Raw genomic sequence first — 72,089 nt, forward strand, 5'->3', positions numbered from 1 at the left:
ATTACATGTTTAGGTTTTAGGTTAAAAACAGACTTACTTTTTTATTGTTTATCGATAAAATACAAGCTGTTACTAAATGTGTGGTCTGTTTAAGAACAATAAATGTTTTATTCAAGTGTTATTATCAAATCCTTTATTTTTTCTATACAAAACGTAAAATAGTTCATTAGCGGTTGACCAGTCTAATATAAAATCGCAAAAAGAACTTATTATGATTGAAAAGTATACAAAAACTTTTTTTTAATAAATTTTAAATTTTTAAAACCTCTGTTTTACTGTTTTTAAGTACATAATTTTTATTTTGCCTGAACAGATTGTTTATATAAAATTTTGTTATTTGTTTTTTAATCAATGAATTATTATTAGTATTATTTTAGTATGTGGAATAAAATTTATTAACTACATGAATTAGTGTATAACTAAATGATATTTGTATATATTTTGGTATCGTTAGTTGTTTTAAAATGGTAACACTTTTAAACTAATCAATCTATTATAGTAAAGTTCGTTTTTAAAATAAATTGTAGATAAGATTTAATACTTACTTTTTTACTTTATATATTGTTTTAACCTTCTAGTATTGGTTAACATCTATCAAATATTATGTTTCTATAATTCCATACAAATTATACTAATATCATTGAAAATATTTATTAGTAGGTATAAACTGTTAAGACTTTTGCCTTACTTTATTCTTTAACTATCGTTATCTTTTTAAAGTTTATGAGTGTAATTTTTTTATAATTTATTGAATGTTAAACAACAACAAATTAAGCAAACTTTTAAACCTTAAAATAAATTAAAATAACCTTAACAAAGTCTGATAATAACAAAAATTTCAAAACGATACTAAAATTTCAGTAAAATTAATTTAAAAACACAATATCAAAACATTTTTGAAATTACTTTGTTAATGTACAACATTTTAAAACCAACTTATAAATAGTTTCTATAAGAAATAACAGCAGCTTAAAAATAACTTATAGCCTTAGAACTAGGTGAAAGGTGATTAAGATTTACTTCTATTAATACTACATACTACAATTAATTAATAAAATCTCAAAAAAAAAGATTTATGCAAAAGTGCTTCAGAAATTAAGTTAGTACATATTAAAAGTTCAAAAGTTTAAAAAATACTTATAAAATTGAAATCTAAGTGTTATCTCACTTTAAGTACTTATTATACGCTAGTGTCTACTACCTTAATTGGCTTAATGTTTGTATTAAAACTGATTTGAAATAAAACTCGCAATCATCGAATTTTATTTGTTTTTGACGTAAGTTTTTGTAAAAACCTATAAAATTTAAAATATTTTTTAGCTTATATGAATTGCATTGAAAACACTTATATTTTGTTTGTACGAACTTAAAAAAATATTTTGAAGCAGAACAGTTAAAAATTATTAATATAAGTCTTCACTTCTCTATTATAATTTCTCTATTCTGAAAGCACGCATCAGAAGCTTAATGTTTAGTAAACAAACTTGAGTGCAAACTTGATAATACATAACGATTTACACTATTAACTATTCTGAACCACTTGTAACCTTCGCACTGACGTAACGAACGCTACATACTTGAAACTTTTTTTATGTCATACTTATTTTGTGAAATTTTCTAACTTTACTATCGTTGGCGTAGATGGTATATATACTAGGGTTTTTAAGGAGCTATTACATGCCTAAAAGTCATTTAACAAATTTAATAGAAAACAATATAATGAATTAAACATTTTAGTTTTTCTAAAGTTTCTCATAAGTTTACAATAGCCACATATTATTTAGCTAAACATAATAATTTTTAATCTTTACCTATAGTGTTAAAAACTAAAATTAAAAACACTTTATATTTCAAAGTTTTAAGAAATCATAATTTACTCAAGTTTTAATTTTTTGAAGTAAATGTTGTCTTTATTTACACTGATTTTATATACGTTTTGAGTTTACGATAACTGTTAATTCTAATTTAAGTGAGAAAACCTTATTTAAGATTATTTTTAACCAACCAATGAGATACGTACAATTTGTAAAAATTATTTTCCTAAATAAAAATAAGCATAAATTAGTTATTTGTCTTTAAATTTTTGGCAATAAACTTTCGTAAGTTAAGTCTTAAAGTACAACAAATTTATATAATGACGAAGATTAAAACTTAAATAAAAAACTATATTGCGTATAAAACTTTAATCATTACTCATATGTTATTCATAAATATCTATCTTTCGGGTTTTTTGTCGATTTTCAGCTAACCTACAGGGTCTTAAACAAGTCTTAATTTTCTTTAGTTTAAAATTTTTAAGAAGTGTTTAGTTCTACGATTATTTCAGATAACAAAAGTCAAAACAGTAACAACCAGAATACTATTCTTTATAAAACTTTAAGTCATTTTAGTTAAACTAAAACTTTACTATGTCTGTTGCTGAATCACTTTTATTCCTTACAAAAAATATTTTTGTTATTTTCAAGTTAATTTAAAACAATGATTATTTTCCACTACAAATTAAAAAGTTCAGTTTTAATGTAAAAGTATTACAAGTTTTTTTTCAAACTGTGTAACATCAACCAAATTAATAATTTTATTGCCTCATATTTGAAAACTGTAATTGGATATTGTTTATTAAATGACAAATAAAAGGATTCAAAATAACTGGTTTAAAGATCTGGTGCACAAAAAAGAAGCTTTTCGGTTAACGAGTGGCACACCTTTAGATACCTTTTAACGTCTTGTCCAGGACATTAAGTCTTAAATTATAATCATAATATTTAGACAAAGTTATAAATTTAAAAACGGATATTAAACGTAATTTATAAAAAAAAATTAAAGATTTACGGCAAGATTTTCAAACGATAACTCATAATAATAATTAATTAAATCAAAATACCTAGGTTAGTTTTACTCTTGTTAAACTTTGAAAAGAAAAAAAAAAGTATTGTAACATAATGCTAATTAATTTAAACGGAACTTTTCTTATTTTTTAACTCAAAAACGTTTACTTTAGAAATAAAGAATATATGAACTGTTGTAGACTATAAGTAGCTTGTTAGTTAACGCTTGACAAAACTAACTGTTATAACCGTTTATCAACAAAACTAAATAAAAAAATAATTTAGTATGTTTGTATTGTTTTTCCGTATAAAAAAACAAAATGTTATTGAAAGGAAATGTAGTAATTTTATTTGTTTTATACGTATAAATAAAACAATAAAAAATAAAAATCTGTTTTAAAAGCAAATATGAGTACTATAAAAGTATAAATTGATTTAAATAAATAAAAACTATTAAAACTGATTATGTATTTTAGTTTGCTGTAAAAAAGTTTTCACATTCTCAAAACACATATTGTAAAATTAAATTAAAACTCATATTTAAGTTATCAATTTCAAAACAATTTACACTTCACGTAGCAGACATATCGAATTTAGCCTATTTTTTACTGCATTATGTAAAATGTAAATTTGATCGAATTATGTCAACACTTATCTGTAAATATATGAAGCTGTTTGAACAATACGTTTATTATCTTATTTAAATTGTTGAAATTCTATCAGGTTTCTAAAAAAAAAAAACTATCATCAAAAACTGGAAGTTAGTTAAGTTGAATAACTTCTAGAGGAGCTAATAAATTATATAATTAAAACAACTTACATCTAACAATGTTTCCTAACTTAAAAATAAACCCATAACAACAATAGTTGTATCAAGTTTTAAAAGCATACAGTAATTATCAAATTAAAAAAAATATGTCTTACTATTGAATAAACAAATTTAAGCGTAAAGTTTTTCGGTATGTAATAAGAAAAACACTTAAAGTGTCACTTAATAATGCTTGCATCTATGTTTAATAGCAAACGGTTAAATAAACAAGTGTAGATTATCTATAGATAATAAATTTATCAGAATTATTCTAATAAACATGTTGAACTAAATGAATTATTTAAACTATATTGTAGTGTTATACAAACTACAAATACAAATTTTGAAAATAATTTCTTATACTTTTACAGGTTTTAGAACTTTTTTTTAGACAAAACCCGTTAACTGTTTACGCCATAAAAAAGACAAAACAAACACGTCATTCACAAAACAGGCAATTCATAATCAAATTTCCATTAATTTAAATTGAATGGGCAATACGACTGTTAATTAAATTGATTCAGTTTACAAATCAATAATAAAGTAATTAAATTAAATAAGAAACACAAAAATTAAAAAAAAACTAGGTCAAAAGTAAATTGTTAATCTATGTGAAAATTTTCGTGTGTAATTACTATTTATTTCAAAACAATTTTTATTTATTTGAACTTTTTTATTCATTAAGTTTTTACAAAAGTTTCTTTTGTCATAGACACAAACATTATTTATTTAAATTTAGACATTTATTTACAGACTTAGACTCAGTTCTTTTTTAGTTTTACTTTATGTCAGGTAGTATTTCTAAAAAGTTGTGTTTTGTTTTTTTTTTAAATAGCAACACTAAACAATGTAAGTTTTATTTTGTCATGTTTTATGCAATGATAATTTATTTTAAAAACAAGAAAAAAAATTTTATAGCTTTTTTTTATTTTTACAAACTAAAATAATTATTTTTCTAACAACAGGCGAATTCTTCATATGTACCTCTACCTGTAAACTAAATTTAAAATAGCTAAACCTGCATCTACATTGCATACTTTTTTAAATTTTTTTTGCAATGTTTAAAATGCACTCAAATACTATACTTCATATTAAAAAAAAATATTTATTAGTTTTTTTAAAAGAATTTTATATAGAATACTTCTAATGAAAAACATTATAATAGACAGTACTGCATAGTTTCAAGCTTAATAAATAGCAAATTTAATAATAAAAGTGTAGAGGTCTTTAACTTAGTAATTGAAACAAAATTTTTTGTTAAAAATGTAAATTTATACTTATAAAAAGTTTTATAACTTTTTCAAACATAAAAAAATATTTTAAGGTTTTTTATATTATAAGTACATGCTAAGAAAAATAGTTAAATATTTGAAGAAATCATTAAGTTTACATGCTAAGTTTAAAACGTACTTACGATTTATGTCTATAAAATACAAACTGTATCTAACTGTGTGGGCTATTAAAAAAAAAAAAAAAATGTTTTACAAACAAATTCTTTATTTTTTTTATTAAATAGTAATAAAATTTAATAGCGGTTTACCAATCTAAACTAAAATTATAAAACTTAATTATGATAAATATTTGAAAATATAGGAAAGCCTTATTTCAACATACTTTAAGTTTTAGAAATTTCTTAATTTCTGTTTTAAGGTAATACTTATTTTGCCGAAGTAGATTGTTAGAAAATAAAAAAATCGTTTATATTTTAATTAATAAACTATCTTTAGTAGTTTTTATTGAGTGAAATAAAAATTATTTTTAAATTCTTTTTAGAAAGTGCATAAGTAATTAAGTAGAAATTTTTGTACATTTTTTGGTACTGTCAGTCATTTTAAATATGTAAAATTTTTCATATATTAAAAAACTAGATGAAATAGAGTGCTCAATTTAAAGAGCTTAATTATTAATATAACTTATTTAACAATAGTCAATTCAAGCTTACGCAGTTTCACCTAGAAGGTTTTTTAGAGGTTTTTTTATTGACAAAAAAAATTAATTTAAAAATGATTTAAAATTAAAAGTTAATTTGATTGACAATAAAAATGTAAAATTTTTCAAAGTTGATTTAAGTATTATAATTCAGTTTCATTATTTAATTAACTTTCAAAGAATATTTACGAATTTACTTTTTTGATACTTTATATTGTATTAACTTTCAAGTTTTTGCTACCAGCTATTAAATTTTATACTTCTATAACTCCAAATTAAGTCTAATAATATAATTAAAAGTACTTATTAAATAATTAAAATTTAAAAAAAATTAATACGACTTTTGCTCGAATTTTATTCTACAACTATGTTTATCTTTTTAAAGTTATTAAGTGTAAAAGTACTGAACATTAAAAAAACACACATCTAAAGTAAGTTTTTTAAATTGATCAGCCTTAGAACTCTATTAACCTTAAAACTAGTTCAAAAACTAGATCATTACGAAATTTTAAAAAGTATTTTGTTTAGTAAGTATTAAAGTTTAGTAAAACTATTGAAAAAATTTCAAATTAATTCTATTAAAAATATTTGTTTATTTACAATATTCGTAAAAGTATAAAAATTTTCTATAAGAAAAATCAGCAGCTTGATAACAGTTCAGAAACATTACACTAGGTGAAAGGTGAACTAGACATCTGTTTTGGGTGTAATTTGTCTGTACACCAGACTTATTTTTTCATTTAAATTCTTTGCGTTCTGAGTGACTTTTTCGTTTTTTTTTTCAGTAAAATAAAAAGCTTTTCTTTGCTCTATCTTTATTCAGTTTTGAAAAGAAGTAAGAAAGATTAGCAATTATTAGTTCACTGATAAATTACAATCAAGTTTAAAGTATTATAATTTTTTTGATATAAAGTCTGTTGTTTAGTTTTTAGTATTAATGAAGTAAGAATTATTATATTTATCAATATTACTTAATATTTATTTTCATAAACTGTAGAATAATTAAAAGTTTCGTTAGCTCGTTTTAATTTAACGTTTAAAAAATAAGGTTTTAATAATCACTTGTTTTTTACGTAAATTTACATAAAATTTAATTTAAGTATCAAGTTATTTTTAATTTAGTTTCAAGTTTTAGGTTTTATTTTTATTTAATTTTATCTAATAATTATTTTAATTTAAATATTTTTTTTGTATTGAGTATTCGACTTTAACTAGAGAATAATTTTACTTTATTTAAGTAGAAACATATTTATTGCAGCTTACCAATTTGATAAACGACAGCTTAAATTAAAGTAAATAAATTGAAACTTATGTTAAACAAAAAAAAAACTAATATAAACTTCTTAAAATTATAATTAATGATATAGAATTAAAGTTTATTAAGTATTAAAAAATACAGTGTTGTTTATATTGTTTTTACCACTCAGTCAATTAAATAACATAAAGTACTTGATTGAAGAATTTTAACACGTAGCTTGGACAGAATTTGAATTTTCTACTACAACTGCCAAATGCTTTTTCAAAGGTTTGTTATTATCTTTATATGTAAGGATTAAATACAAAAAAGTAAAGTAACTATAAATACAAAGTATCAAACATGAAACATAAGTAAAATATTTTCACAGGGTTCACTAAACTGTTTGATGTATGAAAAATACTTTAAACTTTCATAATAAATAAATTCAATAATTACAAATACCAAACTTGTTATGATAGAATTGTAAAACGTGTTTAAAATCTAATTTATTGGTTTGCCGCGGAAGTTGAAGTTTCAATACGATCTAAGTAGAACAGTCTTAAAGAAGGGAAAATCCCTTGAGTAAAACTATTGCTTTTGACAAATATAGCTGAACGCATTTATACAAAAATATCGGCAGTTGGTACTCGATCGACATTACACAAGCTTAAAATAGTTGATATTAAATTTGATAGTATTTTCGATAGTTTTTAGATTGTTTGTATTATTTTGTTATTATTTATTAAACTAGTTCAGGTAATAAATCTTTTAAATAACTATTTATCTTTAAAGCTTCGTTTAACATCCTAAATATGACTATCAATACATAAACTTTAATTATACTGCTATTGTAATGTTTAAAGTAGTCTAACTAAACTTACTTTTTCAAGTAATATAAGTTCAAAATAAACAAATTAAGTTATACTGTTTACTAGATATGGTATACAGCTTAGCTTACATATATATACATTGTTTTAAAAACTACTCAGAAATTATTAAGGAGAAAATTCAAAAAATTGGTTTTAATAATTGCTTTATTTTTCTTATAACAAAAAGCAATACAAAATTTGAGTTACTCAGAAATGAAAAAAAAAATTATTGAAAAAAGTAATTTGTTTTATAAAATTTCATCAAAACAAGTAAAGTGTGTTTTACAGTCTGAGGATAAATATTTTTTACTGAAGTGATAAATATCGATGAGTGCTCTAGACTTTTCAACACAAAAAAGTTATAGATATAACTATAATGAACAGAAAAAATGTTCAATAAATGAAATTGAAAGAATTCTCAACAAACTTGTTTAGTCAAGGGACAACCGTTTTATCAGCTTTTCGTATTCTTCTTTATAGTAGCTTGCTTTATATTCTAGTGAATCATTTTCACTCTTTAACTTCATATTTATTCATTTTTCACATTTCTTTTCCATTTTGAATTTACCACAAGCACAATTCCAACAAAAGCTACCTTAAAAGCTCCACAAGCTAACAGAATGTTCGAGCTTGAATTCTGAACAATTTCTCTTTCAACAATGGGTTCTGCTTTTGAGTTGTTTAAGTTTAGTTTAAATTTGCTTTTTAGTTGTAAGTTTGACCGAGTTATGTCAACACTTATATGTAAATATGTGAAACTTTTTGAACAATACATTTATTATCTTATTTAAAATTTTGAAATTTTATCAGGTTTCTTTAAAGTTTAAAACCAAATTCAAAATAAAATTTGTCAAAAATAAAATTGGAAAATATTTAAATTTAATAAGTTTAGTGTAACTAAAACATTATAAATTTGAAAATAATTTCAGTTCACAATACTTCTTAACTAGCAAATAATTGATTATAATAACAAATAGTTGTATAAAATTCTAAAAAAGTTTGAAAGCAATTATTACGTTAATATACAGAGGTCTTTCTATTGGATAAACAAACTCAAGCGTAAAGTTAATTAGTATTTAATAATAAAATATGTTAATTGTTAATTGAAAATATTTGAATTTATACTTAACAGCAGATAGTTGAATACACAAAAGTCTGTGTAGCTAATGATAGTAATTAAAAAATGTTTTGATAAACTTATTAAAAAAAACCTTTTATTTCATTTATATTGATAATGTTAGAAAGATTTAGGGCAAAAAAATAATAAAATGTAAATATTTATAGTTTTTTTTAACTTTTTTGTAGACAAAAAACGATTAACTTTTAATTAGTTATTAACGCAATAAAAATAGACAAAATAAAAACGTCATTCACATAATAAAAAATCAGAAACAAGTTTCATAAATCTGAATTTAATGGGCAATACAACTGATAATTAAATTATTTTAGTTTACAAATCAATAATAAAGTAATTAAATGAAATAATACGTACTAAATCTAAAACTAGATCAAAAGTAAATTTTTTATCTGTTGAAAATATTCTTGTGTAATTACTGTTTATTTAAAAACTAATTTGTTTATTTGAAATCTTTTTTTCACTAAGTTGTTATAAGGTTTTTATAATTACTGACTCAATCATTGTTTATTTAAGTTTATATTTTTTGTTTGTTTCACAGACTCAATTAGAGTTATTTTTTATTGGTTTTACTTTATATCACATACATAGTTTTTTTTATTAAGTTGTGATTTGTTTTTTGAAACAGTTACATTAAGTAAGGTAAAGTTTATTTTTTCGTTACTTTTGTGCATTTATAATTTTTTTTTGGAAAGAAAAAAATTCAAAGTTTTATAGTTTTTATTTTTTGATTTTTTTATACCTAAAATCAATAGTTTTTTAACAATAGGCGAATTCTTCGTAATTACTTAATTAAAAAAAATTTCAAATAGCTAAATTTATATTTAAATTTTTAATTCTTATATAATAAATTTTTCAATTGTTTAAATGCACTTTTAAACTATTCTTTATACTTTTTTAAAATGTTTTATTTTTGTTTTTATGAAATTTCACATTTTAAAACTATTAAAGAAAAAATATTATAATAACCAGTTCTACAAAATAGTTTCATAGTTCCAACAAAATAGTAGTAATGTAGAGATTTTATATTAAAATTTATAATAAATACCTCGTTAAAATGTAAATTTTTACCAATAAAAAATTATATAAGTTAATCTAACATAAATAAAATAACTTTAAGATTTTTTATATTAAAAGTAGGAACTAATAAAAAGAGTTTATTAGCTGCTTAAATCATTAAGTTTACATGCAAAGTTTTTAGGTTAAAATCATATTCACTTTTTATACGGTTTATCGATAAAGTACAAACTGTTTCTAACTGTGTGGTCTATTAAAATACAATTTATCATTTATACATGTGTTATAATCAAATCCTTTAATTTTTTTTCTATACAAATCGTAAAACAATTTATGAGCGGTAACCAGTCTAAGCCAAATTCGGAAAACTTAATTATGATAAATATAGAAATATATAGGAAAGCTTGTCAACATATTTTAAGTTTAAAAAATTTCTTTCAGTTACTGTTTTTAAGCAATAATTATTTTTCCTAATAGATTGTTTTGAAACAAAAAAAAAAGGAAACTAATTATTCTTCTTTTAACAAACAAATCATCTTTGATATTTTTTATTCTTTTGTATAAAACTTATCAACTTTAAGTAAAACTTATTTTTAAATGTTTTTAAAAAAAAAGTAAACTGGTAATTAAATAGTTAGTTTTTGTTTACACTTTAGTACTGTTAATTAATTGATTTAGTAGCAATTTTTAAATTAATAAAATTTTGTTAGTAAATTTGCATTTTATATATATTTTGGAAAATATTTAAATATTTATTTCTTTGATTTTATAATTTTTCTTAACCTTCAGATATTTCTTAACAACTTTTAAAAGTTATAATTATATAGTTTCATATAAAGTTTACTAATATTTTTGAAAACAACTGTTTAAATACTTGAAACAGTTTCATAATAGTACGACTTTTGCTTTCATGCTATTCTCTAACTCTCATTATTTTTTTAACGTTAATAAATGTAAAGGTATTTTTGTTTAAAAGCTATTGAATATAAACAAACAAGAAATCTTAGGAAAATTTAAAACTTGATTAGCTTTAGAACTCGACTAACCTTAAAACTAATTCGCAAAATCGGATAATAACGAAACTTTTACAAAATACAAAAGCTTAGTCATACTAATTTAAACAAATACAAAATCAATTTTTTTTATAAATAATTTGTTTGGATATAGTAGTCAATAAGTTATAACTAGAATTAAAAAGCAGCAGCTTAGAAATAGTTCACAACTATAAAACTAGGTCAAAGGTGATTTATACATCTGTTTTGTGTGTTATTTGTCTGTACACCAGACTTATTTTTTCATTTAAATTCCTTGCGTTTTCAGTAACTTTTTCTAGTGTTTTCAGTAAACTTAAAAGTTTTTATTTTATTTTTTATTTTTCAGTTTTTAAAAAAGTAAGAAATTTTAGCAGCTAACAATATACTACAGTAGCTTTTCAATCAAAGTTGAACTTTTTTAAAGTGTTTTACAGTATTGAGACTTTTTTCGAATTTTAGTATAATTCTTAGTTTGAAGAAGTATATTTTTTCAAAAAAAATTAGTTTAATTATTAGTTTATATTAGTTTTTCTTAAATCAAAGAGTGATTAAAATTTGTGTTAGTATTCTTAATGTTAGATGTTAAAAAATTAAAAATTAATAAAGTTCTAGCACTTTTAAAAAAATTGCATAATATTTAGTTTTAAGAAACTAAGTTAATAAATGTTTAAAATGTTTTTAGCTTAAAACAAATATTAAAAATTGGTTTTAAAATTTATATTTCCTTTCCTATTAGCTTTTGTTTAGGGACTTTTTGTCGTAACAAAAGTTTAAATATTTTATTCGAGGTTTTAATCTCGTATACACAAAACTTTCGTTATTATTTAATTAGATACAGATTTATTGTAATTTACTCTTTTTATACAATAAAGCTTAAAATCAACTTGATTTATCTTGTTATTTTATTCGATGTTTAAAAAGAACCATAAGAAGCTACGTAAAATTATGAATATAATTCTTTAGTTCATATAAACAAAAGTAATTTAAAAAAAAGCAATTTATTGCAGTAAAATCAGAATTTCTTTTTAAGTCTAAGCTATACTTTAGAAAGATTTAATCAAATTTTAATGTATTTTTATCATTTGATAAACAAAATAAATAGCATTGAAGAACTTTAACTTACATCTTAATCATTTAGGTATTTAAATAACCAAAATTGACCGAAGAATCGTTATAAGAAGATTAGACATAACTTGGAATTTTTCCTACAACCGTCAAACTTTGATGTTCTTTTAAAGGTTTGTTAATGTTTTTATATAGAGTTATTAGATATAGCAAGGTGTTTTAAATAAACAAAAAATATCTTACATAAAGTTAAAGTAAGTACAAGTTTACTTCGGGTTCACTAAACTGATTAATTTATGTAAAATACTTATGCTTAGTGGTAAATCAAAAATTTATCTATTTGGTATCAAAACTAATCTTGTTTGATGTATTAAACATTTTCAAAATTTTATGTGTTGGTTTACCGCGGAAATTTAAATTTGATTACGATTTAAGATAAACTTATACAACAACTACACATAGGGAATTTCTCTTAAGTAAAACAAATTAAGCGTGTTTACATAGCTGCAAAACAGTTTGATACTTAATTTAGTAATTTTGTCAATAAAGTTAGTATGAATTGTACAATTTTGTAAATGCTGGGTAAACTAGCTCGAATACCTTAGGCTATAAAAAATGTTTATTGTCTTCTTTGTCTTCTTACATAGTTTATTACAAACTACGAGTAACTTCCAGTCAAATTATGTTTTTGTTATGTGAACTATTAAAAGATCTTAATAGTATAAAAATAAATAAGGTACATAAAGCTAACTTCATAAGAAAACCTAAATACAATATAGTTATATAGATAATTATATTGCATGTAAATGAATACTGTGTTATAGAATGTTCTGGAAATTAATAGTAATACATGTTTTAAATATTTGTCATATATAGACTTTTAAGTTTTTTATTAGTTGATAAAAAGTTGTTAAAGTGTTTACAATTTTTAAATTGTTTCTCACTTTATACAAAACATCTAAAGTCTGACCCACAAAAGATTGTAAAAAGTGCTGAAGTAAAAATTTAGAGCATTACCATCAAATTATTATAAGAAAAAACCAAATGTATAATTCTAGTATAAAATATACTGTCGAGAATAAAACTATTATTGTTGATAAGTCCTATTGTATTAATTGCAACATAAAATCTATGTCGTTAACATAAACAAAAACAATCTTGAGTATTCATATGTATATAGATTTAGAATAATTTTGAAAGCGAATTGCTTACTCTAGTGGTATTCTTTTTAGCAGTTTTTCATACTCCTCTTTGTAGTAAACTGCTGCGTTTTTAAAAGACTCAACCTGACTTTTTAGCTGTATTACATCTTCGTTGTCTTTTGTCTTCTGCTTTTTCGAGTTCACCAAAAACATGATTCCAACAAAAGCTAACATAAAAGCAGCACAAGCAAACAACAAATTAGAAATTGGATTGTGAGTAACTTTTTTATCAATAAGAGACTCTGGTGTTGGGAAAGTTGTGTTTGGTTTCAAACAAATAAATCTTTGTGTATCATCTATATGAGAAACTATAAAAACTTTTCTAAAGCTAGGAGAAAATGAAGCACTGTTTGTGTCTTCAGACTTATTTCCATGCCATCTATACAAATCACCATGAATAGTTTTGTTATACAGCACATTGTTTGTGAACAATCTATGTATTCTATTGCCACATTTGCTAACATCAAGTCCAACGTGATACTTTCTAAAGCCGTAGTGAAACTTGCAGGAGGGTTCTGAGGTACTTGCGATACTTCTCAAAGCATCCAAGTCACCCCAGTTAGTAAGAGGGGCCAATATCTGGCCCCTCTTACTACATTCAACTTTGGCTTGACAAACGGTCACTTCCTTTTTGAAGTAAGTGAAGGTTCCTGTTGGAGTAGTGACACTTGTACCACATGAAGGATTTCTATTTCTCATTATATATACTTAAGAAATTATTATATCGAGGCTGAAAAAAATAAAATTAATATTTTATACAGTACTTGTAAATTATTATTTTTATTAGTTTTAAATTAATTATACTATTTAAAAAAATTTATAAACTTCAATACTTTTAGGTCTGCAAGACATTGAGAATTTAGTATGAAGGGAGTTGCGAAGTACTTCAGTTTATTTTTAGTATTGCTCGTTTATTCTTCGGATACAAAAAGTAAGTTTACCGGTTATGAGCATTTTATTTATATTTTGAATAAAAGCAACTTTATTAATAAATTTGTCAGTTGTAATTATTACCAAACTTACTACTTAGATTATTCAAAACTTAATTTATGCGGTAAAAATTTTTACTTCACTATTGTTTGTAAACAAGTTTATTTTCTTTGTTAGTTTATTGTGAATAATTACAATTTGTATTGGAACCTGAATGTTGGTGTATTGTATAAATGTATACTAGTTGATGAACTTAAAAAAAAAACTTTTATATTGTTTAATTTACAGCGCTACAAAATAATGTATCTCAAGAAGTAAAACTACAATACTGCAACAAACAAATTAATAACACAAACGTATTTCTGATATATACCGTGGGTAGTGATAAAACAGCTTGCCCAGAAAACGCGAAGCTAACTTTTATTGGGAAACAAGAAATGTCGGAGATTTCCAAATGTGTTATTACATTTGCTAAAAGCGAGAGTATAAATTACATTGAAAAATAATTTACGTTTAAATAACAAAAATAATAAACAACTTTTTGTTTTAACAGCGTCTACTTCCGATTACACCTCAATGACATTAAAAAAATTTTTGTCGACGAATGACAACTTTTTCCTATCGTATCATATCGTATATCAAGTCAGAACTTTTTAAGTTTATTTTTTTTCGTAACATTTTGTGAATTTAGATTAAAAAAAATCAACCATAATTTTTGAAATTAATAAAAGTATAGAAGACGTAGATAAACACTTTAGTCTGTAAAAAAATGTTAATAATCAAATTAATTTTACAGTTAAAATTACTCTATCGAAAATTCACAAATCTTTATCGTTAAAACTACATTTTTCAAATGCAACATAAAACTAAAAAGTAAAAGTATGTTATTTTTATTACAGATAATCAAAAAAGTTAAAAAATGCCACAATAAACTTGTAATTTTTGGAACAAAACTCAATATGAACAACATTAACTTGAAAATTAGGAAAAACCCGTTAAGAAATTCAAACTTTATTCTCATTAGCTTCAGAAAGACAAAAAGTAATTATATGAATTTTTTTAATAGTTAATTAGACTATTTTCAGTATATGAAATTTTTGAAGATAATATAGAGTTATTTTTTAACTAAAATCTAAGTTTTGCTAAATCTTAACATAAGTAATTTTAGAAAAAAAATAAAGTTCAATACGTTAAAGACAATCGATGAAAACAAAATGCAAATAGATTCTAAGAAAAAGTTGACTAAAACGCTTAGAAATAAAAACAATCAGATGAATTCAGTAAGTAAAAAAACTAATATATTATTCATTGGAACCTTTTGTTAATTCAGTGATTTTTAAAAATAAATAAGTAGAGATATTCTATTTAAAAAATAAATTAAGTGTGTGTTTTTAAGTAAAATTTAACAAAAAACTAACCTCATTTATTTTATATTCGAGAATTCCTTCAAACAAAACGACATTTACTTACTGTCAAAACTTGTCTTAGACGTATTCTTGAATTACGGCAAGATAAAGTTTTCCATTTCTGACCCTGATTATTGTGGTAAGCAGAAAGAACTGTTGGAAGGAGAGGGCCTGTTTTGGCAAAAAGTCCCGAAGGAATTACTACATTTAGTGGAAGGTGTTGAAATTTGGTTGACTGTTAGTTTATATTTATTGTGGTTTATAATCAAAGTTATGCTTAAAAACCAAAGTTTCCAAAGTAAATTTAAGTTTTCATTGAAAAAACAAATTTCATCGTAAAAAATTTCACACCCTAGTTTTCTTTGCGCTGTTGTTAAAAATTTATTTTAATCAAATAAAATGTTTTTTTAGATGATTCTGATAATGGAAGGTTGTAGCGAGAAACCAAGTGAGAGGCCAGACATAAAAGAATTCGAAAAAAGATATGAAATGTTGCAAGTAGAACTAAAAACACTCATTGAAAAAGATCATAACAAATTCGAAAATAGCTTTCAGGGACAATAAAACTCGATGGGTAAATGTTACTTTGTAAATAAGCGAAATTTTACATTAGAAGTTGTAAAACCGTTTATTAATTCTAAACTTTTTTGTTTTGTCTAAGATACGTGCTTAAGACATTTTTTTACATACATTTTCTTTTATTCTTTTGACTTTTGATGATATTCACTTTTTGTATATTTATTAGTAATTGTTATTTGTTTCTTTGTTGTGAAAAAAAAAAAACGAAAAAAAAAAGCTAATTGAAAATATATTAATGTATGTTAAACTTTTAAAATAACTTTTACTTTAAGTTTTTTTTCTTACTCCAGGTTTTATACATCTCTTGAGTATAAAATAATGTTTGTACTTACAGTTTAAGTCTAAACCATAATTTAACGCTAACTTTTTCTTTTTGTACTTTTTATTTCTCAAAAGCAATTATAATACACTTTATTCATCTGTTGTATAAATTTGTGTTCTTCGTTTGTTTTATAGTAAACGCTTAAAAGTTTAATAATATATTTAAGTTTTTATTACTAAAAAATCAAATTAGTTTATAATTATTTTAAAATGGTGAGCCTAAAAAAATAAAAAAAAAAATGAAATAAATCAATAAACTTGACCAACTAAAGAAATAAAACTTTAACTTTAAAGTAATTTTATTTTAAAAACTTATTTTATAAACACAGCATAACTCAAATCAAGTTATACTACTTTTTTTTCTTTAATGTTTATGTCATTATCAAATTTCTTTTTTATTAGGTTTTGTTACAAGTTTTTCGTTTAATATTTATGCTAAGTTTACTACAGAGTAAGCTTAATGTTAAAAACAGCTAACCACAGAAAAACTTTCACTTTTTTCAAATTGTAATGCGTAGTAAATTTTGAGAAAATCTATTAAGTAGTAAAAGAAAAAATCTTTACTTATGAGAGAAAAAAAAGTTAAGCGATAATAAGTTTTACACACATAAACCTGTCAGAATTTTTCTACAAATGATAAGACTTAAACAACGCATAAACTTTTAGACGTTAAAAAAATAAACAATATATTTATATTTTAATATTAATATCAATATTTTAATTTATATAATATATTTTTTTTACCTTAGATAATAACTCTTTAGAGCAGGGGTCGGCAAACTGCGGCCCGCGGGCCAATTGCGGCCCGCGAAGGGTAAATCTGCGGCCCGCGAGCACGTTATTTTTTTGAATGGAATGCGGCCCGCGAAAGAAAATTTTGTGGCCCGCGAGCTTGTAAAAGTGGCCCGCTGAGCAAAAATATATTTCAAGTTAAATTTTTTTCGGTAATTCGATTTAATTTGTTCAGTTTGGTTTTAAGTCTCTGTATAACATTTAAAAATATTTAAAAGAAGTTACTACTTTAATTTAAAATGTGAAAAAGACAGATTAGCATTCTAACAGGATATTTTTCTGAGTTTCATAATAACTTCTATTTTACAACAGCAAGTAATTATCTGAAAAAATAGTGCTTGAATTTAATAAGTTAGTTATATTATACCTATTTATCAAATAAACTAAATGCAAATGTTTTCCATTTTGTACAAAAGTAATGCACAGTAATTAACTAAAGTGTCATTTCTTTATAGCTTAGATATTCTTTCCAATACTTTTTATACCTAAGTTTCTTTTATATATTTTTTATTTGTAAATGTTATGTTTAGTGTAAAAACTTTTAAAATAACATAGTAATAAGAAAAAAAGGATTATTTAAGTTTTGTTTTGACACATTTTAATTTTCTAGAAGTTTTCTTTGCACTTAAAGTAATTTATATGCACACTAACTTAAAAAAAATGCTTATATTTTAAGCCACTTTTTATAAAATACGTTAGTTAGTTTAAGTTTAGTTCATGCATAATTTTCTAAGTTTGTTTTTTCTACATGTAATATCTAAATTTGTACAGACACAATTAAAACAATATATATGACATAAACTAATATAGTTTTTGTTAGGTACACATTTTCATTTTTTAAACATTGAGTTTGTCAAACTAAGTTAACTTTTATGCTTTGCATATCAATACACACATTTGCTGTTTTTTTGAGCTACCTTTTTAATATAAACTAGATTTAGGGATAGTTTATAAACATTGACACACACTCAGACTATCACTATTTAAAGACTTCAAATCTCAGGCTAACTAAGTTATTTTATAAGTTTTTGGGTAGAATTGTTTTTTGTATACAAAAATATCAGGAATGTTTTTGTTAATTCAGGCTGGCTTTTTTGCTTAAAAGAGTGGCAAATTAAACTTATGATGTAAGTTTTGCTCAACCCAAAGTGTTAGTTTCAGTAATAATATATGTTATAGTATATCAAGTTCAAGCTTTGAACTTGAAAATTTATGCTTAAAAATTTTGGAAAAAACTTGAATTTGAGAATTTTTGAAAAAGCCTGAGTTTCAAACAATTTTTACAAGTAAAGTAGTGAAATTTCGATTTGACACAAAAACTTTAGCAAATAAACATTTCTTTATTAAAAATAAATTAAAGTAGCTTAACAGTGTTTTTTAATATTGATATACTTTATAAGACACTTTTTAAACTTTAATTAAACTTTATACTAAAAATAATAGAAGGAATTGTACTTCTAAAAACTTATGGTGCATTGCACCTTTACTTGTAAAATTTCACCAATTGTTGTGCTTCGTGTTTGAACTAAACCAAGAAATTATACTAAAGTGTCAAAGTTAAAAAAACATCTCTAATAAAAATTCTCAGATGAGCAATAGTTTTTCTATCAGTGCTCTCATCTTAACATATTGATTAAAGTCATAATTTGATTTATGCGACTTTATAACCTTAATGCATTTCATAAATAGGATTTTTATTGTCATTGAAGAAACAAACAAAAGTTTTTCATTACTGCCAACAAAAGTTCTTTAAAAAAGTTTTCAATTATAAACAGTATCTCATTATTAATAATAAATTTTGCTACTTTATAACTTGCCTTAACAAATTTTTTCTGATAATTCTGTAGTTACTGAAAATAATCATGTGCTTTGTTGGAACTGACTTTGGTGATTTGTTTTTTTATCGTTTCTCGCAATAACTCCTAACTAACGTTTTTTTTTTGTTGCTCGTCTTTTATTTTACAACTAATATTTTAAATTCTTATTGCAGATAAAGAATTGCTGTAATGCTTAATAAAAAAGAGGTTTTTATTTTCGCTAATGACTCAATTAAGTTTTATACTTTTGTTAAAAATGTTTAAGAAAGTTAATTGTCCATTCCAGCTGACTTATATTTTTTTGGCATGTAATTTGTTTACTGTTAATAAGTTTCGTTATTTCTTTATGTTGTGAAATTTATTTTAACTGGGTTGCTACACAAACAGGCTATTTCAAAAGCTTGAAAACTCAGATGTGTGTGAAACTTTTATTTCAAACACTTTAAATAAATCTTAGAATTCCCAGAATATTTTTTATGACTGTAGTGTAGTTTACTAATTGTAGTTTTTTCTTGTTTTTTTACACTTTGTGTACTTTTTAATGATGATGATATTTTTACTAGGTACTTAAGCTTGATTTAGAACGATTTACTAACTTTTTAAACTTTTAATGAACTTAGGCTGGTTTGATACAACTCAGACATTTTTGCTTTTTAAGTGACAACCATGTAAAAGACTAGTTACTAATAAGATATTTTAATTAAGTATTCGAGAATTAATTATGTTAAAGAATTTGTTCTAGCTTTCTATAATACAAACAGGTATTAGTTTTATTAAATTAATTAATTACTAAATTTTTTAATGAATGTAAACTATTTAACACGCTAAAACTTTTTTTTGAAGTTAATATTCTTACAAACATGAAAAAAGGGGTTGATAATATAACAAATATATAAAAGTAACTAATAAATTGTCTTTCAAGTTTGGTTTTTATAGAGAGTTAAAGTGTATGTAAAATTACAAAAGTACTAAATTTAACTTAGTAAGTGCTTATGAAAGTACATAGTTTACTAACACTTAAGTATATTAGTCAATGTAAATTTTATTCTAATTTTATTTAATTTAATTTAAATGGTCATTCTATGTATAGCTAAAAGTTATTTAAAATGATAAGGTGAATAAAAGTAAAACTTTTCTCTAGTGTGACTAAAACTAAAACCAAAAGATTATTCAAATGTCACTAAAACTAAAACTGCGGCCCGCGAAGACTTTGTAAACTTGAAATTTGGCCCGCGACCATCAACTGCCTGCCGACCCCTGCTTTAGAGTAAAACTAACAAATATTCTTTAAAATACAAATATTCTTCAACTTACAAATACAGTTTAAAGTAAAAACAGTTTAAGAGGGTGCGCGTAAAAATTTTAAATTATACAAAGTAATTTGATCATTTATCTGAAATATATTAATTAATAATGATACTTAGAAAAAGGGTTAAACTAAACAAAATATGTTGTAATGACAGCTAGTTTTAAAAGAAAACAAAGACTAATTGATGCCCGTTTGTACTTGGTACGGTCATATTTTTATATACATAAATACATAAATTTGAATTTACTTTGTAAATCTTTAAAAAGTCTTAGAATTTGAATAAAAAAAAAATCAATACTCTTTTTGAAATACTTTTATAAAAACTATAAGTAAAAACAAAACTGCAAAATTAAGATTAAACCTAACAACTTACCTACTATTACTTCACTTAAACTAATAATTTACTTAAAACTTATAAACCTTTAAAAGATAGTTACAATCAGTTTTTATATAGATATAAAAGAAAATAGATATAAAACCATCTCTATAACCATACAAATATATCTTGCGTTTAACAGTTTAATAGTCTCATCAAGCTTTACTTAGTATTTTAGTGAATTAATAAAATACCTTATATACTTTTAAGTAACTCAACTGTTAATGTAAATTTAGTTAGATTATTGTAATAATAAGAAGAGATTATCGTAGAAAAATGAACGTTCAAAAAATAATCAAAATTACTTTGTGATATTAAGACATAGAAAAATCAAACAAAAACAGTAGATTACATAACTTTGCCATTTATTGTGCTGTAATAAGATTAAAATAACATTACTGTTTAGTAGACAATATTAGTTTAAATCTAGTACAGTGTTTAAAATAACTGTACTTAATCTATGTTAATAGTTGCTACTTATTATAATACGTTTTTAGTGTATATTAGTAAGAGATAAACTTACAGATTAAATTGATATATTTAATAATAGATCTTTTAATGTGAACAGCAATTTTCCTTTCATATATTTTTATAATTTGTATTTACAAAACCACAAACAAATCTTATTTTTGATGGCAAAAGTATAATAAAAATTTTTATTTAGACCAAAACAAATAAATTGAAAGTAATTTACAAAATATAAAAAGTTAATTTTGATATGCATTAAACTATCGCCTAAAAAAAATCAAATTATTAAAATTACATTTGAAACAAGCAATTGAATAAAAAATTATACTATAAATTTCTCAGCAATTTATTTTTCACGTAGCAGACATATTGACATTTAAGCTTCTTATATACTGCATTATGTAAAGTGTAAGTTTGATCGAGTTATGTCAACATTTATCTGTGAATTTGTAGGATTGTTTGAATAATACTTTTTTAATCTTATTTGAATTGCTGTAATTTTAACATGATTCTGGACAGTGTAAAAATAAATTTGAAACCAGTAGCTGAAAAAAAAAAAGTTCAAAAAAACTTGTAGAAATTCAAATGTTAAAAACTTATAAGAAAATTGTTTTTATTTTTGACTGAATTAATTACTAAGTAAGATTTGTTAATTAAAAATGACTGCTCAAAACAATTTAAAATGCTTGTATTTATTTATTTCTATAAAAAGCAAAGAACGTCATTTTAACTGTAATAACAGGGAAATCAAAGTCAGAGTTTCGTAAATTATATAAGAATGACCAATAAAACTGCTAATTTAGATACATCAGTTCACTTCAACAGTAAAACAATTAAATGGAATAAGAAATAAAAAAAATTCAAAATTAGGTCAAAAGTAAACTATTTATATGTGTCAAAATTTTTGAGTGTAACTCCTGATTATTTTAGAACTAATTTTTAGGCTATGAATATATTCACTTTTTATACGATCTATCGACAAAATACAGATATATTTAACTGTGTGGTCTATTAAAAAAATTAATCATTTATACATGCATTATAATCAAATTCTTTAATTTATTTTATAACACATCGTATTATAATTTATTAGCGGTTTACCAGTCTAAACTAAAATCGAATAACTAAATTCTGATAAACTTATAAAAGTAGAAAAAAGCTTTAATTCAACGCAAATTAAGTTAAAACTTTTTTATTTATTTTATATTAAACAGTGTTTTGCTTAAATAGATTGTTTTCAATTAAAATTATAATTTGTCAATTAATACAAAAGTTTACTTAACTATTAAGCAGTTTTCAATTCTGTCAAATTAAACTTTAAGTAAAATTTGTTTTTGAAGTTTAAAAGTAAAACAGTTTTTTAAATAACTAACTTTATGAAATAAATACATTTTTTGTACAAATTTCAGTACTGTAGTTAATAAGTAAAACATGATAATTTATTTTATAACTAATTAGATTGTTATGATATACATTGTTTTTAAAATAAAATTCTAGAAATTACTTATATATATAATTATGTAACCTTATATATCGTATTAATCATAACATTTTATTTTGAACTTATAAAATGTTGTACTTTTATTTTATATGAAGTCTAACAACAAGTAGAAAATAATACTAAAAAATACAAACTAACTTTTTGAAACAGTTTTACTATAAAACAACTTTTGCCTTAATTTTGTTCTATAACTAATACTAGGTTTTTAATGTTAATAAGTAAAAAGTTATTCTTTCTGTATTAAAAATACTGCATTTTAAAATTTACCATATCTAAAGCAACTTCTTAATTTTATCAACCACATGACCTGACAATCTTAATACTAATGTTTTTTTCAATTTAGTTTATTAATCTATAATAATCAACATCTTGCAACGTTTTCTAAAATTATAATGCAACAACTTAGATATAGGTGAAAGGTGGTTTGAGAAGTTATTTGTAATTTGTCGGTATACCAGACTTAATTTTTCATTTAAACTGCTTTCGTTTTCAGTAACTATTTCTAGTGTTTCTAGTTGTCCACCGAAACCAAATACTTAAATACTTAAATCTTCTCTAATACTAGTAAAAAATAAGTAATATAACGTTTATTTTAACATTTGATTTTAAATCTAAGGCTTTTAATAGTTTTTATTTTATAATTATTTTGATGTGAATAGCAATTTTCTTATGATATAATTTTACTGTTTATATTTACAATACCAGAAACAAATCATACTTTTGATGACAAAAATATAATAACGTTTTCTGTTAAGACTGTTAATGACATGACAAAAATCTTATATCTATAAAACATATTTTTTCTTTCAAATTAAAATCTTACTACTTAACATGTATAAGTTGTTTAAAATTCCGGGTTTTTCAAAAATTTTGTTTAAAAAAGGTTTTTCAAGTTATTTTTTTTTATCTTTTGAAATCTTGGCTTTTTCAGGATTCCAGGTTAAGTGGTCACCCTGAAATTATGGCCTCATGGTTTCCCCTTTTATAGCTTATGGCTTCTTAAACTTTTGAAAACTACTTATAGTAAAACTTCTAAAGTTACGCTAAAATACACTTAAGACCCATTCTTTTTTGATTTTCACATGAACTCCAGATAATCTTGAGTAAGTTTTTAATTATGGCCTCATGGCCCTTGTGCTTTTTTTACTACTTATGGATTTTTCTTTAACCCCTTTGCTGCTTATTGCCCCTAAATTTTTGTAATAGCTCTTAAAGAAGGCACTTAGCATAATTTGGGAAATCCTGATTAAATACTTAATTGTTGCTTAAGTTAACTGATCTGATTGATGAAGACGAAAGAAAGTTCAAATTTGGTCAATTTAAGAAATTGAACTTAGTAAATTTCTATGTCGTTCAGTAATTGAGTTCAAGTTTTCGAACAGATGTTTGAAATGAGCACCGTTTATCTAAATGTAAATAGTTTTTTTTTTAATGACATACTATAGATATTTCCTTGTTTAAAGCTGTATCTTTTTTATATATATATTTAGATACATTTTATTTTAATTCAATTCATTTTGACTTTGTTTAAATTTTTACGTATGACTACTTGTGCATAAAGTATGAATTATGATTAGATGTTAAATTTCAAACTTTTAAAAGTTTAATAATGAATATCAAAGTTATTTTTTTTTGTTTTAAATAATGTTTTGAAATGTTTTAACAGTGTGAACTTGTTTATTTAAGTTTTGAGCAAAGTACTATTAAAATGTTTATAAACTGATTTTTTAAGCTAAGTGAAATGTATCTTTTTTCGTTTGTTTTTTTCTTTATATATTGTATAATAAATTCCAAAACAAAACTTTCTCTTTTTTTAAATGAATTAATATGATACATTTAAATAAATCTTACACTTAAGAAAAGCAAAAAAATTAAAACAAGTTAGACTTGACAGCACAACTTGTTTTATTTAATTTTTGATTTCATCATGCAAACATCATTCAATATAACAACCTTTAAGTTTATATTCAAATTCTTGATCAGTGAGAACAGTTTTACTAGCTATCAATCAAACCTAATACGTCATAACATTTCTCAATGTTGTAGTGTAGTGTGTAGTAAGTTTCGAAATTTCCTAGCAAGCGAAAAAAGCTATGAGAGAACAACTTATATTAAAAAAAAAAGTTCAGAATTTTGCTATACCTGCAACAATTATTTCATTAAAAGTTAGAAAGTGTTTACATTGCCGGAAGTTTAGATTTAATCTTCTTTCTTATTAGTTTAAGGAGAATATTTGACTTTGTATTTTAAACTTTTATATAAAAAAAGCAATTAATTGTCCTATTCTTCTAAGTATCTTAGTAAATTTTACTAAAAATAACTACCAAACAAACTCTTTGATAATCACTTTAAAATAAAAATATTTTAAATTAAGTAATATAATGATTATGTATATGTATTTAGTGAAAAAAAAAAATTTTTTAGATGTTTTAAATTTTTATATGTTATATTTAACTTTATGAAAGCCATAAGACAAATTTTCATATTTTAGTGCCTAAAAACTATAAATTTTAGTTTTTTAAACTTTTGATATCAATACAAAACAACAAATTTATTTTAAAAATTTGAAAATTCGAAAAAAAATAATTTTTAACATACAGACTTATGGTTTTTTTGATAGTTAAATTTCAAGCTAAATTTTTACTAGACGCCAACAAACATTTATGCTATAATTTATAAAAACAAAGTCCCTTTTCCCTCACACAAAAAAACGATGTTCGTACGATTGTCTTCGTATATATTTAGTTATGAACTCGACTGTTGCCTTTAAAATAAAATTAAAATAAAAAGCTGTCTATATTTGAATATATTAATAACTTAACTAGTGTTATACTGATTTTTAAAATCTTTTATTAGTAGAATTACAAACTAAGCTGATTAAACTTTATGTAGTATTTAAATGCACTTTGAATTTTTTTTCTTATTTATCAACTAATAATTTCAACTAGTTATATTTAAATCTTTATCATTGTTTGCATTAAAACATATTAAAATACAATAAATGTTATTAAAGTATAATCCACCAACATTTAAGTTACTATAACATAAGTTAAAAATATCAAAACAGTGGTTAACTTAAATTTAAAGACTATTGTGCTTACTATAAAAAGATTAAAATACATCAATTATTAAACTAATTACTGTTATTGTAAGCTTTTTGTTTTTATAAAATCTCAAACATATGCTCTTCTTATTCAAGTTATACTCTTAATCAACATAATTGATGTTTTTATAAATATAACTCGAAAAAGAACATCGTATGTTTGAGGTTTTAAAAAACGTAAATAAGAAGTATTGCTTTAATTATTAATTATTAGTATAATGCAGCTAAAATGAAAAACTTTAAGAATATAGTTTATCATGTTTAAGAATATAGAAAAACATGGTTATTGTTTATCATGTTTTCGACAATTTACTTGGAAACAACACTTGTTACTAAATTACTAAGCAGAATTTTTTATTTGTAGTACGGTCAGCGAGCATCATTTTATTGGAATATTTTTCTTGAGACTTGTTATACACTAACTAGACTTGTTAATATCATTTGGATTATTTCAAACATTTTCCACTACCCTTAAAATTAGGAGCTTTTACCAAACTTTAGGTTTTCAATTTAAATTATCTTAAGAAGTGATTTAGTTGTACTACGAGTTTAACTGAAATTCTAAATAAAACTTTAACATATTTCAGCTATCAAAAACCTTTATTATTTCTGTTGCTTTGTTACTCTTATTTACTAAAAGTAGAATATGGTTATTTCAAAGTTGGTTTAAAACAGCCAGTATTTTTCAATGCTTGTTAAATTGTACAACTTTAATAATATTTTATTTTCAAATTTTGTTTTATCACTAAACTTGAACACTATGGAATTATAATTGAAAACTGCAACAAACTATTAAACACAACCTAAAACAATTTTTTTTTAAAACAGCAATTGTATTGGCTTAAAAGCATTAAGTTTAACTTTAGACGAATAATTTATAAAATATTTAGTTATATCAAAAAATTTGAGCTTATTTTATTATAAAAAAATTTGATAAAAGAATGGTGCCCTTACATAAGTGTATTTATTCTAGTACCATACAATACTGTAAAAAACAGTTGATAATAATAAATAATAAAAAATTATTGATCTAACGTTTAAAGTGTACAAAATTAATTCAAAATTATATGATTTTGTTTTATAAAATTAATCATTCAAATAAGTTTTATTTATTTTAATAAATTAATTTTAAAATAATTAAAATTTTTAGACATGTTTGACTGATTAGCCTAATTTAAATGAATTAGATAAATAATATCAAATTAAGAATAAATAAAGGTATTTTAACCGTATTGAAAACTCATAAAAACGTCAGTTGTAGTTTTAAATTAAAGTTAAAATACAAAAACTAAACATCTTTGTAAAACCGACATAACAACATTTAACCTAGTTATTTACTGCATTATGTAAAGTGTAAGTTTGATCGAATGATGTTAACACTTATCTGTTAATATATGAAATATTTGAACAATAAGGTTTAATATATCTTGTAATATTTATTGTGATCATATTAGGCATCTGGGAGTGGAAAGTGTAAATTTAATCTTCAGCTTAAAAGTTTTAAAAGTATTGCAAAATATATAGACTAATAAGTCAAACAGACATCGAACTTGAAGGAAAAATGTTCGGTTAAAGAGTAAATTAAATTTATTAATGTATAAAGTTTACCATACTACTCTAAATATTAGTAATATATACTAGTTTACCTATAAATGAAAGCTTAAGTCAATAAAAATAAAATTTTATGTAAACAAATAATATAAAAAACTTAAAATTTATACTTATAGTCATTATTAAAGTAAAATAGGCCTTAGACAAAAAACAAAATTAAAATAGCATTATTTTAATCAATTTGGGTACTATAGTACTTTATATTTTAGGTGTTTCGTAAAGTTGTGTCAAAAAACTGAAGTATTATTAATGTTATAAAAACCTTTTAAATAATTTTATCAGGTCTTAATATACAAGTAAATAAATTTCTCTATTTAAACTTTATTATATGTCGTTTACAGATTATAATAGTAGTATACTCTTGAAAGACTTTAGATTTTATATGATCAATTTGTTTCCGTAGTTTAAAAATATTTTTACATACAGTATAAATATTTATTATTGCAAAAATAATAAATGACAAAGCGAAAACGTCATTGAAATAGCAAACAAATTGAAATCAAATTTTCTTAAATCTGATTTTAATAGGTAATACAACTGCTAATTTAATTTTTCAGTTAAGAAATCAATAGTGAAGTAATTAGATAACAAATACAAAAATTTAAAAAAAACTAGGTCAAAATTAAATTTTTTATCTATAAGAAAATTTTCGTATGTAAGTACTGTTTATTTAAAACAAGTTTTCTTTTATTTAATTTATTTTTCATTAGATTTTCATAAATTTTATATTATCACAGACACGAAAATTGTGTTTTAAGTTTAGACTGTTTTGTTTATTTCATAAAATAAACTTAGTATTTTTATGGTTTTACTTTATATCAGGTATATTATTTTTCAGAAAGTTGTGTTTTGTTGTTTTAAGATATTAAGTTTAAATAACGTAAATTCTATTTTGTCGTGTTCCATTAATTAAGAAATATTTTTGAAAATAAGAAAATTCAAGGTTTTATAGTTATTGTTTTTGATTTTTTAATCCTAAAATAATTAGTTTTTAAATAAGCCAATTCGTCATATGCAATTTATTGTAAACTAAACTTGAAGAAGCTTAATTTAAATAGCGAATAATTTTATAATTTATTTATCAAATTATTCAAACGAACTGTAATACTATACTTCATAATTTAAAGAAATATTTGTTTCTTATGTTTATGAAATTTTGTATATTTATATTAGTTAGTATAGGTAAACTCAGAGTTTAAATAAAACCCATTAGAAAAAATACTCTTTAAATTTGCACAGCAACTTTCCTTTAATATACTTTTTAAACTTTGCAGTAACTTTTTATAATTTGTACTTTAAAACGAAAAAATCACAAATCTGTTTGTTCCGCAATGAAAAAATACATAAGTTCTTTTGTTTAAAACAAAAAAAAATGTTGCAAATAATCACAACACATTAAATAGTAAATTTTACATCGCAATAAAGTATCGGTTAATAAAGAAAACAAACTATCGAAATTTCATTTGAAATGCAAAGTTTAAATTCCATTTAAAACCAACAATTAAGTTATCAAATTCACAACAATTTAATCTTCACGCAGCAGACGTTTCGACATTTAACCTACCTATTTACTTCATTATGTAAAGTGTAAGTTTGATCGAATTATGTCAACACTTATCTGTAAATATATGAAATATTCGGAAATCGCAATTATTATCTTATTTGAAGTGTTGTAATATTATTAGGTTTCTGAAAAGTCTAAAATACATTTTGAAACAAAAGCTTCAAAACTTCAAATTTTTATATAATTCAAAGAGATTTAAATGTTAAAAACTTGTAAAATATTATTTTTAAATACAATAACTTATTATTTAGTAAAGTTTATTAACTTAAATATGACTAACTTAAAAATGACTGCTCGCTCATACAAAGAAAAATTTATTTTGTTTATCTAATTGTACAGAAAACTTAAAAATAAGGCTGTAGTTAATTAATATTAAGACAGAAATCGAACTGATAAAAAACAAATATAAGCATTAAGTTATTCGATATTTAGTACAAAAGTAATTAATTTGTAAGTATAAAAAAGTTTTAACTTTATTGATGCTAAGTTAAAAGCACATACTTAAATACATAAAAACTTAAATAGCTAATAAATAAAATTAAATAATTTTTATTGACATTTCTGAGTTTCTAAAATTATGCTTAAAAGTAAAAGTTTTAAAGACTCTACATGTTAGTAAATACTGTTGCTTTTATAGTTTATTAAACTGTATTTGTAGATTATATAAAGACTAGTTATTTACGCAACTGAACCATAAAATTTAATAATGTTATTCAAAAACAGACATATCAAAGTCAAAATTTTATAAATTGGATTATAATAGCCAATACAACTGCTAATTTAATTATATCAGTTTATAAACCAATAACGAAGTATTTAAACAAATTAAGAAATAAAAAAGTTTAAAAACTAGTTCAAAAGTAAATTGCTTATCGCTGTGAAAATTCTTGTGTGTAATTACTTTCTAATAAAAAGTTTTTTTTTTCTTAAACACTACTTGTTTTATAAAACTTTTATATAAAAAGTTATTGTTACGGATACAAATTTTACTTCTCTTAGTTTTGATTTATTAGTTTATTTAGCAGACTGAAAATTAGCTTTTTTTTCAGTTTTACTTTCTCTCGGGTTATTATTTTTCTATAAAATGTGCTATCGTTCTTTTTTAAAACATCAAGAGTAAATAAATTAAATTATGTTTTGTCACATTTTAAGTGTTAAGAAACTTTTGTTTTATAAGTTTTTTGAAAAATCAACGTTTCTAAAACTTGTCATGATCGTAACTAAAACTCAAACTACAAATTATTACTAGACATTTAATAATAACTATTTAAACTATATTTTATATAACTCAAAATAAAGTATTTGAATTAAAAGAAGTTTAAACCATAACTAAAATTAAAATTGCAAATCGCTAGCTTTAGTTTTATAATGAATATTGTGAGTCTAAAATTTAGAAAATTTGATAATATTAAATATACATAAAACTATGAAGTACTTAATATTCTTATAAAAATTGTTAGCGATAATTTTGATACTTTACGCTTAAATTGAATATTGATTTGATATAAAAAAACAACCAAAGCTGTTTTTACCCATATTTTGGAAAATTTTGATTGTTAGTTTATAAATACCCAACAGTCACTTAACGAAAAATTTAATTGTGGAATTATCGTTAACTATAATCTAAAGCAGGGTTTCCCAAACTTCTTTTCTAATGGCCCCCTTCGAGGAAATTTAAAAGGCCTAGGCCCCCCTACAATATGGCTTTACAAAATTATATTGTACACATTTTTTATTTGTTTAAAAACGAATGGGTGCATTCTAATAAGTTCAGCGTAATACCACTGTTACTTAATGACTATATTTTTGAATTTTTAAGGTGACTCATGCAAATTTTTAATTAGCTTCTAGCGCTGCCATTACATTTGGTTGTAATAAATAATTTTCATGGTAACAAAAATGTTGTTTAAATAAAAGCCACTCTATCACAATAAAAACTTGGAATAAATACAATTTATTAAATTGAAGTGTCTTTGTAAATGTCAGTTGCAACAAATTAAGTAATTTAATTCGTACCTTAAATATCAAATTTAGAAAATGAAACGTTAATCAAAAACATTTTGATATTTTTAATGGTTGTAACATAAAAATTGCAAAGAAATTAATATTCTATGGAATGAAAAAAAAAACTCAAAAATACTTTGTCCAATGACCTAGTATTTGAAAAAACCTTTCGGTAATCTCGTTGTACACTACTTGGATACAGTTTAACGTCTTGTCCAGGACAATGAAATGATTAGTTTATTTAACAAACATAAAACATAATCGAGTTATAAAATTAGATGACACAATTTTCTGGATAGGCAAACTGCTTGTTAGGGTTTTGACTGCTGGATTGTCTAGTTACGTTGCTGTAGACTGGTTGATGTGGCTAGTTCGGTTGCTAAAGACTGTTGAATTTGTACTTAGTTTGTAAATCTAGCTATTTTAAATACCTAATTAAGATAACTTAACAAGAAAAAATCTGGTCTTAATTAAGCCAGGGTTGCCACTCTTGAAAATAAAGTAAAATCATCACGACTGATAAAAAACTGACCTGGTCATTATTTGAAAAAAAAACTAACAACCAAAATTTGAAAAAGAAATGCTTAAAAGTATAAAAATAAGAAAAAATGTGACAAATAATAAAATTTAAAATAAAACTTTTAAGTTCAAACCAGCTTGAGTTAATTTTTTAATTTCAAAACATTTGAGGTGGTCTGATTGTGTGGCAACCGTACTAGTTAAATAAAAGCTGAACTAAAACTGTAAAAAACAATTCTATTTAAATTTATAAGCAAACATTCTATGTGTTCTTATATATTAATAGTACTATAATTATATAAAATCGATATAAAAATTATTTTTAGAATAAGTCAAAAAACAATTAAAATCTGATTTAATTTGTACTTGAAAATAAATAATCAAAAAAAAAAAAATTTTTGACATTTTAACCAGTAAACTAAGTTATGTGTTATAAAATCAAAAAAAATGTTTGCTTGGTTAGAATACTTTAATCAATGTTATATATATAATGACAAATCCCTCTTTATATAATAACATTTTTATAATTTTTAGACAACTATGCTGTAACTTTTTTCTAACTTTTTTAAACCAGATTGAAATATTTTAATCTAATAAAAAAAAAGGAACTCATATAGTTAATTCTTTTTGTTCATAGGTATATTGGAAAAGCTTATTTTAAATACTATAACAAAACAATATCAAACTGCAAAATTATATGTAAAACTTTTTTATAAATGTATACTAGAAACATCTATTTTGAATAAAATCATTTACTAATTCTTTTATAAAAAAAAACTTACAGAAAGTTTGGTCTGCTCCTACAATTCAATGTGAAGGATGAGCTTGATGACTGCTGGCTAACATCTCTATGTTTGGTTTTAATTCAGTTAGATACAAAATCAAGTCTCCTCCTTTGCATATGTCTAAGTTTGATCTATTATTTAAGACATTTATAACTGAGCTAAAAGCTTTTTCAACTACATAGCTAGAAGGAAATGCAATGAATAAAAGACTTATTTCCTCCCAAATATCTGGATATTGTTGTCTAACTTTTTCTTGCAACCAAAAACTTTCATACCCAAATCGCAAAAACTTTACTTTAAGCTCAGGATCAGCAATTAGTTCGATGAAATTTTCTTGTAATTCAACTTTTACTTCATCAAGACTTGCTTCGAAGGGGCTTACTATCCAATTTGGAACATTTAATTGAAATATATCTTTAAATCTGTGAACCATATCAAGTTTTAGCTCTTTTAAATGGGATGTATAAATTTCTACCTCATCTTTACTTAGCTGATGTTTTAAGTTTTCTAAGCTTAAAAACTGGCAGAATTGATCTTTTCTAAAGTTTCTTTCAAACATTTCCAGTTTGTTTGTAAAGCTGGTTAGACTTGCCTTGACTTTTATGAGATTTAAATTTTTTCCTTGTAGAAGCTTGTTGAGAACATTAAATTTTCCATAAAGGTCAGACATGTATGCTATGTCATATTTTCTTTCTTGCAGTTTAATTGATAATTCTCTTTTTTTTGTAGAAAAAATTCAATTACTGTATCAAAAACTGCTAAGAACCTTTCCAAGCAGTTTCCTTTTGATAACCATCGGACTTCAGTGTGTAAAATTAAATTGTCAAACTCCTCCTCATTGACATTGTAGAGCTCTTTAAACAATCGAGTTTGCAAACCATGTCTTTTAATTTTGTTCACAGCTTTAATTACTAAATTCAATGAGGTGTGTAGATGATTACTTAATTTTTTAGCAACTAAATGTTGCCTATGGATTACACAGTGAATTGTAAATAAATTAGGATTAACCTTTTTAAAAAACGTGATAAACCCAACATGCCTACCAACCATGGAATACCTATGATGTTTTCTAAAGGTATTTTATTAGATTCAAGATAGTTTTTGATCTTATTGAAAACAAGTTAGCCTGTGCTGTGGGTTTCCATTAACTGAGATATAGCTAATTCTTCATAGGTTTTGTCACCAAATACCATTCGTACACATACAAGAAGTAGACTCTTATTTCCAGGCAAAGTAGACTCGTCAACTTGTATGGAAAATAAGTTGGTACACATCAATGTAATTAGTTTTTTTTTCTACACATTCTCCCATTTCATCAATGCGTCGTTTAACTGCGTTGTTACTCAATGGGATTATGCGTAGAACTGATGTTTTTGATATGTAGAACTTTTTCAAGTACTGTTCTTATGGCTGGAATAAATGCTTTTTCCCCAATGGTGTGAGGTAACCCTTGTTTTGCAATTATTAAAGACAGGTAATATGAAGTTAATACACCGTCATCAATGTTTTGTGTACTTCTTTTGAACATACTTGTTATTTGGGTCTGGTTCTTTTTCGCATCGCGGAGTTTTCTAAAAAAACGCTTCATTCTTATCTTTGTGTTCTGAATGCACATTGTTAAGGTGATATTTGAGCTTTGAAGGTCTCATAGAATCATTTGACAAACTTTTACTACAAAGCAAACACTGCGGACGTGTATCGTCACCTACTGCTTTAACAAAACCGTACTTGAGGTAGTCAGGTTGGTAAAATCTAACTTTTTTTAGGTGTGTTACTCATTACTAATAAATTTAATTCTGAAATTTTTTTAACAGATCTTATTAATATTATATTTATAAAAATTCTGCTCATATCTATAGTGCCTATCAAAATTTGTTAGTTAACTTTAAAAAAAAAACTGAATTTTGTGATCTTTAACTTGGAAAAATATAAATCTAATCTAGAACCATTAACTAAAAAAATAAAAAAAAAACTACTTTTAGTTAACTTTATGGCTAACTAAAACTAGACTAGACTAAGTCAAATAAAAATCTCAAGAGCCAGGCTGAGTATTAAAAATAATTAAAAAGATTTATATTTATACCTCATTTTCTGCAAAATAACCAGTTATGGAATTAAAAAAAATATTTTAAATAAAACTTAATCCTAAATATAAAAGTAGGATAAAACTATCCAATTCATATAGAAGAGCTAGCTGCAGGGCTAAAACTGAATTGTTTTACTAATACAAATTAAGTTTTTGAACAAATTTAATTAAAATGTTTATTTTGTGTTGAATATAAATATTTTTATTTTCAATATTCTCATTGAGTGTCTTGTTTAAGTGGCTCAGGTTTCGATACCTGAGTCCACCATTGCACAATAAACAATATACTAATATTAATAATAATAATAATAAAAATAATAATAATAATAATAATAATAATAATAATAAAAATAAAAATAATAATAATAATAATAATAATAATAATAATAATAATAATAATAATAATAATAATAATAATAATAATAATAATAATAATAATAATAATAATAATAATAATAATAATAATAATAATAATAATAATAATAATAATAATAATAATAATAATAATAATAATAATAATAATAATAATAATAATAATAATAATAATAATAATAATAATCATAATGATAATAATAATAATAATAATAATAATAATAATAATAATAATAATAATAATAACAATAACAATAACAATAACAATAACAATAACAATAACAATAATAATAATAATAATAATAATAATAATAATAATAATAATAATAATAATAATAATAATAATAATAATAATAATAATAATAATAATAATAATAATAATAATAATAATAATAATAATAATAATAATAATAATAATAATAATAATAATAATAATAATAATAATAATAATAATAATAATAATAATAATAATAATAATAATAATAATAATAATAATAATAATAATAATAATAATAATAATAATAATAATAATAATAATAATAATAATAATAATAATAATAATAATAATAATAATAATAATAATAATAATAATAATAATAATAATAATAATAATAATAATAGTAATAATAATAATAATAAAAGTATAAAAAATTGAAACTGGACCTACTAAAAGTCATTCAAAAACTGGCCTGTGCACTTAAAAAAATTATCACTAGGTTGAGATTTTTACAAAAAACTAAACTAGTATAAGTTGGCCTGATTTTTTTTAATTTATAAATCAGATTGACTGAGTCACCTTAAGATTAAAAAAAAGTTAAAGATAACTTGAATTATCCTGACTACTCAGTACCTTAAATGTGTGGCAAACATAAAACTTGTGTTGATTAAAAAAACACTAAAAGAAACCCTACTCAATAAATTAACTTGTATAAAAATTTTTAGAAATAAAATTGTACAAAACTATAAAACTTGCTAGTTCAAGACTAAAAAAGCATAATAAATTTATTAACACTTTTCAACTATAAAAGCAAAGCTAAATATAAAATATATTCAGCAATGAATGGTATTTTAAATTATAAATTTAAGAATAAAATTCAATAAAGAATAAGTTAAAATTTGTTTGTAATATAAAAAAAAATATATGCCAAATATAAATATAATCCAAAACCACCTAATAAATAATTTTTAAAATACTAAATAACATTTTACATATTTAAAGATTTTTTTTTAATTCTGGTGTTTTGATACTGTCAAATGACTTTTAGTCACAATTCAAGGTTATTACTTTTTTATGCCCAAATTCAAAAATTAAGCGGTTATGACAAGTTTAATTATACTGATTAATTGTCATTTGTAATTCTTTACTATTGACAAAAATGCAAATTTTAAAAACTAATGATTTATAAAAGTTAACATAATAAGAGAGTTTAATTTACTGAAGTAATTAATAATTATTAAGTATTAATTATTGTCTGAGAACAGGTTACATGAGTACAAGAATTTAAGTTAGAAAAATGTTTAATAGACCACATTTTAAAATGTAACATACACTGAAAAAAACTAAAATATGGTTGTAGGGGTCATATGTAAATGATAGAATATTATAGTAAAAAAGCATTGAATAAAAATCTTTTTTTTAACTATTTTCAAAAAATACTATAATTTAAAATTTACTTTAGCCATACCTTGAAAAGTTTTAAACAACTTTGTATGAAGAATAAAAAGAGCCATCCATGGGTAATTTATAAGTTTACAAGAGCAACTTTACTTTTCCAAAAAGTATAATAATTTGAAAAATAGCATCTTAAATTTTTTTAAATAATTCAAAATAATAGTTCAGTCTATTATTCTACTTAAAGTACAGTCTGAGTTAGAAAAAAACCTCGAGTTATCCTAAGCTAAGTCTATTTAGGTTTTCTATTCTTTTAAATTTTAAGAAATAGTACAATTTGAAGTTTGATCAGTAAAATTTTTATTTGATTATTTTAAGCCGATTGTTTCAAAAGTGTTTGTACTCATGTTTGCATTTTTCCATCTGCCGATATTGTTACTTTTATATATGCGGGTTTAGCGTTTAACTGACTTAACACGTTATTATAAGGTAGGTCGTAGATAGTTTCTTAAGTTACTTTTTAATTAAGTTGCTATGTTAATAAAGTCGATGTATTAAATCCGAATTAAACTTTTACTATTAACTTACTATTTTATAGGTGCTAAACGAACTATTGTTTATTAAAATGGATTTAAAAAACAGTTAACTGTTTAAATTTAGACTAGTTGTAATAAAATCGAGTCAAGAAAATGGTGTATTTACAATTAATAAACTGCGAAACATAAAGATGATAAAAAACTAAAGAACATGAATGCCAACTAATCGAAATACCTAATCAAAGAAACAGAACACAAAATTTTCGTTTAAACTAAATTCTTGAACAACTGAGCAAGATAATAATGGCGTCAAGTTAACTGTGCAAAAGCACAGCCAAAATGAGCTCATAACAACGGCAACAAGTTACTGCCAAAACAGTACAATAAAATGAACCCAATAAAAAGAAAAGTAATTTTCCCCGCTAATCGACGCAAAGCCGTTGCAGTATTTATTTATCTTAAGCTTTTTATTAAAAAAAATTTGAACATAATTTAAATGTAAGGTCTAAAAAATTTAACAACATAAACTTACCGACTATTAAAAAATAGGGTGAAAGAACAGTTGTTAACACAAAAATATAAGTAAACAAACTTAATTTGAACATTCTACTTTCTAAATTAATAACTATTTAAAAGTTAATTTATTAATGACTTTTTTAGAGAAGCACTACTTGATATCTTGATGCAGAGTGAGTGTTTGTTCATCGATGGAACCTTTAAGCTTTCTCCGCCAAAATTTTCACAGGTGGTTGTCTTGTCATCATAGGCAAGAAGAGAGAACTGGCGGTACCTGTTCTGTATTGCTTGTTACAGGTTAGACTATTTTCAGTAATTTTTGATTGTAACAATCAAACAAAAGGTATTTATAAGTGAAATTTTAGTTAAATAAGTTTATCATGAAAAAATAAGTTTATCATGAAAAAATAAGTTGATAATTTATCAGTTTATTTTAAATTATAACAAATTTTTCTATAACATTTCAGAACAAGTTTGAGCGAACTTACATCGCAATGTTTCAAATGATTAAAAATATCATTCATGGTATTCAACCATCGGCCGTTTCCTGCGATTTTGAGCTCGGATTAATAAATGCCGTAAAAGTAAGTAATATTAACTGTAAAGCTTATTGTAATAAATTTAGCTAAATTTAAATTTGTATGAATCAGAATGAGTTTCCAAGCTGTAATGTTAGAGGGTGCCTTTTTCATTTAGGTCAAAATGTTTTAAGAAAATTGCAAAGGTCCGGTCTTCAATCAAGGTTACAATTTACATATACTATCTATTTTACCACAACAAGAGCTATTTTGTTTTTAAGATATTATTATTAAAACACTACGGTCAACTAATTCATTTCAAATAGATATGATAGGTTTTTAGTCATTTTACCAACAAATATAAACTAAAAGCGCATATGTTATCACTTTAAAAATAAACACAACTATTTTAATTATTCAAATAACTAGCTTACATTTTTTTTAGGTTTCAAACAGATTCTAATTTTGCAAGAGATGCAAAAATGATTCTGTCATTAGCATTTTTACCCACAGAGAAAGTTGTTGACGGTTTAGAGGCTTTAATTGCTAACATTTCTGAAGAACTAGTGACAGTTCTGGAGTGGTTTCGACACTACTATGTTGAAGGTTAAGTACATTTAAAAGTTTGTGTTAATGTTAAGTACACTTTAATTTATTGCCTATTTAAATTTGTTTTTTAGTTTGTTAGAATAAAATTGTAAATATTAAAATTAAATATTTTATTTGTTAATGTTTGATTGGTATATTTTTTTTTAAAATTTAAGCGTAACTTTTTGAATTTAAATTATGAGTTTATATTTTGAAATGTACATAAACTTTAGGTTAAAAAAAATTAAACTTAAAGGTGCTAGAGGTGAGCCATTGTTTCCAATTCCTTTGTGGAGTCAGTACGAACGAGCACTTACAAAAAATGATCGAACGAAAAATATTGCGGAAGCAGCGCATCGAGCTTTGTACGCAGTATTAAATGGAAACCATCCCAATCTGTGGAGTTTTATAAATATTCTGAAAACGACTCAGAATTCTCGAGATATGGGACTAGAACACCTTCTGGCAGGGATAAAACCAGATCCCAAAAGAATAAGGTTCAGACAAGCAGATGAGCGTCTGTTTTATCTGGTGTCAAGTTTTAATGAAAATAATAATATACTTGAATACCTATGCGGTATTCTATACAATTTTGAAATAGATTAAATGTATATATTTGTAAATTTCGTTTTTGTTCGTTTTTATAATAAAATTTAGTGGTATGCATAAATTTTTTATTATTGTTTTACATAAATAAAGTTATTTTAACCATGTCAGCTGAGCAAAGTAATTAAATAAAATGTAAGTAAAGTATTACTATTTTATTAACAGAAGTAAAAAAGAATACAGTATAAGAACATTTATATAATTAAGGATTTTTAAAACTAGTTACCATTTAATTTACCAACTTCTTGTTTTTCAGTACTTATTTTTGTTATTAAGTATAGTTTTTCTTAAAAAATACAGGCCACTAAAGATGTTTTCTAACGTTTTGCTACCTACAAATGATTTTTCTAAATGTAGTTCGAAAAGACTGCCAAACTTTGTCTTACAATTTACATCTTACTTAAATAATATTTTTATTAAAAATATTTTTGGAAGACACACTCTTTCTTGAAATCACACTTTAAAGTGCCTAAATTGCATAATTAACAGCATGCTGGTTATATAAATTAATTTTTAAACGTTTTGTTAAATACAAACTTTACACGTATTTGATTAAGTTACTTAAAACTATCGATGGCGCTTAAGTGTCACTCCGTGCTTAAGAATCATTTTGTGCAAAAGAATCAATCAGTGATAAAGTTACACTCCGTGTTAAAGTATCACCCCGTGCTAAAGTGTCATCCCGTGCTAAAGTGACACTCCGTGCTAAAGTGTCACACCGTGCTAAAGTGACACTCCGTGCTAAAGTGACGCCGTGCTAAAGTGTCACCCCGTGCTAAAGTGACGCCGTGCTAAAGTGTCATCCCGTGCTAAAGTTACACTCCGTGCTAAAGTGACGCCGTGCTAAAGTGTAACTCCGTGCTAAAGTGCCACTCCGTGCTTAAGTGACGCCGTGCTAAAGTGTCACCCCGTGCTAAAGTGTCACACCGTGCTAAAGTGTCACACCGTGCTAAAGTGTCACACCGTGCTAAAGTGTCACCCCGTGCTAAAGTGACGCCGTGCTAAAGTGTCACACCGTGCTAAAGTGTCACACCGTGCTAAAGTGTCACACCGTGCTAAAGTGTCACCCCGTGCTAAAGTGTCACACCGTGCTAAAGTGTAACCCCGTGCTAAAGTGTCACACCGTGCTAAAGTGTCACCCCGTGCTAAAGTGACGCTGTGCTTTTCTGACACCTACACCTTTCATATACTACATATGATATTTTATATAAACAAAATAATCTTTGATTCCTCAGTATAGTAAAAGAAACATTTTTTGTCTAAACTAGTTAAGATATTCAAATATAGTATTTTAATATTCAATGAAATTTTGTTTTTGTTCAAAGTAACTTATTTGAGTTTAAAAACAGGATTTAAATTAGGGATTTTATAAGTTATAGTTGATAAGTTTGGCAGACTTAAAAGCTGTGAAGCTGTATATCAGTTACATAATAACACTTTTTTATTTAAGTTTATAAATTTTAATTAACTAACAAACTTGGTACTAATAGAATAAACTAAGATATAAAAAAATATTTTAAGTTAATAGTTATTATAAATAAAATAACAGCGTATTTTTTTAAGCTAAGTGACGTCATATGCGGGTAAACGCAAACTATTTTTTTACTATAAATATGGTACGAATTAAAACTTGAAAAATTTGAAGTTCTATTTATGAAATAAAATTAACAAACATCACTTGATAAACAATACTAACTTTATAAATAAAATCTATTTAGCTCAAAATCAGCTTCTATATTTGTACGCATTTGTTGATCGTCGTTTTAAAACTGACTCCATATAAAAACTCAATAAAGTACGTAAATGTGTTTCCTTAATACAAGTTAAACTAAGAATAATTAAGTTTACTAAAAAGGTAAAGCAGATTAACGATACATATTTTTTCTGTTGTTTAAAAAATAAGAAAGTCATTGCTTTACATAAATCTTTAGTATAAATACTAGCACTTGGTATGTATTTTAAACAAATACACGTTTACAACGATACTATATTTAAATAAAAATAGTAAATAATAACGTTGTGATGTTAATAAATTCAAAAATATAAACAAAAAATATTCATGTATTTTTAATAAGTATTCTATAACTTCACATGAAAATTTTTAATATTTCAATGAAAATTAGTTAGTTTTTTATCGCGTTTATAAATAAAATTTGTTGGATTAAACACAATTAGCATAAATGTGTAAGACTAACATTAACTATCTTAAAAGAATTACAACTTACGATAGTTGGTGCTGTCTATCACTTTTATTTCAAAGTTATTGTTTTCTTTTTAATATGAAAATTATCAAGCTTTTATTTTTAATGCTAAACTAATTTACTTAAGTCTTCAACAAAACTTTATTTTTAGCTAATAAATTTTTTTATGTTCTTGTTATTTATTTTAGTTTTTGAATTCGGGTTATGACTAGCTGTATGATTTAATGTTTTTAACCAATAAAGTAAATTCATGTCAAACAAATTATGTTTAAAATATTTCCACTGTGATTCATAGGTTTCTTGAGTAAATTTAATTTTCAAAGCTGTGTATCACAGCTTAATAAGGTTTTGTTAATAGTTTATTTACAATCATTAAGAAAAAGTATAACTGTCTTAAATGTGTCGTTTTTAAGATTTAAATTTATGAAAAATAATTTACTTGTTGTAATGGGAACAGTATTAACAAGAACTTTTGCTTTATATAGATATATATATATATATATATATATATATATTAGCTTGTGTTTTTCAAACAAGCAGTTTCCTTGTGTAAAACCTTTTACAAAGTATCTAACTTAAAAGGGTATAAAGTGTAACACAAAAATTTAAATAAATATAGTAAATGTCATGTTTGTTATATACTTTAAATTAGTCTAAAAGTGCGTAGTCAACAAAAAGTGCATAAATTTTTTTTTTATTACAAAGTATTATAATAACAAAAAAGTTTAATAATAGATTTTGTTGATCAAAATAGCTAAAGTAGCTTATCAAAATAGCTAAAGTAGCTTATCAAAATAGCTAAAGTAACAATTTCTGTTTACAAAACAGTTCTCGAGAAACTTTTAAAACTTTATAATAGATTTATTAAAGGGAGTTGTAGTTTTTAGCAAACTTTTATTTGAAACTATACAAAACAAATACATAGTAGAAACAAAAAAGTTAAACTTCTTTCAACTATTTAAACTTGAATAATTTACTTTTGTTGAAATTCAAAGCAATTTTGTCGCGTTTTTAAAAAGGAAAACAAGAAAAAGAAAGAACCATACTAATCTGTGCATAAAATATTTACTTGATTAAATAATAATATTTGAAACTAAAGTTCTATTTAACTAGAACTAGTTATTTCAAAACTGTCACTTAGAATTTATGACAGCTTATCAATAAATTCTTAATATATTAAATGCTTAAGTTAAATATGTCACTGATAGAACTTTACTACAATTTCTATTAAATATAATTTTGGTGGTACAACTTAGTTTTAAATATAAAAACTTATTTGCTTTAAAACATTAAATGTGTTAGTTATAGCTTTAGTAAGCTTTAGAATTTTTTTAAATCTATTAGTTTTTGTTTATGATATATTTCTTAAGTTATTAAAAAATATTTAAAATGAAAAAGTAGTATTGTTTATGAAAAACTCAGAAGAATATTAAGATATAAACAAAAACAGATTATTTTACTTGATTAGTGTTATTTGCGTTTTTGTATGGAGTTAATCAAACTTGAATTACATTAAATTTCACACAATTTAAACTGAAAAGTAGTTTTTATATAGCATTCAAGTGGCATCTCATGTGTAAAAAACAATAGAGTTTGCAACATAAATTAACAAAGGTTTAGTTTTTAAAGAAGTTCTTTATAATAGCCATTAATACTTGATTTAAATGACTCAGCGAAATTAAGTTATACTAAAACATAATTTAAAAATCTAAAATAAAAAAAACTTATTTTTGTTTCAAATTAACTATATTAAACTTATAAAGTCTTGATTAAAAAATGTATCAAAACACACTATATTTTACTGAAACTTACTAAATTACAACTACATAAAAACGCATTTTAGTGTTACGGAATCAAATAAAACATATTTTATTAATAATTAAAATTTCTAAAGTTATAACTAACTTTAAGTACTTCAATTCAAAAACTAAACTTAAACAAAATTTATTTATTACAAAAAATTGAAATTTGTACTCAGAACAAACAAAAATAAAACAAAAAAAAAAATAATGTATAAAACTATATGAACCTGAGTATAACAAGTTTATAAATGTTTGTATTATAGTTTCTAATAAAATTTTTACTTTTGTAAAAACTTCATAAAGTAAAAATATGATAATACTGCGTTAGAAATTGTTTTAAAATTAATTGTAATACATTTTTAACTGGTAAAAAAACTACAAAAATGTTTAATAACAGATATATCTTTTAGTTAAAAAAATACTGTGACATAAAGTTTAACAAAAAGCCGTGAGTGTAAATTTACATTTTAATTATTTAATTACAGTACCCTCTCGCATCTTTACGCACTTGTGAATTTTCGCACTCTCGTTTAGTTATGCGTTTGATAATTTTTAAAAATTCTTTTTTTTGATTTAAATTTTGCGAATACTAGGTTTATTGTTTACTTTTGTTTTAAGGTATATTTTTAAATGCTCACTCATCTCTCTATATCTTTAGACTTTGTAAACATATCTTCCTTGATTAATTGATAAAAATTTAGTTATACCTCAATATATAAGAAACTTTGTTAACAATAAGAGATTAAATTAAATTCTTATGGCATGAAATTTCATTCCTACTAAAAAAATCCATTAATATATCTTTTATACAATGCAAGACAAATTTATCCTTATGTAGGCAAAAGGTCAACTTAAAAAAAGTTGTAGAAACATAAACCATCTTTATTAAAAAAATTCTTATATTTTATACATTTTGTTTAAAAGAAGTAATCCATTACAGCACAAAATGCATATTTTGATAAACTAAGTTTTTTTTGAAAAACATTAAATTCTACTTATATTTGAAAATAGTTTTTAACTCAAAACTTTTGATGTGGTTTATAAATCTTACTAGTTCAACAAACCAGTAGTTTGATAATTAGAATGTTGATAAAGAAATTGTTTGGGTTTAAATTTGGATGTTGCTGTTGAACATAGTCTGGTGAAGTTAAATCCGCTGATGGGTAGCCATGTGGTTGCCTGCTGTTGCTAGGAAACCCTTGTTGTTGCCGGGGTAATGGATCTAAAGAAGTCTGGTAAAAGTTGGGAGAGGCTGTTGGTGGTATTTGGCTGAAGCCTCTCTTTCAATTCTGTCAAAGTTTGTGTTTTATAGCTACAGATGAATTCTACCTAAATAGTTTAATATTTATATGACTTAATAATATATTAAAGGTGCTTAATTATACAGAATAGCTTTAAATTTCGAAAACGATTAATCCGCCTAACCAAAAATTAAATTGATCAAAAGTTAACCTGTGGCGTAGTAAAAGCCTTCACAGGTCCATGTTCAGCAGGAAAGCTTCCTTGGTATTGGGGATTACCCTAATTAAAAGCAGAACTGTCCTGAAACCAGAATTTCCTCTATTTTGAGGTCCGGGAGGCCTAGGGGCACTTCCACGAAGTAACATTTTTGGATTTGTTAAGTTGTTGTTCTTGTGACAACTGCATTCAAATGGAAAACATTTTTTACAACCTTGTTCTTCCATGCTTTTGAATTTTTAATGCCTTATTTTAACTTTATTTATAAAACACTCTCTAAATAATACTAGTTTTAATTTAAAATACGTTAATTCGTTACGTAATAGCCTTTCTAAAATGTTTGACTAAAACTTTAGAACTATAAGCCATAACTTTACTAATATTGAACTTATGTGTATTTTTTCTGTTTAAACATCTTAAAGGAATTTTATCTATTTAATGTTTTAACTGTCTTAAACATTAACCAAGCGTAAAATTTTACTTTCAAAAGTAAACTGCTACTAACTAGTTTCTTGGTTTCTAAACAGCTTAAGTTTTGCTAAACTTTATAATTAAACTATAAACTTTTCCCCATCTTGTAAAAGTTAAGTATGATAAAACTTCTGAAAGTTACGAGTATCAGTTTTGTACTAATTTTTTTCTAAACAAATATCAAAAGTACAAAACGCTTATATTATTATTTTTAATGTTTCTTTGAAAATGTAGTTAGCAAATGCTTCACGTGAAAGTTGTTTTATTATGGAAGCTGATAAATTATCAAAAAATAACTGTTATGTTTTTATACATGAACATTCGTTGCTTAAAACTATTTATAATTATTATAAAATTTTGTTAAAAATGTTTAAAAAGAGTTATTCTAAACATATGTTTATCTAAAATTATTTTGTTCTAGACTTAAACAGTACTAAAAGTTGTTTAAAAAGTTATGAGATATTTTACTTTTAATTTATTTTTATTCTAAATAAACTATAAGATTAAAATACTTATAGTACACATAAAAAACACTAGGATAATTGATATAATCAATTCATAAAACAGATGCATTAAGATAAGGAATTTAAAAACTCGCTATTTTTAAAATATCAATGAATCAAAAATCTTATTTAGTAATGTTAAGGTATTAAATTTTGTGACTCAAAATTTTTATATTTTTACAATTTAGTTTTTTTTACTTTTTGTTAAAATCTTTTTTGATTTTTGTTTTAAAAATTAAGATACTTACAATAAAAACAAAAACTAAAAAACATATTTATATATATTAAAGGAAAACAAACTATAACTCTCATATTTTTGTTAACAAAAACTGTTAAATGAATTGAGTTTTGTTTTTTCTAAACTTTATATTGGTAAGATTTCTCAGGTCAAGCAAAATTATTCAGACTTCGCGTTTAATTTTTACAACAAATTAACATGTATTATGACGTAACAGTGCGGGCGCAGGAAGAACAGGTACATGTTTTGCTTTGTGTACGGCTTTAAAATAAGTAAAAGTTAAAGGTGTTGTTGATATTAAATAAATGAGAAAGCAAAGACCATATAAGGTTCAAACTCTGTTAAGTTTTTTCTTTTTGTAAAAAAAAAAGCAGTTAAGTAATTTTATTTTGCTATCAAAATATTTTGAACTAAGTATAAGTCAGTATAAAGTTTTCTTAGGATTCACTAAGAAGTTTAATATATGTAGAATACAACTGTCTTAGTGGTAGATTGCAATCTATTTTATTATGTACAAAAATCAAATTTGTTTATTTAGGTTATAAAACGTGTTTTAAGTTTTAATAAACGGTTAACCGCGGAAGTTTAAGCTTAGTTATGTTTTAAGTATAACATGACAACTATCTAACTGAAAGGAGTTTCCCTTAACTAAAGCTATCCCTTTATATTAGGAAAATTTCCTTGTGTAAAACTATCGCTCTATACTAAGGAGAATCCATCAAGTAAATTATTTTTAATGTTATTAATGTTCACACAGGTTAAATAAAAGTCTGATAGAATTAAACATGCAAATAAAGTCGCAGTTAAAAGTCATCTTTAAGTATCTACCACTCTAAAGATAATTCTATTTCTTAAAATAATCTAAAAAAAAATAATTTACTTAAAAAACAATAAGAAGAAAGACCTTAGGATGAATCACGTTTAAGATTTATTGGTCAAAAATTAAAAGTTTTAAAGTTTTCTTCACAGAGTTTTATACAGAACAACATTTTAAAGGCGTTAATGAAATTTACAACGAAAGTTTAAGTAAAATAAAAACCAGCTATTTTGTTTGGTTAAATCGATTTTATTGACTAACTTTAAAACATTTTCTATTATAACAAACGGTCAAATTTACAAACTATCAAAAAAACTAAACAAACAATTGAATAGTTTAATAGAAACCTCTATCAAATTAAATACTAGGGGAATACCCACCATTACAAATATAATCCACCTGATTGTTATAAGTAATCGGGGTGATGGGTGTTAACTCATCAACATTCACTTTTATAAAAGCTACCGATGAGATTCTGCTGCACTTTGTGTAAAAACCGACTGAACTATAAAACAATATGTTGTATTTCGTTCTAATAGATTAACACGGTTTAGTAATAAAAAAAAATTTAGATAATTTTAATTCCTAGAAACATTTTATACTCAAAAATACCTTAGATGCTTGAAAAATTCATTCGAAGTCCCGCACTTCGTCGACTGATTTGTACTTAGGGAATGATATTCATCGGAAATATAATCCACCAAAGTTTTGTGATGGTCGAGGTAACGGGTGGTATTCTCTCAACATAAGATGTTGCAAAAGTTGGGATGTTTGTGCGCTATGTTTGAAAAAAGATTTAACTAAAGTAACAGTTTTAAAGATGTTTTTTATGAAGTAATACGCTTATTTATAAAAATTGTCTTAGGTAAATAAAACCATAAAAATATTTTCGTAATATTTAATGATTGACACGTTAAATTCACTGGAAGTTTAATACTTCGCCGACTGATTTGTACTCGGGAAAAATCCATTATCGAAAACATAATCAACCTGCTTGTACTTGCTGTTGTAAATGATCGGGATGACGGGTGGCACTCTATCATCATACAATGTTGCTTCTGCACTTTGTGAAAGAAACGACTAAATTATAAAACCGATGGTAAAAGTATGTTTTCGTGAGGTAACATGGTTTAGTTGTAAAATTAAAAAAAAAAACTAACTTCAAAAAATTCTTTATGATGCTTGACACGTTAATTTTACCGGAAGTTATGCACTTCGCTAATCAATTTGTACTGGGGTAATACCTATTATCGCAGACCTATTCTTCCTAGGTGTTGTAATATATCTAGCAACGTACGCAGTTGAAATAGCCTCAGTTTACATTTTACTGTGCTCTTAGTTAAACTATGTTTAACTAAAGAACCGGTTGTGAAATAATACTTTAATAAGGTAATACTTTTCAGTGTTGAAGTTTTTACTTTAAAAGAAACAAACAAAACATATTTCATTCGAAATGATACCTACGTAAAATATGATACTCGATACGTGTTTTTTCACCGGAATTCCTGCACTTCGCCGACTGATTCGTAATCGGAGAATATCCATCATCGCACACATAATCAGCTTGGTGTTTTTAGTGATCTGGGTGACGGGTGGTATTCCGTAAACATACGATGTTGTAAAAGCTACAGTTGGGATGTTGCTGCACTCTGTGTGAAAAACGACTAGTTTAAATTACTGATTGTGAAAGAGTACTTTTTAAAACTAAACGTTTTATTCAAAGAAGTTTTTTTAAGTAATTTAAAATACACGAAATGAAATTGACTCAAAAAGTGTGTTTAGAATTTTTGAATCATGACAGGTCAATTTTACTGGAAATTCTAATCTTTGTCGACTGTACTTTGGGGATGCCCATCTATATTTTTTTACATTCTACTACGTTCTGTTTTGGAAACGACAAAATTAAAAAAACCGGTTGTAAAATAGTTTTTTAAATGGAAATAAGGTTTAGTTAAAAAAGCTTTTAACTCAATTAAGTTCAATAAAAAATTTTCACTCAAAAAAGTAACACTTGACACGGCAAAATTAACCAGAAGTCCTGGACTCCGCCGACTGTTTTGTACTTTAGGAATACCCATAATTTCAAACTTTATCCACCTGGCAGTTGTAGAAGATCGAGGTGACGGGTGGTGTTCCATTAACAGACAGTTTTTGCAGAAGCTACAACTGGGAGGCTGCTGTATTCTGTGTGAAAAACGAATAAATTAAAGAACCGGTAAAACAATAAAAATACCAACCATTTCAAAACAATAAACTCACAGTTAAAAATTTTAAATATTGAAATTTACGTTAAAATAATGTAGAAAAAGTTGAAAAACTGAAAATTAGTCTGTATGTTTAACTTAACTATATAAAAATTCAAATTTTTAATGTATTTGAATTTAAGGTTTTGGCAAAAAATAAATACAGAAGTATAATTTTTAAAATTGAGTAAAAACAATTTCAATTAAATTCATGAAACAATTTGTTTTTTGAGAACTTTGTTGTGAATGTTTTATTGAAAATGTAACAATATAGAGAACTTTGATTTTTATTGAACAGTTTTGATTTTATAGTATTAATAATATTTACTGCAGATTATATAATTATTAATTAATTATATAATGATTTATTATTTACGCAATAGTCAAACAAATTTGAACGTCATTCAAAAAACAAACAAATAAAAAAAATTAAACCTTATTTTAATGGGCAACACAATTGCTAATTTTATTATTTTAACACCAAAACAGTACTACAGTAATTAAACATTTGAACGTCATTCAAAAAAACAAACAAATAAAAAAAATTAAACCTAATTTTAATGGGCAATATAATTGCTAATTTTATTATTTCAACACCAAAACAGTACTACAGTAATTCTTAGACATATTATTAAAGAGAGTTTCGATACTTAATGCTCAGATTGAATATTAAATTGATATTCTATAAAAAATCGCAAAAGCTTTTATTAGCCATATTTAGGAAAATTTATTTGTTCTATAAAACTTACAAAATGATTCAACGTTTAAATAAACAACCTAATTTAACAATTAAACAACCTGTGAATCAAGCTTAATTTGAACAACTAGTCTATAAGTAGCTATTATCGATAGTTCAACAATTATTTAATTTGTCGTTAACTTTAATTTTATTGTACTAAGTAAAGACTTTATAAATTAATACATTCAATACTTAATAAATCAAAACATGCATTTATTTTTTGTTTTTTAATATTGTAGTCAAATATGTTTATTCAGTAATTGATAGTTACACATTTTACTATATGTTCGAAAATATAAATTCGTTAATTCTTATATGTATATTTTTAGGAGTTAAATTTTAAACCGAAATAGACGGAAAATATACTTGTTTCTGATTTCCGTTGAAAAGTTTTTATACCGTATAATTAAAAACACATTTATTTTTCACAATTAGTCTGTATAAACAATAATGTACATTTAATATATTTAAAAATCACATTCACATAGACTGCACTTACAATTGTTATATATTTATTTATTTTTGTAATTAAACATTAAGCTTAATCAAGAATGACATGAAGAATATTTGTAAAACTTTTTGTGCATTTAACAATAAAAGCAATAATGATTTTAACTTTTTTAAAGTTTATTAACATAAGTATTACGACAAAAAACGAATAATTATGTTTAATAAAAACTAATACAATTATAAATGTAAAAGCGGTCAGCAACTTAAACTTTGAAAATATATCAGATATAAAAAACAAAAACCCAAGTTATAAATAAAACTCAGTTAGTTTTAACTGTCGTCTAGATTAGAAGATCGTAGTTATCAAGAATCCTCCTCTATTAGGTAGCGGTGGTTGTTGCTTAAAAACATGTTCTTGCATAGCAACTTGTTGTGGTCCAGCAACTTATATATCTAGCTGTGTTTTCCTAAACTGTGGTTGCCTAGAAGTTTGTGGCTGTCCAGTAGTTTGTCCAGTGCAGTTAAATTAAGAACTAGCCTTTTAACATAGAAATATCTGACTACTAAAAGCTGTATTATAATTTGTTTTTCTAAACTTGAAGTTTAAAAAAGTAAAACTCATTAACCACTATATATACTTCATAAAATTTTGGCTAGCAAAGAGTTTTTATATGTAGTACGGTCAGCAAGCAGCTTTTTTCTAAAAATATTTCTCGCGGCATATAAAATTTTAAGGAGCTTGAGTCTAGAAAGTTATCAAATTTATCCTAATATGATTAAACTAATAAAGTACTTATACATATAAATAATTTTAAGAGTGGAATAGTATTTAAATTTTATCTACTATATTTTTACTAGTACGTTTAATTAAAATTTGCGCTGATATACTAGTTATAGATAAAGAAAAAAAAGTTTATAGAAAAAATAAGTTTTTGTTTTTATATAAACTCTGAAAGCATGCATGTTTTAGATTCAATCTGGAACTGCTCGATTTTTCAATATGTAAAATTATGATTTATTAAAATACTCAAACCAAATGTTATTAAATAAAAGATAATATAAAATGTCACTAAGAGTACAGAACTTAAATTTTCAATTCTATTTTATTTGAAAACAAAACTTTTAAAAACAATTGATAAAGTAATTCTAAATTAGTTTTAAAGCATCTTAATACTTTTTTAAAGAAAAGATTAAGTTACTGGAACTTTTTCTGTACACCAGGTTCTTTAAATTTTTTTGTCTAACGTTCAATAAATTATACCATGTCGAAATCAAATTAATTTATTGAAAATAAAAGGATTTTTAAACACTGAAACTAACTTGCAAACTGGTAAATAGGTTACTATAATTATATAAATTTAAAAACTTATTTTTAAAAACTAAATACTTAATAATAGTCCTACACTATTTTTTTTTAAGAAAACTTAAAAACATATAAATTTTTTCAAAAAAAAAATTAATGTTTACAACTATTTTGTTATTCTAATTCTAAGAAAGTTATTTTTTGTTGTCACACTTACTAAGTAAAAACATGACTTAACTAGTTTTGATTAAAGTTTAAACTAAATATCTACTAATAACAAATGCAACTTATCATTGACAAAAATATCACAATTAGTTCCTTTTTTTACTCGGATTATTTTGTACATAACAAATATTTTAAACCAAAACAAAATTCAAAAGTGCATAATTCTTACTGTTTATTATTAGTATTATTGCAAGCTTATTGTCCGTAAAACTGACCTAGGCATCAAAACATAGGCCACTTTAAAAAGTAAATCAGTTAAAATGAATTTAGAAAAAAATTATAATTATTAAAGCCTTAATAATATCTACACATTTTTTTTTGTTTATTTAAGTATCCAGACACTAAGTTTTTTAAAGAATGACGTATAAAATACATGAAAACATGTTTAATAATTACAAAAACTTTATTTTCATGTTTTTAAATATTTATTAGCAAAAAATGTTAAATATATTTTTTATATACCAATACAACAGTAAATGAAAAATCTACCAGCAGCTTATACTTTCAACCAAAATCAGATAAATAAAACAAACAGAAATATTTTAAACTAGTATCTATACGTAAGCTCTTAGTTACTGTCCAAATTCAGAGATTTTATTTACAAGAAATCCTCTTCACTTAGAGTAAGAATTGGTAGAAGAGTTGGTTGCATATCAACTTGTTGTTGCATATCAACTTGTTGTAGTATACGAGCTTGTTCTCTCTTAAGAAATTGTGTCTTACTCAACTTTAGTTGACTAGAAATTGGTTGTTGTCCAGTAGCTTGTTGTTGTTGCCTAGAAACTTGTGATTGTCCAGTAGTTTGTGATTGTCCTGTAGCTTGTAGCTGCCTTGAAATTTCTTGTTGACAAGAAAGTTGAGGTTGTGCAAATGATTGTATTTGCATAGTAGTATTTTGAAGCTGTCGCTATTTTTCAGTTTTTTCTTTCTTTAGTTTTATTCTTCGGTGTATAAACCATTGCTAAAGTTTTTGTAATAAAAATTAAAAGAAATACTGTTTAATAAAATGTTATAGAATTATATAAAAAACATAAAAATATTGACATAATGTAACTTTTTATGAATACATAATTTACTTTTTGGTTGTTGTGTGTTTTAGAAATTAAAAATTAAAGCAATAGCTGTTAAAATATTCAATTATAAATATCTAAATCTAAAATAATGGTAATTTTTTGTCACATTTATTTGATAGTTAATATGCTTAATTTATTTTATATTAGCTGTGCACAGTCGTGGAGTCTTTTAAAAGTCACTAGTATGCAGTTTTAGATATTTTACCGTCAAACGTTTCCTATCCACACCAATTCGTTTTGCAATATTCAATCTACCATCTGAATTCGGAATCTGATTTTTCAAGAACTTACTCTCCAAAATGAACTTCTGGTAATCACTAAAAAACAGATAAGTTCGTATTTGCCCAGTAGTATTTTGAAGCTGTCGTTGTTTGGTAATTATTTCTTGTCTGGCTTTTGCTCTTCGGTAATAAAACCAATCCTAAAGTTTAAAATTAAAAAAGGTTTGGGGGCCGGTCATTTTCACTCTGCGGGCCGGATCCGGCCCGCGGGCCGTACGTTGCCCACCCATAGTATTGACGAATGTAGTAAAAACCACCTAATACCAGTTTGTAGTTTAACTTTCTGAACAATCCAGTATCTTTCTTCTATACTGCAGTCTTGTTCCATTACTAGCTTTTAAGCCTGCAAAACAAAGCGGAAATAAAGTTTTTAATGTTAAAGTAATAATTTATAAACAAAACTTAAATTATTGTTATGTAAAACGTATTGTACTTGTGATACAAAACAACTCAATATTTTTTTTTAGTTTATAAGTGTTCGTATTAGAGTTTGTAATATAATCTTTACTTATGTTAAAACTACAGAAAGTAAAATATGATAATATTGTGTTAGAAAAGGTTTTAAAAATAGTTCTAATACATTTAATACTGGTAAAAAAATACAAAATATTTAATAACAAGTGTATCTTTTAATTAAAACATTTACTGTGAAACAAAGTTTAATAAAAAGTTGTGAGTGTTAATTTGAATTTTTATTATTTGTGAAAACACTAGTTTTTTATTGTTACGAAAAGTATATATAAAGTTATATTTTATTATTTGATTTACTAACTTGTTTATATATTCTGATAACTTTAATAGACGTATTAGAATATACTTCTTTTTTAATGTCATAAAATATACTGAACATAAAAAATTGACTAGTTGTAATTAGTGTAACAAATAATTTAAAAATTTCTAATTTTTTTACCCTTTTTTTTAAGTGAAACTAAAAGTTTTAAACAAACTATTAGCAATTAAAAAGCTATTATTATGAACATTTAAAAAGTTATAAGTTGTTGAAATCAAAATGTTTTTACTTTAATTTTCGAGTAAAAGTGTTTTTAATGCATTTTAAAATTTCCCAACTCAGTTCGAAACAATTTAAGTAAATATGAAGTATTCTAAGAAATAATTCGGTATTTTTTTTAGGCTACCAAAAAATGATAAACTTCTAAATGTATCTATTTGAATTATTGTAAAGTACTTTTTAGAGCTAAATAAAAGACAATATATAAATTTTTACAATAAATATAGATAAACATAATTGTTATATAAGAGTAAAATTTTAAAAGCTTTTTGTTAAAACAGTCACATACATAGTTTAAAATAATTAAACATTCTGTAAACTATTAATCTTCAAATTTTTATTCATGTTGTAATGTTATTTCAATCTCAAGAAAAATAATAATCATTGAAAACTATAAGCAAATATATAAATAAATTCCTATGTAGTTAAAAACAATATTTTGTAAATCTCAAAAGTAACGATACAAACATCCGTAGTTATGAATTCTGCGTCAATTCAAAATAAAACTTTTACTGACGTCACTGTAGAAACCAACGAACGCTTAGTTGTTTCTGAAGTATAATTCTATGAAACTTGATGAGTTACTCGGTAGTTCATTTTATTAAAAATAATTTTCTCTTTTTAAAGTCGTCTACTACGGCTAAATATTTTACTGAACCAAAAAAAATTAGTAGTTTTTTGTTTTTTTTTCAATAAACCTCTGTGCTAATAAATTCAAATATAATTTTTACTTTAGAAGATAATCAACTTCCAAAAATTATTCAATAGTATTAGGTGGTTATAATTAAAAGCAAATAATTGTACAACCTTGAACAAAAATTATTTCATTAAACTAGTTTTTATGAACTATAAAAGTACATAGCAATAAGTTTTTACTTAAACAACGTATAATGAAAAAAACATGACTTAAGTCTTCTAAATGTTATCATGTTTACAGCTAATCTAACAGAAGCTAAAATACACTAAACTTTCAGTAGTTCTACTAACATATTAACAAACTATTTTTTGTAAGCTTTAATTTGTATGTACTGGTGTATTCAAGCTACTTTTTAAAGTTAAATTAGTTTAACTCTTAGATAAATATAAATTAATAACTCATTCATATGATGATTACTTTAATGTTTGAACAGGTCGACTTTTTCGTATTTAAACATTTAAATATTTTATATGAACATAATGTTTCTTGTATATAAGTAATTTGTTCAACAAATTGGCTGCTACAGTTGCAAAACATTTTTTTTTCTGAATAATATTATAAACATTTTTAATTATTCGTGTAATAATTTGAAGTTGCTATTCGTCAGCTAGAAATAATAATTTTTTAAAACAAAAGTATAGTTTTTCAGAAAAATTAAAACTAGGCTTTAAACCTAAAAATGTTAGACTGCTAACAGCTTTGTTATAGTAAATACAAAAAATAAATTAACGATGGTTTAAAAATCTACCAGTTTATTGCACGTTTTCTTCAAATTAATTTCGGACAACCGTCCTTCATCAGTGAAAATTTAAAACTAGTAGAACTAAACACATTCATGCATCAAAAAAAATAAATAAAAGTTAAAATATATATTATGACGTAGTAGTTCAAAACTGTGTATAAAACTAAAATTTTAAAAGCTAGGCGATTTTTACATTGTAATAATATTTTTGTAAGTAAAAGTAAATCCAAATGAAATGAATATAAAAACAAACACTTTACCAATATAAACTTTAAACTAAATTAAAACTATCTTAGTAAGGAACTATTTGATGTTAGTTATTGTTAATAAATAGTTACTGCTATCGGCGAAATACAAATAAAAATAAAAACTTTTCCCAAACAATACTTAAAGTAATTATAAAAACTTTTATTAATAACAAGCTGTATCTTACAAACTTTTTATCTTAAAAGAAATAGTTTAATCCCTGAATAAAAATAACTATTTTGAAACGAAACTTAAATCTAAATAAGATAATAATACAAAAATTATATAAAGAATTAAATTAACTTGTTTCAGCAGCAAATTATTTTTTCTAATATATTGTTTTTTAAGGTAAACATTTTATCAAATAAACAAACGGTTAAAAACTATTGTGAAACAAAAATTATTCTTTGTGAAACTATCTTATTAAAAACCGATTACTGTAAAATTATTGATTTTATAAGTTTTCTATTATCTATAAAAATGCAGTATTGTTTTGTTTATGTTTATACTTGCTTGTAATAAATTAACCCATTTACTCTCTAAATAATCTAAGTTCGTATGGTTGCTTGTTGAGTCTGTAAAAGTGATTGAATATGCTTCTTCAAAGGTTTTGTTCGATGTTGGATGCTTGTTGGCGTAGTGAAGTTTGAGTGCAGCTCGATCATTTGTCTCGCTGGTGGTCATGTTCTTCCAGTTATGTCTGTGAGAGCACCATCTTTGGGAAAAAGACGTAATTGTCTGTCCCACATAGTGCTCACCACAGATATTGCACTTTGCCGCATAAATCCCAAAATTTTTGCAATTCAAATTCTTTTTTAATTCAATTGTTTTCCCACTTTTTGATTTTATTAAGTTAGTTTTTTTCACCATTCCACCTACTCCCCCTCGGTTGCACAATAAGCATTTTCCACAAGGGTGAGATCCACCAATTGCTACACTATTTTCATAGGCTTGGATCTTATAGTTTGTTAATAGTGCCGCAATTGTTTGTGGACGTTTATATGCCACTAAAACATTCGGATTTAGTTCTCTTTCTTTCTTAGTGAGTTTTAATAGTTTTGGAAAGTTTGTCGTCCAAACACTTATATTATCGTTAATTTCTCTTGCCTTCTTCATTGGAGGTCCAAACCGATCTTTCCATTCTACTGTGATATTAATCATATCCTCAACTAAAGCCTTACAGAAGCAAGATTTTAAACATTTATCTTTTAAAGACTTTATTGCTTCTAAGTAATCATTGTCACGTTCGCACAATCTTCTTAGTCTTATTGACTCACCGAATATAATTGATTTGTAAATGGAGCGTGGATGGTGTGATTTTCCATTTACAAATACACGATTTTTTGCTGTTGGTTTTATGTAGTTTTTTACATAAAACCTGCTTCTTTCTGTCTTGTCAATGACATGATTAATATCCAAAAACTCAAGTTCGTCACCATCATTTTTTGTAGATATTTGTCTGAAAACTAGCTTAAGATTGTGTTCTTCAAACGCACATTTCAATTGTCTTTTAACATTATCTGTAACATCTAATGTCTCAGACAAAAAGACAATATCATCAATGTAGCGCTTGAAGAGTTTTGTAGTTTTAATTGTAGTTGCAATAGGCATTATAACGTGGTGCAGTGCAATATTTGCAATTGACACTGAGTTGTTGTCACCAGTTATAATTCCTTTGGATTGTTTGTAGAAGGAATTGCCGTTTTTTACTACAATATTTTCAAGACAGAAAATTGTGAGGTCGATCAGGATTTTTCTGATTTCTTTGGTGTAATTTGTGCATTTTTGGAGAGCTTTTGAAATACTTACTTTAATTAGTTCTCGACACAAGTTAGGGTACAAACCTTGCACGTCTGCAGCTACTAAGTAAAGAGTTTCATCTTTATTTTTTTTGTTGCTTAAATTATTTTTCCAGTTAGCTAATTCTTCTAAATATGTTTTACTATCCTTGCAATATTCATTAACATTATATTGACAAAATTTTTTTGAAATCGGTTTAAAAATTAATTCTAAAAAGGTGGTTACTTTTGTAGTGGTTATTTTACCTGCAGACTGTACTAGGCGTACGGGTATGTCAAGAACTCTTGTTTTGCTTATTTTAGAACTTTCAAGTTTATGAGTTTTGAATAATGGGTAGGCGTAGGCTGGGTCATTACATTGAAAATTTTTTGCTAGTGTACCTTTGATTTTAGTGTAGATTCCGTTCTTAAATGTTACTCCGACTGTGTGTTTTAGGATATTTTCATCTATGCAATTGAGTTTGTGTAAATTAATCATAAAATCTTTAACTTTATTACGTATATTTTCAAAATGTTTTTCAATGTTATTTGAGTTTAATGTGTCGATCTTTTCAAACGTTTTAAGTTCGCGATTCATTATAAGTTTGTAATCATCATGGTTTAAAACAATTAACTTTCCTTCTTTGTCTGATTTACAAATCACTATTTCTTTATTTTTAACTTTTGTATTTAAATCATATAAAGCAGTTCTAAGTTTTGGATTCAAATTATTTCGTTTGAAATATTGTTTGTTTACTTGTTCTTCTAAATTTATTAGTTTACTTTTAGCCATATTACAATAAGTTTTAATTTTGTCGTCAAGTTGTACATTCAAAGGTCGATTGTACTTTTGTATTTTTAATTTAGTTGGTAAATTAATTTGCTGTTTTAAGGTTGTTTCGTTATCATTATTGTTGAAGACATTTTGCCACTCAACCGTTCTAATATGTTTCTAAAGTCTTAACCATTCATTATCTTTCAGATTGTTATTCCACTTAGGGGTAGGTACAAAATTTAAACCATGTGATAGTAAAACTTTATGATCATTGTTTAAAACAATGTTCGATTTGTTAACAACTGTTGAGTTTGCTTGTTCTAAAATGCATTTATCTAAAGTCAATTTCTTCATTCTTTTACGGTATTTATATCTTGCATAACTTTTTTTGTTTTTAGCTTTTTGTTTAGTTTTTCTATTGAGACTAATGATTTGACTTTTTTGTTTGTTAAATAAAAAATTAAATTTTTGAATATAGTGTTTCTTATGTTTGTTTTAGTTCTACTAGTTTTAAATTTTCACTGATGAAGGACGGTTGTCCGAAATTAATTTGAAGAAAACGTGCAATAAACTGGTAGATTTTTAAACCATCGTTAATTTATTTTTTGTATTTACTGATGCAGGGAAAAAAATCACCAGTAAAAACAATTGACTTGTGTCCTGGACCGATTTGCGAATTATTTATAAATCTTTAGCTTTGTTATAGCTAATTTCTTAAGTTTAATTCAGCTGTTATCAGTGGTTCAAAAATTGTTTTAATTTACTACTACATTTACTCCAATCAAATTTGGCTAGCAACAACTTTTTTATATGTAGTTCGGACCGGGAGCAGCTTTTTATATATTTTTTTCTTGATACTTATTAGCCACCAGTGGCGTAGCGTGGTACTTTGGTCAAGGGGTGCGCAAATTTTTTTCTCAAAAAACCTCTAAATTAAAACTTTTGTAACTAGCTATAAAAAAAAATTTTATAAGTAATATAATTCAAATAAATTTATTAAGTAAAATAAGTTCGTTAACTGTTTTAAAAAATATTTATATTTTACAAAATTAAACAAGTAAATAAAAGTATAAATTTCATTAGAATTACTTACACTTGCAAAAATGTAAACTTACTAAAAAAAAATTGTTTTTATAACTTATAGTAAACTTTATATCTTTAAAAATTAATATATTTAATAAAACGAAAGTATCTGTTTTATTTACGAAAAAATATCAATCTCTTTAATATACAATACAACAGTGATAACAACACCTCATTGCACATAATTTTAATAAAGTTACACAGAAGTTAAAATAGACCAACTTTATAACTGTTATTACAGTTTATTACAACTTTGTAAAATAGTTAAAAGTATACTTCATGTAAAACAAATAAATAAAACACTCTCTCAAGTTTTTTCTGTGATAGTTTATACGTATTACACTACTTTTGGTCAGAACTTAACAGTAGAACAAATTTACAATTATGAAAAGTTTTTAAACAAAAACTCAAAAAGTTAAAACTAACAAAGTAATAAACACAATAAATAATCAGTGTAAAATAATAAATAATTAAACTCAAACACTACTAACGGATAAAAAATAGATATTTTAACTAAATAAAGACACTTTGTAATCAAATTCCTTCTGCTTACACAGTTCTGGTTTCTCCAAAAATATAGATATAGCCTCCAACTTCACGAGATCAAACACACTATTGCAATGATGGATTATTTTAAATCTGGATATGTCATATTTCCTAGCACAATCTCTATTATTTATTAGATATTCTGCAACTGAATTTCTTTTTGCTGCGTTTTTTGTTGCTATTGTCTTAGTTTCAGGTTCTTGTTCAATGAATTTCAATAAACAAGCAGGTAACAAAAAACAATAGCAACAAAAAACGCAGCAAAAAGAAATTCAGTTGCAGAACAGATAATTGTAAATTTGTTCTACTGTTAAGTTCTGACAAAAAGTAGTGTTATACGTATAAACTATCACAGAAAAAACTTGAGAGAGGGTTTTATTTATTTGTTTTACATGAAATATGAATTAGCTAATAATGTTTGAAGTATTAAAAGTATACTTTTTAAATTCAATTCACTTGATTGTATTTGTTTAAAATAAAAATCACAAACAAAGTTTATTTCTCATAGGCCGACAGGCTTATCTTGTATGTTTACAAAAATAAAGTTCGGAAAACTAGCAGTAGTCTTAACAATGTAGCATAAAAAAACAATTGTAAAATTGTTTAATTTTTCTTTAAGCGTGATGTATTTTTGTAAACTTTTTTGTAGAAAAATAATCTGCCATAAGGTTATACTACAGCGGTGCGCTATATTAATTGCGTACTGTTTGAGTCTAAATTCTTATGAAGTTAATGAACTTATAAAATTTTTCTTTATGGAGTTTTTCATCAACATCGGTGCGCATTTGCAATTACGCACCGAATTAGTATATTGAGTTATAACATGTACTTTCCTAACTTGTCACTAATTGGTATTCAAAATATCGTTTAATTTTTTGAATACTAGATAAACATAGTTGAAAAAAGGCAAATTAAGCAGAAAAAATAAACTATAAAGGATAAAGATATTACATTCTTTTGTTCACATTTTTCTTTTTTTGGGTGGCACGCATGGCCCAGTGTCCCTCCCCACGCTACGCCCCTGTTAGACACTATGAACTGTAGCCTTTATAGTTTATAAAAAAATTATTTTGTAACAATTTAATTGTCATAACACATGAACCTAGGTTAAGTTTTAAGAATAAAATAGTCTTACAACTTTATCTATTACTTTATGTTTGTACGTAAAGTGTATATTTCGTAATAATGATATTGTCATAAACAAAAAAAAAATATTAAAGAAAGTTAAAATTTTCTTGTAATGTTGTTTTTAAAAACATACAAATGTTTAGATTCAAATAAAATACTCAATTTCAATTTTTTCAATTTTCTCAAATCTGTACAAACTGTGTCATTATCATCATGACTTATTTTAAATGTTAAAAAAAATACTTACTAAATGGTTTAAAAGTTTTTTTAGTTTATTTTACATAAAATAAGCCTTTTTTGCAACAACAAAAAATTTCAAAGTCAGTATATACAAAAATGATAAAGATATAACTTTAAAGTCATCATTATAAATACCCCAAGAAAAGATGAAGTTATATTTATATACACTTTAATATCTTTTAATGAATAAAAATAACTATGTCAAAAAGTAGCATTAATAAATTTTTGGTTATAGAAAAATAAATTAAGATTTAAAACAGAATAACTTATACTACTATAATAAAAAGTTAAAACTAATTTTATTTATATAAACTACTTGGTCTTTAACATATATTTTTAATAATTAGTTTTAAATTGAAATATCAAAAATAAATGCAAAGGCTTTATTTGTTCTAATTAAGCAATAATAAATTAAGTTTTAGGCTCAGACTCTATTTTAATTTTCATATTGTTAAAAAAGTTATTGCGAACATTTATACTAAAACACTTCAAAGTAAATATATGACTTAGTTAAGTTTTGTTTAGTTTTTTTTGTTGAGTGTTTTAATTCGTAAGGTTAAAAATATTAGAAATCAAAAACAAACTAGCTTATAAGAGACTGTTAAATTATGTGATTTACGACTTGATAACTAAATGGTTTTATTTTCTTAGACCAGGTTCTTAGACCAAAATTATTTGAGCGTTTTTAATCGTTCAATAAACAATATTATTTCGAAATCTAACAAAATTATGAAAAATATTTGATTTTAAAACACACCTAAAATTAGTCTTGCAAACTACTAAAAATATTAATTTAGTAAATATAACTAATATAGATTTAAAACTCAAAAGTCTTAATAAAAATAATACTCTAATTTCAAAAAAAAACTACAAATTAAGTATTCGGTTCTTAAAAACATTAATAATAGCATTTATTTTGATATTTTATGCTGTTAATTAATATGGATTTACAATTTAATATATAAAAACAAACTTAGCAAAACCATAATTAACAATTTTTAAGAAAATTTTATTTTAATTAATAAACTTACTGAAAAAAACATAACTTTACTAGTGTTGACCAAAACTTAACTAAATTTCTACTTAGAACAAATGCAACTTCACTGACACGAGTTTAACTTAATAAACTCATTTTTAAATATATTTTTTGTAGAAACTAAATGCTTTTCAATACTTTTTTATTAAAACATGCACAGTTATTACTGTTAAATATTGAAGCCCTTTTTTAAAATGTTTTTAAGTTAAACTTTTTATTCTATGCTAAGAAATAAACACAGTTTATTTTTTTTGTAATTTGTAACATGTATATTTTTTCAACCTAATATTAACCGAATTCAAATGCTATTAGATTTTCGACTTGAACAGTATTTATATCGTACAATCATAAATTTCAGTGTTTAACATATGTAATCTTTATAAATTAGCAACATTTACTGATACATATGTATATTCTGTAATTAGACACTAGATTATCAAAGATTGATATAAAAAAGTCTGTAACAACTAAAAAAATACTTGATTTACTTTGTTGTAAAGAGCTACTTAAAAATAACTTTAAAATTACTGAACTGTTGCAAACAAAGGAACAAATTTTTATTATTACTAGAATGCATATATGGCTTGAATTAGTACATAATACTAGTACAAAGTATAATGATTTAAAAAAAAATGATTTTTGAATTTTGTTAATAGTTTGTTGATACTTAGTTTAGAATAAATTTTCTCTTTCGTTTAAAATTGACTCGTTACATTTTTTTTATTTTAATTTAAACTAAAGTTAGCACATATTTTACCCAATTATAAACTTTTCCATTTTCATTCATAGACTATTTTATATAATATTTAAGTAAAACAAAAATGTGAATGCAGTTTCCTAGTTTATTATGCTTACATATTCTTGAAATTGTTTGCTATCGAAAAGTTGTGGTCAAAATATTGATTAATTTGCACTAGTTTTATTGTTTTAAGAATGATACATATAGTGTTTGAAAACAAAAACAATATAGTTTTTAGATTTTCAAACATTTATTAAGAAAAACTATTTTAACAAAATAACGTTTATAATTTTTACTTACAAGAATACAAATATGAATGTATAAGCGGCCAAAGAGTATTTAAAAAATTATGTATTCACCAGTTAAAAACAAATATGAATTTAACTTTTATTAACAAAAAAAGTATAAACATATTTTATATATACTAATACAAGTATGAATGTAAAAGCGACCAGCAGCTTATATGTTCAACCAAAATCAGAATAACAAAACAAATAATCCAAGTTATAATAAAACTGTAAGTTAGCTCTTAATTTTTTACCAGATTTAGAAATCCTAATTACAAGAAAAATTCCTCCTCACTTTGAGTAACATTGGGTCGCGGAAGTGGTTGCCTAGCAACTTGTTGTAGAGTAGCAACTTTTTGCGGTCTAGCAACTTGTTGCTGCATACTAACTTGTTGTAGTCTAGGAACTTGTTGTTATTGCCTTGAATTTAATGGTTGTGTAGTAAGATGTTGTTGCCAAGGAATACCTTGTTGTCCAATAACTTGTAATTGTCTAGAAGCTTGTTGTTGCCAAGGAATACCTTGTTGATCAGTAGCTTGTTGTTGTCTAGAAGCTTGTGATTGACCAGTAGCTTGTTGTTGCCTAAGAATTTGAGGTTGACAAGAAAGTTGAGGTTGTGGAGATTTTTGTGTTTTCTTAAAAATATTTTGAAGACGTTGTTGTTTTAGAACTTCTTTTTTGGTTGTGTATCTTTGGTTTGTAAACCACCTCTATAATATTAAAGATTAAAGATAAAGTAATAACTGTTTAATTAAACTCAGATAAAAATCTAAACAATTTTTCGTAAAACTTATACTTGATATACTAGTGCTTTATTTTTTATAATAACTTTGCACAGTCGTAATTGATTTTAAAAGTTTTAAAGTCACTAGTCTACAGTTTTTCTTTTTTCAATATAAAATATTTTACCTTCACACATTTCTCAGTCACATTAATTTGGTCTGCAATATTCAATATATGATCAACAGTCGGATTCGGATTCCTCAAGAACTCACGTTTCAAAACACCCCTCAGCAAATCATCAAACTGCCTTTTTATGTAGGGCTGGTACCTTACTAATGTTGAGATTTTTTTTGGCGACTCTGTAGTTTATTACTCTTAATCAAAGTTTTTATAAGATTAAGCTTATAACAATATCTTTTTACAAAGTACGTAAGTTAGATTTGTATTTAGTAATACTTAATAAATAAAATAAAAATAATAACACAGTGGCAGTTAGAAAGATTAAACCTAAGTAATTTTGAAAATAAGAGTTTTTAGTAAACTTGATAAGTAACAAAAATAAATAGAATAAAATTTTATTGAAAGACAACAAAATCTTTTTATACTTGAAAATGGTTTCTTATCTCTAAATTTTATGTGGTTTATAATCTAACTAGTTCAACAAACCAGTAGTTTGATAATTAAAATGATGAGGAAAAAAATTTCTCGGATTTAAACTTAGACGTTGCAGTTCAACTTAGTCGGGTGAAGTTAAACCAGCTAATGGGTAGCAATCTGGTTGCCTGCTGTTGCTAGGAAACCCTTGTTGTTGCCAGGGTGCTGAATCTAAAGGAGTCTGGTGAAAGTAAGGAGAAATTCTCGTGCATGTTTGATTGAAGACTTCGTCTCGATTCTGTTTTTTAATTACAGATGAATTCTACCTAAAGAGTTTAATAACTATATGACGTAATAGTCTATTAGAATCGCTTAGTTATACAGAATGATTTACCTACTTTAACAAAAAATTAAATTGATTAAAATTTCACCTGTGGCGTAGTAAAAGCCTTCACAGGTCCATGTCCAACAGGAAAGTTACCTTGGTGCTGGGGATTAACCTGATTAAAACTAGAATTATCCTGAAAACCAGGATTTCTTATAATTTTAGGTCTAGGAGGCCTAGGGGGACACTACATTCATATGGAAAACATCTTTTACAACCTGGTTCTTCCATGCTTTTGATTTTTTTGTCCCTTTTCTTTACTTTATCTTTAAAAAACTGTATTAATGAATCTAGTCTTAAGTTAAAAATTAATTAACTCTTTACGTAACAGCATGAGTAAATTGTTGAATTAGCAAATTTTTAATGAATAGTAATAATTCTACCAATATTGAGCGTAATTTTTTCAGTTTAAACATTTAAAGTTATTTTATATTATCTAATTAATGTTCTAATTGTCTTAAACCTAAACCAATCATAAAAGTTTACCTTTAAAAGTAAACTACCACGAACTAGTTACTTAGATTTTAAGCAGTTTAAGTTTTGCTAAACATTTTAAGTATATTATAAACTTTTTACTATCTTGTAACAGTCAAGTATGATAACAAGCTTGGAATTTATGAATATCAATTTAGTACTATTTTTTTTTAAACAAGTATCTAAAGTATAAAACACTTATATTATAATTTTTAATCTTTCTTTTAAATTATATTTAGTAAATGCTTCACGTGAAATTTGTTTGGTTATTGAAGCTTTTGAATTATCAAAAAGAAACTATCATGTATATATACAAAAAAAATTGTTGTATAAACTATTTATAATTATTGTAAAAATTATTTAAAAATATTAAAAAAAAAAGTTATTCCAGTCCAGAGATACGTTTATTTAAAATGATTTAGATTTAGACTTAAATGGTACTGAAAAAACGGTACTGAAAACGGTAAAAAAATATTATGGGTTTACTTGTATTTTATGAAAACTTTGCTATATTTTTAATACTTTGAGTAAGATTAAAAACGTATTATATTATATATAATAGTAACTAAATGTACATGTTTCAGGAACAATACGAATACTGCTACAGGACTGTTTCAGAATATATTGAATCAAGATGCTCCTATTACAACTTCAGATAAGTCCTACAAAGAAGTGAAAACATTTTTATTAATACTTTAGGCGCTTTTAAAGATTTTCACTTCCATTGTTTTTATTTATTTATAACGGTAATTTACCATTTGATATTACGGTAGCATTAAAGAGAAACATTAAAATATATCAAGTGCTTTTTTGATACTTAATGAACTCTGAAGTTTTTTTTGTAGTTTTTTAAATATCAGGGTTTCCATAATTTCATATTATTTTTCGTACTACTTTTAAGTAATAGTTTTTTTTAATTAAAATTTGCTGTTAATTATAAATAAAGTGTGCTTTTGTTTTCAGTTTAAAGTTACTAAAAGTTTTTTTTATATTTAATAAAAAATGAAAGTTTTTTAAAACTATCTACATTTATAAGCAGTTTCAGCAAGAAATATAACTAGTTTAGTTACTTTTATTAAGCATGAGAAACCTTACACATTGTTTTCATGTTAAGATTATCGAGAAAAGTTTTTTAAGGTTATAGTAAATAATACATGCTTGCATTTTGAAAACAACATATTCTGGAACCCTGGAATGACCAGAATAAAGGATGATTTAGGCAAAAACATCCAGTAAAAAAGCCTTTAGATTTTTTTAGACTAAAAAGTTTGTCATAATCAGGAATTTCCCTTTTTGGGCGATTTTGGCGATTTTGGTGAGTCGGTGCAACAACCATAGAAGAGGGGAGGGGCACTTTGAAGTTTTGAGCACACGTAGAGCTTTCACCTTTTTACTTGCTTTTTAATACTTTACACTTGTAATATTTTAATCAGGGTTTCTATAATTGATCAAGGGGAAATAAAGTTTAAAAGGGGCGAAGGTTGAACTAGTGAGCATTTAACAAAGAGGGTGATTTTTTTTGCTAATATGGTGATTATGAAAATGAATCTGGTAAACGCTTATTTGAGGCAAAAGTTTTTTTTTTCTGAGTACATAAACCTCGCCTTCACTTAATCACGCATTCTCGTTTAGTAACGCAATTAAAATTCTCAAATACTACAAAAAAAATATTAAAAATAGTTTTACTTATGTAAATTCATTGTATGTATCTAGCTAAAAACATATTTAACTTTTTATATATAACTTTAATTGCTAAATCTTTATTATGCTTGTTTAGATTTTTTTTGAATATGTTCCTTTACGGTTGGGTGAACATTTAACTGTGCTTCAATGTACCATAAATTTTAAGAGCTAACAACAGTTATAAAAGAAAGTTTAAAACCTAACAACTAAAAGATTGTTTCAGACAAGGTACAATGTTTAACTTCTAGCGATATTTATGGCATAAAGTTTCATTTCGTCTCAATAAATCTCTTATTTTAGCTAGCTTGTTCCTTGCTCTCCTAATATTAAAATTACCTTGCATGTATTAGAGTCATTTGTTCTGTAATACCATGCAAGACAAGTTTCATCTTAGATATGGAAGGAACACAGTAGAAAAAATATTTTCACTACACATAGACATTTTTTATTCAAGAACCAATTTTTTACTTGTACAAGAACTTGAATAAAAAGCATTTTTTTTAGCTGAGAAGTTTGAAAGTCTTAAATCCGTATTTAATTAAATGAAATATAATAAACCAAGTAATACAGTAGGCATATTTGCAACCTCATGTTTGGTTACGCATTTGTGCTGTGGTCACAATGCGCATAGATCGCGAAAGTTGACTGTAATAACAATTTCAGCGATAAGTTACTATAAATACAGCAATTTAAATATAATTTTCAATAGTCAAATAAAAAGTGCACACTACGTCTAAAACTACGAAATTAAACAACACATTTTAACAGTTTTGATACAAGTACTAAGCAAATATAATACGATGTAATTCGCAAGTAGAAACTTTGATCCTCTTCACGGATAGACGACAGCTGTGCAAGTTGAATTGAGAACCGTAAAAAGCAATTCTCAACGATTGACGAGATCCGATTTGATATCAATTGAGTTTTAGGAACTCTCAGATTCAACGTAGTAATCGACTCAAACGAATTTTAAAAATAACAACGTTTTAAAAACTAACGCTGATATACAATATATGCGTTCAACGATTTTTAACTCCTTCTTCAAGTAATAAGAAACTTTGTTTACTTTTTTAACAATGTATGAAATTCCACGTCAACAAAGCTGCGAAAAAAATACTTTCTAAAAACTATAAAGTTATTAGATTTATCGTGACAACGTATTAAAATTTTGTTCTCAGATTATGTTTTAAACACTTTCAATAAATTGTATAACTTGTATTGATGGCACTTAGTTTTTATTAATTCCTAGGTGTGAGGTCAAAAAACTGCAACCCTCAATATACTATTCAGTTAAAAGCATAACTTAAAAAATGTTTTTGTTTAAAAACAACATCTGAGTTCTTAACCTAAACAACAGAAATCATAAAAGCTGTTTTACTGCTGTAATGTTATCATAACTTTGATTCTGAACAAAAGAATGAAACCGCTTAAATCAGTGCTTCTGAACCTTTTTCTAGTGGCGGAACCCTTTTCCAAAGTTCAAATTATCCGCGGAACCCCTAATTTTAATTTTACATAAAATGTTTAATATAATATTTCCTGCCAAAAACTAAAGAATTTCAGTGAAAAACGAATTTTTAAGCAAAACTATATCATTTTAAAAATCATACCAATTGTAATAGTATTAAGTCGAGTCAAACTCAAAGTGCGCCAGAGGCAATAAGTATTTTATGATTCTATATTAAATAAACGAAAACAAACATGATTAATCGCAACGTCATAAAAATATTTCCTTGCATAATGAAAACAAAATGAGAGCTACAAACAATAACGAAATGAACGAGAAACTAATCGAATTCACAGATTACTGTAATAAACGGGTAAGATGCCTAACGAAAAATAAATAAAAATCATTTAGTGCGAAACTTGAGCTTGTCTCTTTGCAACAAGCATGTCAATACGCGGCTGGATTTTAGATAGACTGAGACGGAGACAGGCAGATAAGGTTGGAGTCAGCATACAGTTCCTTTGCTTCGTTTTAATGTTTGTTACATGCGAAAAGCCGGATTCGCAAAGATAAGTGGTGGTGAATGGTAAATAAGTTTTACTGCACGCTTTGCTAAGACGGGGTACTCTGAAATTGCACATATCCAAAAATCTAAAAGCTCCTTCCTTTTCAAACATAATTTTAAATTGCTATCTTTAGATAGTTACAGCAATTTGTTTTCTGTAACTGTAGGAAGATTCACTTCTTCTGAAGCAGTATCACACATAAAAGGATTCAAATTCCATAATTTTTTTTTTCTTTCAAGTTTCTTTTTTAAATTTCGAAAGGCTTCGCAGAACCCCTGAGAGGCGTCGCGGAACCCTAGGGTTCCGCGGAACCCCATTTCAGAAGCACTGGCTTAAATGATTGAAAATGTCAATAAATGATGAAAGCTTTGTATAACTGTTCAAAAATATAAGTTTAAACGTTTGATTATAAAAGATCCTAGTGAAGTAACTTCACTGGAGTATAAATAAAAATAAATAAAATAAATTAACATATGTTGGTACAATAAATGAAGAAAGCTTTGTATATTAACTTGGTTAGTTGTTTCATTAAAGAGCTTTGTTTCGAGCTGTAGTATAAATTTTGATAATTTATGAATTTTAACTTATTAAAATTATAAATCAGGATTAAAAAATAGAAAAAGATTTAATTCAATAAAAATTAAAACAAACTTAGTCTAAATTTAAATACATTCAGGCAATACTACATAAAATGTTTTAAAATTAATTTTTAAATGAAAAATTAGGAAAAAAATTGAAGACTTTACTATCGTTAATAAGCACATTATATATAAACCAAACTAAACTATAACAGGCAGAAAAAAATTAATACATAGCTAAAATTAAACTTGCAAACTGCCAGGTTTAATCTTAAAATGTTAACACACATCTAAAATTAATAATAATTGATATTACTACACTAAATAAAAATTATGTTGTTTTTATATTATTTAAAATATAACTTATTATATTTTTCTTTAACAAAATTGTTAGCAAAATTTTGGTACTTTATGCTCGGGTTGAATATTAATTTGATATTGAAATACAGTTCACCAAAGCTTATATTAACCACATTTTGGATAATTTAGTTTGTTTTTTTAAACTTACAAAAAAAACTTAACAACTTGTCATTCAAGTTTACATTTAATAAACAGTCTATTATAGGGGTGGGCAACGTACGGCCCGCGGGCCGGATCCGGCCCGCAGAGTGAAAATGACCGGCCCCCAAACCTTTTTTAATTTTAAATGGAATCCGGCCCGTGGATAACATTGATCCGGCCCGCAAGTGGATGATCCGGCCCGCTAAGCATTTTCAAAATTTATATAAAATCCGGCTAGCCAATTTAATTATTACAAAACTTGTACAAAATCTTTTTTTAACTGTTTCATTAAACAAAACTGTAATACTTTAACCCTGAAAACGTTTGTTAAAATGGCTTATTATTTTGTGGTGATAAAACACTATTTTGTTATAGTATCTTGTTCTGTTTCAAGTCAGTTGAAGTAATCCTTTCTAAAATTATCCAAAAGCAATTGTTTGCTGAACTAACTTTGATGATCTTACCTACCATAATGTTTTCATAAAAAATAGACGTGTCAAAAATTGCTGTCTTTTCAAGATAAGTATTGAGTTGTTTTTTAAATGTTTAAAAAAGTAAAAAAAAAAATCTTTTTAAACATCAACAAATTTTTAAGTCAAACTGCTCAAATTTAAATTTTTTGTCAAATGTTTAAAGTTTAGACTACCATTTGCACTTTTTCTCATATTGTTTTTTCATTAAGGATATTTTGATTTGTGAGTGATGACCAATTGATGACAATAGTTTCACTTGATAATAAGTTTGGTCGTCGTTTTGCAGACTTTTAACAATTAAGTGAAGAATTCGACACTATTTCATCACCGTCAACGTTTGACACCAAAAATTTACTTAGTAATATTGTTAGAACTGTTGAACTTCAATGTGGCAGTACACAAAAAGAAAAGTTCAAAACTGAAAAATTGACAGATTTTATGACATACTTAACAAGTAAAAGTTTGTTAATTTTTAAAAGATGACAATGAAGTTATTTGTTCTGTTTGAGTCTACATATTTTTGCAAACAAACAATCTTAACCATGTATATAAACAAAAGTAAGCTGCGTTCAAATCTTACTGATACCAATTTGCAGTCATTACTGAGAATATCTACTTCAAATAAACTTCCAGATTTTAAACAACTTGTTAAAAACTTTTATGATCCAAAAATGTCTCATTGATTTCTTTTTAGTGTAAATATTCTTGCTAAATTCTTTAAACTTAACATTTAAAGTATAATGTGACAGTTTTATGTTTTAGTTTTTCGTTTAGTAATATTTTCACTAGTGAAATTGATCTTAATCTAAAAGTCTACTAAACTGAAATGTTTGTTATGCTAAAAATATATATTAATTTCTTTTTTGTTTCAATATTTCATTATTTTATGTTAGTACTCTTATAAAAGTATTTAGGTGCACTGTTTAATTAATATTTTTAAATTACAGAATTTAGTTAAATTTCGTAAGTTAGTTATAACTATTTGATATTTTGAAAGTAAAAGTGTTAAAACTTCAAGCCAAAGTAATTTGTTATCTAGGCTTAACTGTTTTTTAAATAAGTTAATAAAATTTGAAATCAAACATAATTTTTGTTGCTTTTATAAGATTTTTAGATAAATTTTATGTATTATTTATTGAGCCAAAGTTTGTCAACTTCTAAAGATGACCATGGAACTAGTTGTGTTGTTCAATACTTCATACATTTAAAAACTAACATTTCTAATCATAAACATTAACAAGGATAAGCTAACTTAAAACCTAATCGGTATTTCAGTGCACTTGCAGATTTTTCAAAACTTTCATGCAACTAGATTTAAACAACTCTAATACATGATCACCCTTAAGTGTTTCATCGAGATCTTTTATTTTTTTTTTTTTTGCTTTTTATGGTAAAACTGTTTATTATATCAGAATTATTTTTTGTTTGTTTCTTTTATACATGCAAAAAAATGCAATGAATCTTCTTTAGCTTAATTAAATTAAATAACAGTAGTTTAATATTGTATTGTTTGTT

At 24.4% G+C, this 72,089-nt stretch overlaps 1 protein-coding gene across 1 annotated transcript; it reads left to right on the forward strand.

Annotated features, from left to right (window-relative positions):
- The first annotated feature begins 37,115 nt into the window (after window positions 1-37,115).
- On the forward strand, window positions 37,116-39,040 carry LOC145832195 (uncharacterized). The gene is made up of 6 exons (XM_082939522.1): window positions 37,116-37,125; window positions 37,558-37,625; window positions 37,796-37,912; window positions 37,979-38,070; window positions 38,292-38,452; window positions 38,691-39,040. Exons 1-6 carry the CDS (start codon window positions 37,116-37,118, stop codon window positions 39,038-39,040), a joined length of 798 nt encoding a protein of 265 aa, XP_082795648.1.
- Window positions 39,041-72,089: the final 33,049 nt, after the last annotated feature.

Source organism: Thalia democratica, chromosome 3, assembly GCF_965202585.1.
Source record: "Thalia democratica chromosome 3, ktThaDemo2.hap1.1, whole genome shotgun sequence".
NCBI lineage: Eukaryota > Metazoa > Chordata > Thaliacea > Salpida > Salpidae > Thalia > Thalia democratica.

Excerpts from the sequence above, each read along its gene's own strand:
- LOC145832195 (XM_082939522.1), top strand. Across the intron at positions 37,626-37,795 it reads TTCTGTATTGCTTGTTACAG|AACAAGTTTGAGCGAACTTA; the intron begins GTTAGACTATTT and ends ATAACATTTCAG. Across the intron at positions 38,071-38,291 it reads AGGTCCGGTCTTCAATCAAG|GTTTCAAACAGATTCTAATT; the intron begins GTTACAATTTAC and ends CATTTTTTTTAG.